Raw genomic sequence first — 72,089 nt, 5'->3', positions numbered from 1 at the left:
TTAATAGTTAAATGAGTTATTTTTTGAAGAAAAAAATTATTTTCTATCACCTATAGTTATGATAACAAAATCTTATTCACCAAAAATGTCGATGGAATAAAATTTATTTTTCTGAATTTTTATTACTCATAATAGAGAATTTTGATTATTTTTTACAATAAAATGAAAAAAAAAAAAAACGTATAATTTATAATCTATGAAATAATGTTTTTCCTTATGAAATGATATTTTCTAAAATATAAATATCAACAAATAGCATTTTATTTCATAAAAATTATAGTTAATTGATAGATTTTTAAAGCAAAAGTACCGATACACCTTAATTAGATTGGATTTTTTTTTACTTTCAAATGGAGTGTTTTTGTTCGACAAATCACAAAATGGTTGGGTTGACCGTTTAACACATGGAGTTGTCAAAGAGAGCAGTGTGATTGTTTATTATTGTTAACCCTCTAGTCCAACCTTGAGTAATTATAGCCTAGTCAAAAATTATTCAAACCAAAAATTAAACATAGGTTTTTCCAAATAATTTATCATTTGGTACCCTGGAGTGATTTTATATATACTTTGCTTTTGATTTATGTTACGAACTTGTTGGTCATTTGTAATTCAAAAGAAATATTGATTTCTCTTCAAACTACATTCTTGATATAAATTGTTTTTCTTAAAAAATATACCAACATAAATTATTTTACATTCAACTCACTTTTAACCGAAATTAAAATACAAGTCGGTCGCTATCTTCTGCCTCAATTCCCCTTGGATCAATCAAACCTACTTACGATTAGCTTGGACCAGAAACATTATAGTGCCTTAACCCAAAGACAAATAGAGCGAAAACAACAATTAATGTCAATAAGACCGCATATATGGACCCGGATCCTCTGCTGCCGCATGACGGTGCTGCACGATCTGCACCATTGATCTAAGTCAAATATAGCAGTCAATAACACAAATTAATTGATGGATGGTTCATATCAAAGAGCAGGGCAAAAGGCATGAGAGAGAGGCGGGAGAGGATCTGCTTCCCACCATATATAGTTGAACTGCGGATGTTCAGTTGAACAAAAAGGATTCTTTAAAAAATAGTATAGCCCACTATTAATGTTAAAGTTCAATGTAAAAAGAATATTATGCATGTTGAGTTAGAAAAAGAATATTATTGTTTGTGATTGCAATAGTAATAAAGAAAAAAAATTGTGATCATGAACTCAAAAATTAAACATAAACAACCATTTTATTGTAGTATATCGTATAAATTAACGGGCTGGGCTGGCCCATAGATTAAGTATGTGTCACGTTTACAGTGAACCCATAAATACTAACTTCACAATATGACATTGAATCATGTCTCGGGACGTAAAAATCTTGCCTCCATCGCTAATCTAAACAAAGGCTAAGTAACATAACTTCGCTCTTGTTTAGGTTGCCTAAAGCTTTTACAACCAACCATATTGTATAGTTGGTTGTATGTCCTTTTCTCTTAATTTAATGTTTAGGTCTATTGTAAATTTGCCATACCGAAGATTCAAGTTGAAAGGTTAGTATTGGTAGTTACTATCACTTAAGTATTTTTCGGTGGTAAGTGAGACTTAAAATAAATTTTGATACATGAGACCTTTTTGTGTATAAAATTTAGGTAATCTTTCCCCTCTCCATCGTCTCTGATTGCCACATTTTTTCATTTGAACAGAAGAACATAAAGATGCTATTCCCCCAATCAATTCCTTTGCTCTTTAGAGAAAAGGTTTGATTCACAAAAAGCAAAATAATGATAGAGTAAGAGAGGGTTCATTAAGGTACGGTTACAATCACTCACCACCTTATGACTAAGTCAAGCTAGGTCCATCAAAGCATAGTACATCAAAGTATCAGAAAAATGAAAATCTGATTTCTTAGCACCCCACTTTATTTCTTATTTTTTTCCCACATATGTCCCAAATCAACATTCAAATAAATCGAAACACAAAAATAAGATAGAAAGAGAGAGAGAGAGAGAGAAAGTGGGTCTTAGTCTTCAAATCATTTCTGGGCCGGCCCATTTCACGGAAAATACTATCCGTGATTCCGCGATCCACTCGTGCGCGTGTTAATCACCCACCGTTGATCTTAATCAAACGGTTAATATTAAAGGGCCATTATCCCCTCCATTTTTTGTTTTAAGGGAAAACGACATGCATTAAACTAGTGGGCTCTTGGATCTAAGGGTGCATGCATTATCATCATCTATCCCTTTCTTCATTCTACCACCACACTTAATCCTTTGTTCTTTGAGGTGACATTTATCTTCCTCTTTTCATCATACCCCACGAGACACCTAATCAAAAATACTATTTTTTTTTTTAGTTTCTTTCAAACAATTATGTGTTACCATTTACAACTCCTAAATTAGATAAATTATTGATTTTTGTTATTTCATATGATTTATTGAGTGTGTAGACGAACATATATTCATTACGAAGAAGTCAAGAAATCAAGAAAATCACCTCAAATTAACATGAAATACAACTTCACTACTTGAATAAAGACAAAATCAAGAAAAAATGAGAAAAATTGTGTTTAAGAGTATTATGCCGCAAATAGACTATAGAGAGACTCGTGAGGATTTGGTGTTTCAACAATAACAAATGCAAATAAGTCAATTTCAGACGATGGTATCCAATTAAGATAGTGTTGTATTAAGAACAATAATTTTTTTCATCGTTGAATCAATAAGTCGTATCATATTTCACTTAATTCAATAGTGAAAGATATTGATCCATTGGTGAAAATAAATGTGTGTATGATACAACATTTACCTGACGTTTGTACCATATAACTAGTCTTACAAAGAAATATCATCAAGTTAAAATTCATTTCAAACGCTTTAACTTTCTTTAGAAAACATTTTCATCTAACTTGCTAAGTGTTTAAGAACAACTCGTGTTGAGTGATCTAAACATATTGAAAAGCAAAACACCTTTAGTTATATCTGGTACCATACCAGATGAAAGCAGTTTTCTTAATTTGCTCAAGGATGTCTTGTTGGTAAGAAGTTGTCAGTATAAGGTAGAGTGACAATTAGAGGATACTCAATAGTGTATATAAATTGTTAAATCATGGTAAAGAGAAAGACTAGACACATTCATCAGGTTGATATGAACTAATACTAATAGAAAGGAAGAGAGAGGATAAGACCATTGTGAGTATGAGAAAGAAAGTTGTACCAAAGTTATCACAAAATGGTTGTACAAATATCATTTCTCTAATAGAAATTAATGCCGTGAAATTATATTTCAACATCCATCTTGCAACAATTTTCTCTTTTATATTCACATTATTTTTTACTCATTTCCTCTTTGTTGAAAGATTGTTTTTTTTTTTTAAATAAAATAAAAGAAATATGCATACATGTTCTAAGTATTCAGGAAGCCACAATACATAAGACACGACACGTTTTATATGGTGGCTTATAACAATAGAAATTAGATTTATCCAAATTTAAATTATCACAAACTTAATAAACCATGTTTTTTTTCAAAGACATCAACAATATAAAAAATACAATATAAATTCTTATATTTTCTTATAACATCAACAATATCATATTATTATAATAGAAAAAATTGTTCAAATGTTTAATTGAAATAATAAAAAAGTCAATCTAAAATTCCATATCTTCTTTATACGGTATAGATATCTTGTATGCACACGTTAAAAATTTAATGTTACTAACAAAGTAAAAAAAAAAAAAGGAATAAGCAATTGCAGCATAAGTAAAAATATATTTAAAAGTTTAAGAGCTTCACTATGCATTGAGTATGTAGTATGAAAGACTAACGAATGCTCTAAGGACATTTATTAAGAAGATCAAAGTCAAAAAAAATTTGTCTTAAAAATTGTATATTCAACCTATTGAAATATTAAAATGCAACTTTTTTAAAATAGAATTTAGCACTTATTTTTACTTTTAAATCTTTAACAAGTGTTCTAATGGCACTTGTTAGCACGACCATATGTACAATAGTTGAAAATATGCTAAATTACATCAGGGATCATTTTTTTGAACAAATACATCAGGGATCATTTAAGTTTAAGGTTTGTAACAGATTAGTTATTTAAGTTATTTTGGTTACACATAAGTCCTTTAAGTGTGAGGTTTGTAACAGATTTGTTTTTAAGTTATTTTGCTCATACATAAGTCATTTAAGATTGTAAATGTTTTCAATTTAGTTCTTCTACCACATCATCGTTTTTGTAGAATTTGGTTAATAAAAAGACTATATTGAAAACGTTTACAAACTTAAAGGACTTATGTGTGACTAAAATAACTAAAATGGTTATTCCGTCACAAACGTCAAACTTAAATGACTCAATCCCCGTGAGCATAGCTCAGTTGACAGGGACATGCATTGTTATATGCAGGGGCTCAGGTTCGAACCCAGGACACCCCACTTATTCCTTTGAAAAAGGTGAATTCTAGCCACTAGGCTACTTGACAAAAAAAAAAAACTTAAATGACTTATGTGTGACCAAATTAATTTAAAAGACCAAATTAATCAAGTTGTTTGGGCTGCGGTGGCAAGAAGCTCATTCCAAGGACGTACCCGAGGAATACCGGGTTCGATTCCTAGGGGAAATAATGCTTGACCAGTGCGCATGTCTCTACACATGAGTCGGATTAGTCGTCCACCTTTGAAGTGTCGAAAACCGGTACAAAAGCAAAAAAAAAAAAAAAAAAAAAGACTAATTGATTGTAAACCTCAGACTTAAAGACTTCGGATATAATTTAACCATGAAAATAAAATCCAACTTCCCTTTAAAAAAATCGAATTTAATTTAATAGTTAAAAAACTTTTTAAGTGTGAAGTCGTGAATACTCATGTTTTTAGCCAATGACGCAAGTCCGTCCAAACTGGCCTATGATCAGAGCCCCTGACCTAACAATGAATTCTTGATTATCATTGAAGATCCGATAATGTGACAGGAAATCTGTACAATAGGTCCAGCTCCACAGTTGCACACTGATATTGAATGAAATTAATGATAGAAAGTCGTTATATGACATTTACTACCAAGTTGAATATTTGTACATTGCTAAATCCTTATTATATCATCAAATGATCAGCCCCAAGTGGATAATCAAAATCATTAAATAATAAATTGTTTAGAAAAATCAAGATTTGGTTTTTGTTTGGAATAATTCTTCTTTCGATTTTAGTTACTTTTCGATCAAATTTGAGACTATTAAGATTCATTCCTCCTAAAAACTAGAGAGTTAACAAAAAATAAAAAAAAATACATTCTCATATACTTTAAAGTCTTTAGTGTATCGAATTTTTAATCAAGTATAAATTTGATCTCTAAAATTTTATGACCATATAAATTCAACCATGGTTATAAATTTATAATCTCTCCGTCTCAAAAGTGACTATTTTATAAAAAAGGTTAAATTACATCATGAGTCCTTTAAATTTAAAGTTTGTAATAGATTGGTCCTTTAAATTATTTTGGTCACGCATAAGTCATTTAAGTTTGAGATTTGTAACTGATTGATCCTCGAAGTTATTTTGGTCACACATAAATCATTTAAATTTATAAATATTTTTATTTTAGTCATTCTATTAACCAAACTTTACAAAAACAATGATGTGGCAGGATGAATAAATAAAAAATGTTTACAAACTTAAAGTACTTATATATGACCAAAATAATTTAAATGATCAACCTATTACAATCATCAAATTTAAAGTACTTGTATGTCATTAATATTAATAGTCCATTCATTTGCATAGATTGCAGAAAAATCAAAGATGCATACTATTAATATTGAATGAAAATTGATGATAGAAAGTCGTTATATGACATTTACTGTCAAGTTGAATACTTGTTGTAGTACATGCTAAATACTTATTACACTCATCAAATGATTGGCTTCGTGTAAATAATAGACACCATCAAATAACAAATTGAATAAAAAAATCCAGATTTAATTTTTGTTTAGAATAATTCTTCGTCCGACTTTATTTATCTTTCGGTTAAACTTTGAACTACTAAAATTTATTTCTCCTAAGAATCAAAGAATTAAAAAAAGAAATAAAAAAATTCTCGTTACACTTTAAAGTCTTTAGTATATCATCAACTATATTTTAATCAAGTATAAATTTGATCTCAAAAATATTATAACAATATTAATTATTATTTTTATCAAAGCAATAAAATATTAAAGACAGGAGAAACCTTAACCAATACATCAGAGTCACACAATGTAAAACGTACCTATGAAAAAAACAATCCGAATTTATCACAAGAAACGAAATGTCCTAAGGAAAGAGGTATCAAAAACAAGCATCGTAAAGAAAAACTAGTCAAATTATGATTATTCTTGGTCAAACAACGGCTAAAAGACTACCCTCTATGAAAATTTGAACAAAAGTATTGGTATTCCCAAATATTATGTTGCAATTGAACCAACTATTTTATATTTGTCAAGGCGCTTTGGTAATACCATTTTGGACACGAGTCCTCATTCCAACTGAATTAAAGTTAGAACACTTTACTTTATTCACCTGCTTCTTCTTCTATCTCTCTGTCTTAGTGTTATCAAATAAATTTGGATAATCTTCCATCTCAAACCTCTTATCCTGGCTGATAGTATCCTCCATCACCTTCTACTTCTTCTACATCATCCCAAAAAATTGAAATACAGATATGTCCACATTATAATCAATCTTTTACTTCAAGATACTTAATAAAAAATTATCTTTTTCTCATAAAGCTATAGGCAGAGCTAATAGCTTGCAGTATCCTCTCAAAAAAGCATCTATCAAAAAATAACTTGAGTGATAATGAAGTTTTATAAAAAGTTGATAACTTTTAGTTCTTGGAAAATATGTCTCTCCTAATGATATGTGTTATGAACACTTTCTTTTTAACCTTCATAAATTTCACCTAATAAAATAGATGTAAAAAAAGTGTTAAAAAGATAGAGTACGTAATATTTCTTATATCTTCCTATTTTATTTATTCTTTTAGGAGTAAAAAGGGAAAAGTTATTATGTATTTATGTAGGTTTAAATGCTCTTTTGGTCCTTTAAGTATTTAGTTGGTATCGCTTTGATATCTTAATTAAAAAAAAAGATTGTTTGAGTACTTTAAGTTTTTTTTTTAGTCTCGTTTTGGTCCTTTATGTTAGGTTTCCGTTAGAGTTTAAAAAAAAAAAAAATTAACTCCTGAACACGTGTCACGTTGTCATTGGTTCTGAGTTTTTTTTTTACAAAAATAATTATTTTTTTAAAAAAAATCTCAAAGTCAATGATAAAATGAAACGTGTCACCTTAAAATATATATATTTAAAAAAAAAATTGTAAAAAAAATATTATTAACGTTTTTTATATATTAATTTTTTTTATAAAAAATTCTCAGAGCCAATGACAAGGTGACACGTGTCCACACTTAACATTTTTTTATTAAACCTAACAGAATGGACCGAAACGAGACTAAAAAAAACTTAATATACTCAAACAATCTTTTTTTTAGTTAAGGGACCAACGCGATACCAATTAAATATTTAAGAGATCAAAATAGCATTTATTATTAATGTTAGATGCACCTTAAACTTTCAGTTTCAGTCGTTAGACAGCAACTAGAATATTAAAATAAAATAAAAATCACAACCCCAAAAAATGAAATATCTAATGATAGAAAGTTTAAAAACATCTCAAATGGCTTTATTTTTGGCTCCACTATGTTGTACGGAAGATTTCAACATGTAAAAAGTACTTCATTTGATTTTATTGGTTTCCCTCTTGTATTTGTGACCATACCCTTACTTCTTAAGGGATAATTTTACTTTTATTGAGAATATTTCTTTTCTTTAATCAATCAAAAAAGAAAAATACCCTCATCTTTATTCATGAACTATCATGTCTAACTTGAAAACAACCAACACATACCACCATTGTCCACATGAATCAATTATTTGGACCTACTTTTGCACTCCTAATATGAATGTATATGATATGACTCATAAATGTGAAATGCTTGACTAAAGCCAAAGAAAAAATAAATAAATAAAATTTGTTATAAACAAATAAAGAAGTGTACTAAAATCCGATGAATGTTGGTAAGGATTCAACTCATATCTCATAAGGATTTAAGTTCAAATTCCATTGTCAATATGAGAATTTCGTTAGTAGATAATATGTAATACTTCCTCCGTCCCAAATTGTATGTTGCTTTAGGAGAAAAAATTTGTCCCAAATTATATGTCGCTTTACAATACCTATGCAATATTAATGTTATTTTTCCAATTATAACCTTAATTATTTATTACTCCCTCTTCTTTCAATTCTTTCATTTATCTTTCTCATATTATTTATTAAGGACAATTTTGTAAAACAACTCATAATATCTATTTTCCACACAATATTAATTGCATTTCTTAATATGTGTGAAATGCCCAAAACGTCATACAATTTGTGACGGAGGGAATATCTCTATTAGGGTTTATTGAATCTGTAAACTTTGTCTAACCTTGATAAACCGTCAATATCCAATTGGCCAAAACTTTTTTTGTAAACAAAAAAAGTTTAGTAAAAAGACAGCATTGGCCCATGCAATTCCCAAACCAGGACTTCACATGATCTAATAGGCCAAGAAATGTGATTGCCTTTAAATAGCAACAATTCACTAAAATATACCAATAGTGAGAACCATACATTTATCATCACTAAAACTAAAGATAGAGAGCACTCTAGAGAAATCATGAAGGGTTATGAACCAAGGTCAAGTTCCTCTTGTGCAGCCTGCAAATTTCTGAAAAGAAGATGCATACCAAATTGTATATTTGCGCCATACTTTCGCTCCGATGAGTGCAAGAAATTCGCGAAAGTTCACAAAGTATTTGGAGCAAGCAATGTGAGCAAGATTCTGATTGAAGTTCCAGAGGAACAAAGGGAAGAAACTGTGAATTCTTTGGCTTATGAAGCTGATGCAAGGCTTAGAGACCCTGTCTATGGATGCATAGGTGCTATAGCACTTTTGCAAAGGAAGATGGTTGAACTTCAACATGATCTTGCCATTGCAAAGGATCGCCTGGCTCGTTGCGCTGCGGCTGCTGCTACTCCTACTTCTTCTTTTTCCAATGATATGATGAATTCAAATGTTAGTTTGCCACCTTTTCCTGAGTTTTTCACTTGCAGTGACTTCAGTGATAATTTAAGTCACAGTTCTTCGTCTCAATCGTTTACTCGAAATGAAACTGTCGATGATTTCGTTCAAATTCCTTATATATTTTAATGCTGTTATCACCCCCTTTCCCTTATTTTGTTGTAATTGTTCTGAATTGTGTGATTAATCAAAAGGAGTGCTTCTGTTGTATATGCTAATAAATAAGAACTACATGAATGATTTGGTTTTCCAATTTATGATTCCTGAGTTATTATAGAAACTGCTAGAAAATATGATTATTTTCTTGGCCTATTTAGTTTCACTTTTGTACCATATATGCAGAGTTTATGTCTCTGCAATTGCAACGCAACCGTGATTGGAATTGCATCAGTCAATTTTGACAGTGATTCTTTGTTATATCAAAGATCGCGACGCAACGCAAATTAAAAAACCTTACATATGTAAATCATGAAATTCTGCTTCTGGACCAGGACCATATTATTAGATAAGCAGTTTATTGATAACATTTTCTGCTTATCATCCTTTAGTTAGTTATAAGCTAGTTTAGTTAGTTTTATTTCTGTTATAGTTTGTTAAGTTTTTTTAAATTTGTTATATAATCTCTCCTTTATAATTCTTTGTAATCTTTTGTTCAATAAATTGATCGATGATATGAATTTATTCATAAAGTTTATTCTTTATTCATCAAGTAATAGTATATTTAGACTAGTCCCTGTCCAAATCGTCCCCAAGCTCAGTTGGTAAGAACAATGTGCATAATATATGCAAGGTTTGAGGTTCGAACCCCGAACACCAATAAAAAAAGTCCCTATCCAAATCAAAATGACCCATAGGTTTCCAATTATTTAGACTAGACCTTATGAATTCAGATGAACCAATTTTGATATAGACAATACACAAGTGCAACCTCAGCATTCATTGGCACTACCTAAGTAATGTGAGACTAGTAGTTTGATAGTAACACTAGAAGTTTGATTCTTTGATCATCTTTGAAGGGTTTCTCTCAATGGAAATGGAAGTGGGTCTAACTGTACTGTTTTATTGAAGAATGCAATACCAATTGTGATTTTCTGAGTCATAAACCCCACCAATTGTACTCTCTTATGGGAATCCAAAGACTAATGTTTAGACCATAAAGGTTTGAATGGTTTTATTTTGCCGTATATAGCACATCAAATCCAACAACAACACATGGTCCAAAATAAAACACCTGCCAAGATACATTAATTATTTCTTACATCCCATGTTGGTGTGTTGCATTCTACCAAACATATGATAACCATTCATAAATTTATCCAACAAAATTTTACTTATGGTTCTTTAGGTTTGACTATTTTTCGGATCGGTCTTGTTAGTTTTTTTCTTCTTCTTTTAATCCTTTATATTACATTTTGTTTGCATCAATATCAATTCAGGAAAGTAAAAAATTTAGGTAAAATTTCTTAGATGATTTTTGTATGGTTCTAACCTAAATTCACCATGATTTTCTCAAATCTTTAATTTTTTTAAAGTTTGTTATATTCAAAAAAGATGTATTTTTAGTTAAGAACCATATGAAAAGCACCTAAAGAATTGTACTTAAATTTTGTCCTTAAATTGACAAATTTAAAAGATTACATTCTATCCTATTTTTTAACGGCAAAATTTATTAATAACCAAGTCTTCGCACAAGACGAACAAAGCCTGACAATATAGAAACATCAAACCAAAGGACATGGTATATAGGCGGATGACCCAAAAGAAAATTCATACACCTCATTCATCATAAACACCGATAAAAACACGACCCAATCGAGGGCTGCCAGAAGCACCAATAAAAGCAAGCCTCCAAAATAAAGGTCAACACCAAAACAAAGCTAAAACCCCACACACCAGCATAAACCAAACTTGAGTCAAAACCCCCAACTCCATGGTGAATGACCATATAGACAAAATTCAATCACCTATTGTCCGTTGCTCACATCAAACCCTCCAAAAAGCAATCAAACCAACCAAAACCCCTAAAAACAACGCCTCTCATTTTCATCACCACAATTGAGCTCAATTAAACACACGAAAAATTACTTATTTCACCACTCATTCAGATTTCACCACTAATCGACCTGGTCTATAGGTGAAGACACTATAACAAGACCTAAAACTTGTGTAAAGAAATTGACTCTCAATCTTAAACCAAAAGCGACCGGCCCACCAAACTCTAGAAAAAAATCACTATGTCACCAAGTCACCTTAACCTACCGAAAAACTTGAAAACTGGACACCGACTTATGATGTTGAAACAAAAGCGATCGGGTCACCAGACTTCAGAAAATAAATCTATAAGACAAGTGGAATGGTAGCGCAAACAAAACCAGCTCGAAAACAACCCAAAATTGAATCACTAAAATGAAGCCACGAGCCAAAACGAAGACAACCTTAAACCGACGCGAGTAAGCAGCGGCTGAGATGAACCCAAATATGAGGTCATCATGAGCAAAAAATAGGAAGAAAAAAACAAAAATCACCCGCAAACTCCTCATCATCAACACCACAACCAAAACTCCGTCATAGTCCATTTGATTGAAAAAAAAAATACTTTAGCCACAAAACAATCGACACCCAACAAAATCATACCACCACCATCAAAATTGTGATAAATATAAATCTCCACCACGCAATTGCATATGAATTTATTAATGTAAATTAAGAGGCTAGTTTGTAAATTAAGAGGCTAGTTAGAATTGAAGTGAAACAACACCACTTGTTGGCCTTGTCCACAACATGAAGACCACTCAAGGTAGCCATGAGGGTTGCTTTCAAATGTCTCATGAGATATATGTACGATTCACCACCACCGGTGCTTACATAATTCCCCCACCACTGCCACCGTGGACCCTTGGCTTCCACCCTCAATTTCATCATTTAGGGTTTTGATCTAACTATCTGCAAAGGGAATCGATCCATATTAGTATTATGATAGAATTGACAAAGTTATTTGATGTAACTTAATGAATGATTTGGAGAAAATTGAAACAATATTCGGGTGTAGTGCAAGGAAAAACAAAAGAGAAGCTAAAAATTAATATGATATAATGCATGTTTGAGGCATCTAGTGAAATAAGTAGTGAATAAAATTGGATGTGTTTAGATGTCTAGGGATGTAATAAATAAGTAATGGTGTTAACATTTTTTGTCTTTTGTATATGAGAAAGTGTTACATACAAAATTTGAATTTTAAGTTTCAAGTTCCATGGAGTAAGTCGAATTTCAAACTTACATTTGTGCCAGTAAATTTGTCAACTTAAAACTTGTTAAGGATCTAATTCAAGTTATAGACTAATCTTTGAATTTATTTGCTGAAGTGATAAATTTTACCATAACAAAAAGGGAGAAGAGAATCTTAATCCTTTTGTTTCTGTTTAAACAGAAAGAGTAGGGAATGTTTGTTTTATGGAAGAGAAATTTATTCTCAAGAATAAATAATATCATGAAAAAGAAGAACGAGAATCTTGCACAATGTTGTTTGTTTTAGAGGAATTCCATTTTAATGCAATAGAAAAACTTTTTTCCCACGTGAAGAGAAAACTCACCGTACCATCAACTTTTTTCTGTTTTCATTTTTTTCCTTGCATGAGTTCTATCATGTTGTATTTATTTTTTAATTTTTTTTTTTGTTTCTTTCTACAATATATGTGTTTGTTTCATGGATGCTAAAGATATTTCCGAGAATTCAAGGATGGACTAATAAATTCATGTGTTTGTTATAAAGGGAATAAAAATTGTTCCCACGAAAAATTGTTACCTAATCCCCTCTAATTGTTACCTAATCCCCTCGAATTTTTGTCTTTTGCACAAAGATTATCATTTGGTTGAAGAAAAAGATGATTTGTCGTCTCAATGCTCACCATAAAACAAACGTTGGACGTTTTTTACGGTTATACACATATAGTGTTCATGCTTTTAAAATATACAAATACTTTTCTAAAGATCGATATTATAATTATAAACATATGTATTCAAACAAAAACATGTATATTTGTGTTTTATATTTAAAAGTAGAGTTGAATATGTCTTTGGTCTTTATAAATATAGTCAATTTTATTTTTAGTCGTCATAAAAAAAAAAAGTAACATATTTTGATGCTATTAAAACATTCAGCATGTTGTTTTATTTCTTGTTAAATTAAAATTTGTTTAATCATGCTTAAAATTTTAAATTTTTTAATGATTTTTCACAAGTCAAAGTTGATGAGAAGCTTTTCTATTTTATTTGTTTGGTTTTGTTTTTTTTCATTGATCTTATTTTGAAGGTAAGTCTTTGGGTATGGCTTTACAGAATTATTATTATATTATTATTATACAAAGAGCTATAGCCACTGATGCTTGGGGGATTGATAGTTCCACGAATAATGTTCAACTAGTTTGGTCATTATGTATTTCTTCTGGTTTGAATAAATTATACTTTACTTTTATTTATTTTGCTGAAAGTCTATCATAATTTACCCAAAGGATTTCAGAAAGAGGGAGGAGTGCACCACAAGAAAATTAGAAAACAAACTTTTGTAAAGGGATTTTAAGAAATAAAACCACATTATCAAAAGGCAAGTTAAAGAGCCTTAAAAATTGCAACTGATAAAAAAAATGACAACAAAAATAATGCAATTTTGAATTAAAAAGTTGGCTTGAATTTTGTTTTTCTCTTCTGAAAGGAAGGGACAAAAACAAAATGATAAATCTGGAATTGAGTATAGGGAGTAGGGTTTGCACATCATCTTCCAATATATATATATATAGAGAGAGAGCAGCATTCCGGACAGAAACCCTAAACGTACTCTTTCTTCCTTACATTTTGAAATCCCTAATTCAGCAGCGACAACATCGACTATATTTTTCAATTCAAAGGTATTATCTCTGCCTGAAATTTGCGATTATTTCTTGAAAGCCGCTTATGATCCTCGTATTTCCGCCATTTATCTTCATATTCACTCATTAGATTGTGGCTGGGCAAAATTTGATGAAATTCGAAGACAAATTTCAAATTTTAAAAAATCAGGTAAGACGGTTGTGGCTTATGTCCCTTCAATTCAACCAAAAGAATATTACCTTTGCCTGCGCATGTGATGAGATTTTTGCACCTCCCAATGGTCATGTTGAATTCTCCATCGACGACCTCAGTTTTGATAGAGGTTATGACAATGGTCTGTATGACAATCCTTATATCAATTTTTATCGCTATGCTGAAGATAGTAGTGAGGCACGAGATAGTAGTGAGGCACACACTGCATTGCTACACAATATCTATTCAAATTGGCTGGATAAAGTCTCTTCTTCTAGAGGGAAGAAAAGAGAAGAAGTTCAAAACTTCATAAATGAAGGTGTTTATCGATTAGATAAACTGAAAGAAGAGGGTTTCATATCAAGCTTAGTGTATGATGATGATGTTATCACTCTCTTGAAGGAGACTTGGGGTGAAATCACTCCCTCCTATGATTTCTTTTAGAAAATACTCTAAAGTCAGAAAATGGACTGTGGGAATATCAGAGGCTAAAGAACAAATAGCCATCATCCGAGCCTCAGGGACTATGGATAGTGACATCGTCACAAGTAATTTCATTGAGAAGATTGGTATGGTCAAAGATTCAAAAAAATTCAAGGCGGTTATTGTCCGGATTGACAGTGTAGGAGGTGATTTTCATGCATCTCAGTCAACGTGGGAGGCAATCAGATCTCTTGCTTCAAAAAAACCCGTCATTGCTTCAATGTCTGATGCGGCAACAAGTGCAGGATACTACATGGCAATGGGAGCAGGAGCTATCGTAGCAGAAAATCTTACTTTAACTGGTTCAATTCGAGGAACGGTTTCTCAAAACTTTAACCTTGACAATGAGTTGCCCTCATTTATCCCATATGATGACGCCAAAGTGCTAGATAATGTGGTTCGTTTGAGGTTAATGACTCTCGGCAAGTTAGACAAGATGAAAAAGGTTGCACATGGGAGGATTTGGACCGGTAAGGACGCAGCATCTCATGGTTTGGTTGATGCTGGAATGCCAGTTATATCTTATGGTTTTGCTGGAATGCCACCTGCAACTCCTACTAACTTTGCAAGGTGGCCTTTCACCAGAATGATCTTCAACTACTTTGTGTTCCGCTTCCACAAACGTTAGCGACAGGAACATAATTATGTTTTACTATCTGTAGCGCCCGATGCAGCGACTGCTTTTATGGGTGTTTTGATTTTCTTTGCTCTGCAAAATGCAGGCCATAATCTCAAATGGCTTATTGCAAGTTTTAAACTAGAAAGTAGATAAGAATTCAAAGGGTAAAAGTTCAGTTTAAGTGCTACTAAATATTGCAGACGTACTTGCAAATAACTTTTATGCTACCAATATCAATAAGTGAACTTCTCTCTTACCTTTAGTTTGGATTGATTAAGATGCACTTGTGTTAACGAATTTTACCTACTACTATTTTATTTTTTTATGATAAAACTTACAAATGGACTGCTACTATTTTGGTTTGGAAATATGAACTTTACTCTTAACCATTCCATTATATTTTACCTATGCTGAAGGTTAAGTATAGATGTTTCAAAATGTCAATCATATACTAAAACGTGACAAAACAAACACAATGTTGACAGAATTTTCAACATAGAGACTTCTTCTGATTAGTGTAGTTTTTTCTTAACAAAATGAGTTAATCGTGTATAATTAAACTGGTATAGGATGCGTTTGTTTTAACTTTAAAAAAATAAATTGTGTTGGAATAACTTCTACTATTTTAAAGTAAATTTCAAAAAAAATCCATTTTTAGAAATATAAGAAAAAAAATCCATTTTTTAAAAATCTACAACAAATGGGCCCATATATTATGATTTTCCTTTTTCTTTTCTATTTTAAAAACATATTAAGTATAAGCGTTAATCATAAGCCGAGTTTCCCATAGGCAAACCCCTTCGAAAATGACTGAAATCTTTGCTATACACATTTGGATGAGATTGATTAAAATTTAATACATGTTTTAATAGGATATCAATGCTTAAACTATAGTATAGCATTGTATCATTCTAAGTAGCAACATTTTTTATCTCAATCTGTTTTCAATAATTCTAAAGAAAATGCTAATGAGTTCTTTGAAGACATTCTTTAATATAGTTTAAAATAATAAAATTTTATAAAAATGTGACTATCAATACACTGGAATTTAAAATTTTTAACTTTTAAAATAAGTTGATTGGAATAACTTCTTTATTATTTAGAATCCTTAAAAAGTTTTTAGGACACTCGTAAGAAAAACTCTAATTCTAAATATCATTACACATTTTTGGAAATTATTACTTCAAAAATACAATTCTAAATATCCAGTTCCGTAACAATGTTCATGTCATGGACCACGACTAGTTATTCCCTAAAATTACTGAGGTGGAGGTTTACTCTGTGGAGTCTTGTGCAATTTGGTCGCATCATACCCGTCATCCTTAGTTTTCTGCACAAGCTTGTTGTAGGATTCATCATCCAAATGGGTTTGCCTGGATAATATCTAGGGACCAAAATAATCCAAGTTATGGTAGGAAGGAATGATAGCTGAAAGAGAGAAGAACACACACATATATAAAATAGAGTGAAGATCAATTGTGGTGTTTGAGGGAAAAAAAAAATTAAAAACTCAATTTAAATCCTTCGGAAAAAAAAATCCGTCGATGTGAAAAAACATCGTAACAACAAAGTCTTTAAGCCAAATGTTCTCACATCTCAAAATTGATGAGGAGCTAAATTGTCGCATTTACTTCTTTTATGAATTAGTAAAAGTTAATTTTATTTTTTGTAAACACTAAATTGGGGTTTCAACTAGGGTGCTTGCATGTACACCTCTTTTGCCACCATCTCCGCCTTGGATTCCGACCATCACCTTCAACCATATAGCACTTTCTCCAACGATCCATCACCACTATGAAGTCCTTTATCCTCTTCGGATAACCTTTGAGTTTGTTGAGAACAATTTTATTCATGAAAATGTTGCGAACTAATTTTCTAACTTTGTAATAATCATAAGAGTCCGTCTTTGTAACCTTCATATTTTTTAGAATAATTTTTACAAATATAAAACATACTTTTCTTAGAAGTGTAACTTCTACCTTGGGATACGAGAATCAACCAACCACGGTTTCAAACTTGTACTTAATCACAATATCAATATGGACCGAGAAGTATTAGAACTCTATATTTTTAACGCTCTAATACTCATTCTCTTATTTCATGAAACTTATGTATGATCCATACTTTAGAAATTATTTCCTATAGAGTGATAAGACTTACATGAGTTTTATCTTATAAAAAAGTTAACGTTAGAGTGAGTGTTAAAAATAGAGAGTTGCTAACGCTCCTCTTATGAACCCGAACCATACCAGATTGAATACATTGATTTAGTTCATGTTGATCCCGATCAGCAAAATAATCAATCCAATGCACTTAGTTTTGGTTATATTTTTGGATTGGTCGCATTATCTTATAAAATTATCGAACATTAAACGTTTCTCACGAGAATTGTTAATTGAAACAATTCATCTTAGTCAAAATCATGTACAATGTATTTTAGTTGGATAAATATTGGTAGACCACCTTTTTTCTATACCACTTGTGTACACCCCTTATGTAGTAGGGATATTTTAGATATTTCACCATTTTCTCTTTCATTGTCCTCTTCTCCTTTCTAATAAACACAACAAATCTCTCTCTCTCCCCACCACAGACTCCTCCACCGTCTGCAACACACAAACACCATCAAGCTGGCAACTTCACGTCACCTCCGCCGTCAGCGCCACCCTCAACAACAATTTATTTTAATAATAAAAAAAAAACGAATTCTATGTGACCCATATTCATAACAAACCCAAGATTTCATCTTATCAGAGCTATTTAGAACCAAATTCTATTTTGAAACTTTTGCAACAACAACAGAGCAGATGAATCTGAGATTAATATCAAGTTTGTGTTGATCTAAAGAGTTGGAATTATTGATAATGATTATGACGCGTTTTTAAAACAGTGAAGGAGATTGGAGAGAATAAGAGATAGGATTGGATTTGAGAGAATTATGGGTTTAATGAATTTTTCTGCATATAAGGATGAATTTTGAATTGTTGAAGATGAAGATTGTTGTTGTTTCTATCATTTTCTGGTTTAAGTGATGGTGAGGAAAAGATGAAGATGAAGATTGTTGTAATTTGGAATTGGTGAGGAAAAGAGGGAGAAGAGATGGTGAAGAAAAGAGACGGAAGAGAGAGAGTGAGAGACAAAAATGCTAGAGTTTTTTTGTGTGTGGGAACCATATCAATAAATGTCACAATTGTATATGGTGGTAGAAGTGTGTATGCCACGTAAGCTTGTATGTGTATCACTGCCCATTTTAGTTAGTAGCTCACTTGTTTCCACGTCGATTGTTCGCATTCACAATTGTGTAGGTTCACATAGTTTTCCAGCATAATAAAAAAACTCTTGGAAATCCTTTACCTAGCTGTGAAGAAACCATAGAATAATTTGATGAAATCAAAACGATACAATAAAAATCAAAATTTACACATTGATCAGAAAATGCTATTCATAAAGACACAATTATTTTTCCAAAAATATTCCAATAGTGCTTAATAGGAACTATTTTTTATCTTGTCAAAAAAGGAACTATTTTTTATTTTGTTTTTGGTTTCTTAAAATAAAAAAGTGCAAGCTAGCAAGCTATAGTAACAGCTCCAACATTACCAAGCCAACCAATTTGGATGGTCACACATTTTTTTCAAAATTAAATTAAGGGTTAGTAGGTCTTTATCCCCTGTAATATAGGTCATTTTCGGTTTTCCTCCATATAAAATTTTTATTTTGATTCACCTCCAGTAAAATATTTTTGTTTTGATTTACTCCCTCAATAGGCCAAACAAAAACGAAAATTTCTTGAATAAAATAAAATTGATTTTTGTTTGGCCTATTAAAAATAAAACAAAAATATTTTACAGGTGATGAATCAAAATAAAAATTTTACAAAGGTGAAAATCAAAAATGACCTATATTATAGAAATAAAGACCTATTAACCCTTAAATTAATATGACTTGTAAAACAATTTAGATGAGTTCCAAGGCGGGGGCATTTTGCTGCACATTACAGTACCTGACAGATCCACGTGCACGCTGATCCACTTACATAATTTTTTTGAAAATAATCCGATTCTTCTAAAAGTAAAATTGTTTTTAAGTTTTTTTTAGAAAAGACTAAACTTCATATTATATATTCCATTCGTGTCAAAATATATTAAAAATAGATCAATATAAATTGATGTAGTTAGAAAAAATTTAAACCAAATATGTTAATTTATGATAGCCAATTTTTACTTACATTTAGAATTGAGGAAGTAATTATTAGAGTTTATTTGACGTGTATAATATTATTACAAATATTAAAGCAGTTAAAAGTAACAACATCTTATTTGTCAAAAAAAAGTAACAACATCTTATTGAAAAATAATAATTAATAATTAAAAAATTACATATTTAATATAAAATACACATTTAATACTTAAGTTCTAATATAAATTTATTATTTTAATTTTTTTTAACATATGTAAATTTATGGATGATAAAAAAATCTTAATTATTATTAGCATTACTGTAATAGTATATTTTTTGTTTCAACTGCTGTACTGCATGCTTTATCTTGGATAAAATAATTTGTGGTTGCTGTATATGTCTTTGCTAAAAGATGTTCCCTGTTGCAACTTCACAGTTCATTTCCCTCTCAATTATTGGATAAATTTCCAATCTTCAATTCATTACAAAACATTTTTAAACATAAGTTTTTCTTGATTACATCACCCTTATATTTTATGATATTTATAACAGTAATTAAATAATTTAATATCTGCAATTGATTTAATAAAATAAGCTTCACTTGAAACAAAATAATTTTATTTATTAAGATGGTTATTTTGAAATATTGTTTTCTCATTTAATCGATAAAAATATAACATAGTTGAAAAAGTTAGACTTCTACAATATGACGAATTAAGGATTAGGTTATTTCATTGGTTAAAAAAAATTAAAAAGTTATGTCATTTTGATCTCACTATTTTATTTTTTTTAAGGAATGTCATTGATCTCACTCTTAAAAAGTTATGTCATTTTGATCTCACTATTTTATTTATGAGTTCACTAGCTAGTCTATTTAAACTTAAATCAACATTACTTATTTAAAGGTGATCAAAGAATATATGTTTTTAAACAGGCTACGAGAATGTATCAGGCTTTCGGAATGTCAAACTATGCCCTAAAAAATATGTCTCTTTTTTATAATTATTCAATAATCTAATATTACTATAATTATTACTATTTTTGATATAATAGTTATTACTATTTTTCATATATTTCTCTCTCTACTGTAATTAACTAATGGTAAAATTTAGGGATGCCAAAAAAATTTGTGCATGCGGGTATACGTGGATAAAATTCGTCATCGACACAAGGTGGATAGCTAAACGGGTACTCGCGAGTATAATAAACGGGTATTTAACTACCGGTTACTTTATGGACACAGACACATATTTGATGATACATGTGTCCGCGTATATCCGTACTCGTTAATAAATTAAGTAAATTACTAAAATATCCATGGGTATATATATAAGAGTTTGGTGTCTCAAAAAAACCTAGTTTTGTTTCTCAAATTCTAATATTGAAGCTTTGGAATGCATATGAAATTTTGGATGTTTATTTGGATTTTAGTCTATAATAGCTTTTATTTGGAAGTTTTTATGCATTTTGGATGTTTATTTGGATTTTGAATGTTTTCATCCTTTTATTTTACTTTGAGAATTCGGGTTGGCCTAGTGGTATTGGTTTTGGACTTAGGAGTGTGCTCCTCCTCATGATTTCAGGTTCGATTCCCTCTTGTGTCAATTTAGGTAGGCTAATTTAGCATCTTCTTAAAAAAAAAATCATACATTATGGTATGATGAATTTGCTTGACTTATGTAAGAATCATGATTTTTGTTTGATTATGGTATGGATTATGAAATTTGAATGAAATATGTTATATGTTTGGATCTTCAAAAGTTGAAGTTTGTGGTAATTAATTAAAAAATTCATGGGCATCCGCAAATTTCCGTGGGTATTTATATATCCGTGGATTATCCGTATAGAGATACCGGCACGGGTATGGGGACGGACACAAGTATCATATTTATACAACGGGGCAGAGACAGATCTCATATTACTCGTACCTATAGATATCCATTGACATCCATAATAAAACTAATAAAACATCATTTAATGTCGCATTGAACTTTGCAAATGACACTTAAATTGAAAAAAAAAAAATCTCCAATAGAAACTGCTAAAAAACAAACGGAGGAAGTATCTTAAAGTATATACATTCATATCGTGTATACACCAAACATTTTACTTTTTTTTTTTTTTATCTAACAACCTAGTGGTTAGAGCTTACACAATTAAATGTGGAGAATTGGTGTGTTCGGAGTTCAAACTTCAGTTTCTACATAAATTATAAATTATGCATTATTCAACCAACTTAACTAAACTCACGGGGACTTTTACATTCTTTTATAATCTACAGGTAAACCACAAGATATATATTTTACTAGTATTTTGTAATACCCATCACTGCAAGTAAACATGGCGGGTTCACCTTTCGACTCTATTTTTTTCTAGGATCCATAATATTTAGACACTTATCAATACTTAATTTTATACTTATGTTTCTAATTTAATCAAATCTATTAGATCGTTAACATATCACATTTATTATATAATTTTTTTTTATCTCTTTCTCTTAAGGTATATATACTTGAGATGTCTATCAAATATTATTCAAATTTCTTTTAGTAGATAACCGTAATCATATTTTTAATCTACTTAAAAAACGAACCAACTTGAATTGTTTTGAGACTTTAAAATGTATTTCTTTCAAGATCTCTCAACTCGATCCAATTCCAATTTTAATGGGTTAGTTTAATTTTTTTTTTCTTTCAAAAACTATTCAAAAAACGTTAAGTGGCACTTGTTGACATCGTAGATTAGTTAGAGTTAAAATATTAAAACTCCCTTCGTTGTCCAGTATAAAAATATGTTTAATTTTGTTAATTAACAATCAAAATTTGTTCAAAAAAACAATAAAATTATCAACCTTCCTTCAAAATCTCCTGATGGATCAATAAATGTTGTCATATCTGTTGTCCTAAATTATAAGTTATTTTGGAAAAAAATGTTCCAAAATATAAGTCATTTCACAATATTAGTGAAGTATTAATTTTATAGTTTCTATTATACCCTTAGCTATTATTACTTTCTCTCCCTCCACTTCTTTAATTTATGTTTCACATATCATTAATAAATGATAATTTTATAAAAGATAATGCTACATGTAATAAAAGCAAATTTCACAAACAATGTATTTTAGGTTACTTAACACCACCCACTACTAAAAAAAACAGTGTTTTCGGACGGGATTTTCGAACGGATACAATTTTGTCTGAATTTTTCGGTCGGATTTGGGACAGTTTTAACGGAGCGGAATTTTCGTCCCAAATCCGTCTCAAAATCGTGTGAAATTTTCGTGACATGTTCAAACAGAGTTTTTTTCCCACAAATTTCCTTAAAAAAATAAATTCGTCCCAAAACTGTGTGAAACATTGAGACGGATTTCGGACGGCCCATACTGATAAATTCTTTTCATATGCAACTATTGTGTTAAAGCTTTCCATCGTGTGTTCTCTCTTCAATCCCTAAGAAATGTATTCCAAATTCGTACCGCTCTCTGTCCCTCCTTTGATAAATCATTTCTCAGTTTCACTCCCACTCTTGTTTTGCTTTCGCATCTTCATCTTCATATTTCCGCTATTCCTCTTCAGACTGGAAGTGATTTTGGCTCTTCCTCTTCAGATTGGGGAAAGCCTCTCTTCAGATTTCAGCTCTTCCAAAGTCAATTTCGGCTCTTTCTTTTCAGATTCTCAGATTTTTCATTCAAGGTATTGTTTTACTTATTAGGGTTAGTGATATGGTGATTTGGGGGAATCTGGATGTATGTTGATTAAATTTAGGTCATTTGTTCATTTATGTTATGGGTTTTTTTATAGCATATTGATCTGATGTTAGTATGATAAATGGGCTGATTTGTGGTGTTTTGGTTTTTCCTTTTTAATTTTGTAATTTTGTTTTGAAATTTGTTATTTGTTGCTAATTATTGATGATTGTTAGATTCATTTGTTGTTGGGTTTTTCCTATGAATACATAGAATGGTATACTGGTTTTTGGTGTTGCTTTTACTAATTATATAAAAAGGTCTTGTTTGAATACGTTTTAACATTATAATGAGCTCGGAATAAGAATAGGGTTTGAATTTCAAATTGCAGGATGTAGTTTGTGACCGTGCTAGTTAATTACATAAAAGAAATATGAGGTTGATCCAAAATTTGAAACAATTGCAGGCTTAGATTTGGTCCATTTGATTTGTCTTATAATTAAGAGTGAGCCAACCGTGTGTCTTTAAACTATGGAGTTAGATGTTATCTACAACTTTCTGGTAGGAAATTGTGTATGCCAAAAACAAAACATTCGATTTCCTCTTTGACAAAACCTCATGTGTTTTTTTATTCTTGTTCGATCATATTATCATGCTTTGTAATCTAATTAGGTATACTGGTTTTTGGTGTTGTAGTTATTAATTTTGATGTGTCATGCCATTCAGAACCTTGTTCGTGGACTGTGTAACACCCTACTTCTATTAAAGAAATTAAACATGCGAATAATACATTTATTCAAGAAATAGAGGCTACGCCACATTCAAAATTCAAAAACCAATAAACATGTATATAAACCTCAACAGTCGCAGCGGAATATAAACCAGAGTAAATCCAAGTATACATGTTATGAATCAATAAATTACATCAACATAGATACATCTCAAAAATCCCAACAAACGGGTAATCTCCAAACATCACAAAATCCAAAGTAAAAGATAATCTAGACCGACACAACAAATCCTAGATCAGAGCCGACTAAACATCTAAACACCGATATCGGAGAAAGCTCTCGATATCCACCAAGCACAAGAACTCACCAAGCAACTAAACCTGCACAACGTCTACCCATCCATACAGATATGCAGGCGGTCCATAACAGATCCACTGGGGGTAAGTATTACATTATCATAATCCAAATAACAGTTAACATGAATATTTCAATATAAACATCATGCACTTGATCAATAATAATTACACATTAATACTTACATCACACCTCGATATCTCACATCAATCTTCATCAATCATATGAACAATTATCAATTTACAATTATTCATTCACAATCACCAATCACATTTATCATGAATAATCATTAATCACATTTCATGAAAAATCACAATTTACATGTATCATGAATAATAATTAATCACATTTCATGAACAATCACCAATTACATGTATCATGAACAATTACCGATCATATACATCATGAACAATCACCAATCATATACATCATGAACAATCACCAATGATAAGCCATGCACAATCATTAAGCATATTTCATGAACAATTATCAATTCACAAATATTCATTCACGATCTCTAATCACATTTCCAAATAAGACTCATGTCATGATATGCACTTATTGACACATAAATGCATGTGGTACCAAATCTCCAAAAGGTCGTCACCTCCGATGGACAAGTCAACATCGCATGTAAGGGGTCACTCCTTACATAATCTCCGAAGTAAAAGAGTCGGACTCTTTTACAACAACTCGACTATGATGCATGGACATGTAACAAGACTCGATAATGCGACAACAATCACAATTTTCTCCACAATATATAGGACAACACCCAATTATATTGTTCATCTCCACATCATTTGCATTATCAAGAAAACATGCCCACACACAATTAAATCATAGTATTCACCATCACACTCCAACATGATTATCAATAATCAACAACATCATTCAGCTTCACCATTCCAAACAATTCTCATATTCCAAGTAAGAGAACATACAACATCTCATGACAATTATCATATCCAACATATAACCATTCATCATACATCAACATGATTATCAATAATCAACAATGTTGTTCCACATCAACTATCACATATAGTTTCACCAATTCAAGCATTATCATATTCCAAGTAATAGGGAAAACAATATCTCATGATAAATATCATATCCAAAATATAATCACTCATTCATACAACTTCACTTAGTCATACAAGAATGGTCAGAATAACTCACAAGACAATTGGCTAAGAAATATTTCCGACAAAATCCAAATCATGTGGCAATGACCAACATTGATAATTTTCAAAGTTAGTCAACTTATTCAAGTATGAAATCCTACAATTCAATCTTAATCAATCACGTAGCCAAGGACTTAAGTCACTTACAAACTATTAGAAATTATTTCAAGGGATAGCTTAAGTTCTTATGAGAAAATCCAAGACAAAGCGACATTTAGCTCAAAATCCGTTTTCACCGATTCGACTCCGCCCAAAATATTTTCGAAACCATCAACACATTCACATTCCCAAATACATAAATGCATACTCAATTATTCACTCTAAGTACTTCATTAAACCCAATATAAGTTTGGAAAAGATCCACGGCTCAAAGAAAAAGTTATGATAAGTTTTCACAAAAATCCACATGACCCATGTGTAGTAATTTAATCATATCTCAAGTTCTAAAAATTATTTGAACGTCAAACCAAAGTCATTAGAAAGCTAACAAAATTATCTACAACTTTCATGTTTACACCAAAGTCAAAATCAAAACAGAAATATGCGAAAACGATGCAAGAGCGTGAAACAGGGGAAGCTGTCACTAGGCTTCTCGCCTCGCGAGTATGGTTACTCGCCATGGCGAGAAATTCCAGTGGCTACTCGCCACCAACTCGCCTCCAGCTAGCCTCGCGAGTGATGACAGTTTGCAGAAAATTCTGTTTTCGTGAAAAATCCATTTTCACCCCAAAATCCCAATTTTTGACCTCCCAATACCCAAATTGATTCCAAAGGTTTATCCAAATGTTTTTAGACATGAAAAGATACTCAAATCCATATACAAACTTGAATCAAACATCATTTTAAACAAATCACCATTTGACCCATTTTCTCAAAACAACAACAACATCTCATTTCTCATCATCAATCCATAATTATGTATACCCAAGTCATAATTCACCCTCAACAACATCAGTTAATAGCAACAACATCAATGGAACATGAATCACATCTCATTTCAACAACAACATATCAAAATTTCATCAATTAAGTATAATCTCATAACTTAACATTTATACATACTTTGAAACATGTAATTTCACTCACAAACATACCATAATCATCAATTCATGCACAAGAAAATAACATCACAGCAAGAGCACGAATTTAGCAACAATTGTTCATCAACCCATTTTCATACAACATGAGAAAATGCAAAAATTGTACATGATTATGATAATAACTAACCCCCTTACCTTAGAAGAAGATTAACCCAAACTCTTGCTTCAATTCAGCTCCTAAGCTTACCCCAATTGATTCCTCAAGCTCTTCTCTCCAAAACCTTTTTTCTTCTCTTCACCTCTTTCTCTCTCTACCTCTCTCTAGAAATATTTTGTGAAATTAATGAATTGATTCTTCTAAGACAACCCTAGTGTTATCTCCACTAATGGGCTTAACTTAGTTTCTAGTGGGCTTAATCCATTTCTATTCAAACCAAAAATATTACTACACTCCAAACGATATTTTAATTAATAACGGTAAAATGTCACTAACGGTAAAATCTCGACTTTCTCTAGTAACTTAATGAAATAACCATTCTCACTAATTACTAAAAGCAATTCCCATTAAAAATTATAATTTTACCCATCCTCACAAAATTATCAAAATACCCTTCTAATACGAAACCCATGAAAATGCACCCAATGATGATTAATCACACATAAACATATAAAACACATAATAAAAATAATTAAAATAAATCTAGCTAAAAATCGGGCTGTTTTTATCAAGTTATTAAGGATAAATTGTCAGATAATAGTTGACTAGGTAAGCACTAATCAAGCATTATATTTTGTCCTGCAATCTTGTCATGGGCAATATTATTTCTCTTTGTGGTCTCTTAAATTAGTCGGATTTGAAGTATCAATTAACATGCTTGTATGCCATAGATTATTATTTTGATAGTTTTGGTAATTTAGAGGGTTGAAGCTAGAAAAGTGGCAGATCCAATTCTCACATTTTATGCATACCATGCATGTCAAACTTAGATGATGTAAGGTGCACAATTTCAAATCAGACTTTGATGTTGTTCTGGTTTTTTGGTTCAGATATCGATCATCAATTTTCTCCTTTGGTATGCTCAATTTCTTCTTGGTTTGTGCCGGTTTATTTTCACTGGTTTAGGAGTTATTTTCATGATTATGAGTCTGATTTTGCAGACATTAATGTTTTTTTTTGTTCAACTGCTGTGATGGTTATGTAACTATTAGTATTGTGTTTGTACATGTCTTTGAGCTTGTTAATTTGGGTCGAGTTTTGTTGTTTAGTAGAGTTTTAATAAATTGAGTGGTTATAGATAAGTCTCATGATAGTTACCATAGTTTTTCTGAGGGTTTATTCCTTTTTGCACCTTCATTTGTTTTTGATAATTTTCTGATCATGTTAATTTTTTATGTAGGAGTACTAAAGATTAAGTCTTGACGTTGTTTTGGTAATTGATGATACAATTGAGCTTGATTCTCTCCTATGGATGCAAGAGGATGATCATCTAATGCTTTGGAATGTTTTATTTTATTTATTATTAAAATTTCTTTAGCTAATATGAATGTTGAGTTTTCTTTTGAAAGGAAATGTTGAGTTATACTAAGTACATTTTGTGATACTCTAATTATATTTTTATTGAAATGAATATTGAGTTGTATTAGTACATTGTGATACTCTTGTTATATTGTGAATTTTTACTAAGTACATTTTATGAGACTGATTATATTTTCACAATGATAATTTTTTTTCTTGAATATTGGTTTTAGGAATATATATTTTTTTTTACATATTTGGTTAATTCCGTCCGAAATTCGTAGGAAGTTTTAACTTAATTCCGTCTGAAATTCGTTGGAAATTTTTACTTAATTCCGTCCGAAATCCGTCTGAAATAATTTTGGGACGGAATTTGGGACGAAATTCTAATTTACGACGCGGCCTTTTCAGATGCCACCTTACCCGTCCGAATTCCGTCCGAAAACACATTTCCGTCCGAATTCCGTGGGAAATGTCCGTAAATTCCGTCCGAAATTGACCTTTTTTTAGTAGTGACCACAATCATGATTTCCTTGAATTACAGAATTAAAATTTAAAATTGTTTTGCCACGTTAACTTATATTTAAGGCTTCATGAAGAGTTTGGAAAAAATTCTTACGTTGCGTATATAACATCACTCTTTTATAAAAGGGTTTTTCTATCATATGCAAATTTGTGTCAAATGTTCAAAACAACTTATAATTTATGGTTGAGGGAGTTAATAAGTGCAAGCGTTATAAATGCACACAACCGAATTGAAGACGATTAACAAAACGTCCATGTAATCGAATGAAGGTCGGACGACTTGAGACCAATCAAATACAAGTTGGGTGAGTATTTCTAATTAGGTCTAGATCTCACAAAGGGTGTTGGACTTAGAATCATTCAAAAACAAGTAGAATTAACAATTCAAACTTAAAGACTTGTGTTTCATATATATATATATATATATATATATAGAGAGAGAGAGAGATTCGAATCAAAAAAATGAGAATGCTGCAAAACATGAAGCACCACGTACAAACATGCACATTACTTGTAAGAAAAGCTTAATTACGAGAAATCGTATTAGATTTTATAGGACATGATCATTGGCCAAGGACACAAGTTTTGTTTATGAATGAATAATTATTGTTCGTGTCATTTTCGACACAAATCAATCAAACTTATTATTTTATCGTAATTTGTCTTTTATCTTTATGCTTTATAATTTATTAATGTTTCATTAGTTTAGTAAATGCCCAAAATTGTAACTAACATTCTTTTGAGTAGCTTAGGAAGTCATAATCGAGGGACATAATAATTTCTTCTTTGACATAACCGTTTTGAAGTAAAAAAAAATAAAAAAAAATCGCATGTTGTAAAGTTAACCTATTAGCTGAATCACCGACCAATTTTAAAGTTCGATAAAAACAATAGAAAATTAAAAATAAAAAGTTACAATGTTGTATTTGATGTTCAAATAAGATAAGTCAATAAATTATAGGTTAGTGTATGATGGAGTATTAGTCTAGCATTCGTGGTAGTATAGTTTTTATAACTGTTTCGGAGCACAACATCACAATCCATCTCTTTCTAGAATACATTTGACTCAGAAACTGCTTCACCTTATACAGAATCCCCGAGTTCCGCAATAACCCAATGCACTCATTGAGCGACGGTCACGAAATCCAACCATTGATCAAGATCATCTTTCGTAACGGTCCATTTTACTCCACAATGGCTCCTTTCAATAGCCGTATAAATATCTCCTTTCATCATCTCATCACAAAGTACATGTTCTTTTCTCCTAAAAATCGCTCTCTATTTACTTTCTTGTTAACTTGAACTCAAAATGCTCACGATCGCTTCATCTAAAAGTCAAATTAAAAAGAACGTTATTCTACTTCGGCCTACTTTGAAGTCTATTAAGATCAATGACTAAAACATGTTCAACCTTAGGTGGTAGCTAGCACTAATGTCATGCATTAATTAGTTACCTAGGAATTAGTTGTAATCGCCTAGGAATTAACTTTATCCCAAATAACACACCATCCTCGAAAGAGAAAACCTGACTATCAAGGTCAAGAAATAAAAAATCAACAAAATTTAAATGATTCCAAATTCCCAAACCAATGTGCACATATCTAATGGTGGTATCTCTATCTCTCTCTCTCTCTTTCTTTATTCACTTACAAAGCAAAACAATCCCTTTCATTCATTACTCTCTCTCATATATAAAAAAATAAACAAAATTGCACAACCGCCCTATTCCACCATTAACATTGAAACCACTTTCATTTCATCACAGAAGAAACAATAACACTGAACGAGGTAACCAAGTAGTCACTCTCCATCTTTTCTTTTTTCATTCATCTCTCACACACTCTTTCCTTTTAAAAATGGATTCACCTCTTCATCATGTTCAAGAAACCAAACCCACCGCCAACACCGTTGTTACTACCACTCCAAGTGAAACATCTAACAACAGCACTGATAACAACAGTAATAACAGCAGCAGCAGTAACACTACCAACAACAATAAAAGTAACCGTAAATGCAAAGGTAAAGGTGGACCTGATAACAACAAATTCAGATACCGTGGTGTAAGACAACGTAGTTGGGGTAAATGGGTTGCTGAAATTCGTGAACCACGTAAACGTACTCGTAAATGGCTTGGTACTTTTTCAACTGCTGAAGATGCTGCTAAAGCTTATGATCGTGCTGCTATTATTCTCTATGGTTCTAGGGCTCAGCTTAATCTTCAACCTTCAGCTTCTTCTTCTTCTTCTCAAAACTCTTCATCTTCTTCTCGTAACTCTTCTTCTTCCAATTCCAATACTACTCTTCGTCCTTTACTTCCTCGTCCTTCTGGTTTCTCAGTTTACAATAATTTTGTCCCATTTGGTGTTTACAATAATTTTCATCATCATCACCAACCAGTTTTCTATAATAACAATAATGGTTTAGTTCATTTTCATCATAACCCTCATCAAGAAATGGTGCAAGTGCAAGTGCAACAGCATCAACAATATCATCATCAACAACTAAATCAAGATTTTGAACATGCAAGTGGTGATTCTGTTAAATCAATTACTTCGTACGGTCAGAATATTCATAGTAGTCATCATCATGATCAAGAACAACATGCACAAAATGTTTTGAATCAACAACATGCACAACATGTTTTGAATCAGCAACAGCAGCAGATGAATATTCAGAATTGTGTGGGGTCATCAAATTTTGGTTCTCAAAATAATAATGATATTGATGGAACAGTGGATCTGGATCCAGTGGGTGATTGTGTTGGTTCTCCAAATTCTATGTGGCCAGCTTTGACAAGTGAGGAAGATTATACAACTAGTTTATGGGATTATAATGATCCATTCTTCTTTGATTTTTGAGAAATTAATTATTTTTAATTATTGCAGTTTTCATAATTTTATTTTAAATATATACTAGGAGTGTATTTTTTTTTTTTTGGGATTGTTTTGATTGGACTATACTCAAGGAAGATGATTTTAATAAATTATAGATTGATGATTGATATTAATATGAATAAAGTGTGTTTATTGATTATATTTATTTGTGGATTTTCATCTGAAGAAAAGAAACCCTAGTGTGATTCTATTGCTTATGGTACTTTCTTTTGCAAGGGATCAATGAGAGGTACAGTAGAGTTTTCCTCTTTGTCTCTTCTGATTTTGTGGTGACTGGTGAGTTATTTAATTTTACTTTATTTTTCTGTTACTCAGAATTGATAATTCAATGCATTGTTAATTGATTAAATCGGTTTCTAGGGTTTTCTGATTTCTTGGAATTTCAACTTTGACTGTTTGGAAATGACAATTGATAGATAGGGAGTCAAATTTGATTTCTTACTCTTCACCAAACCAAAAAGATGAGTAAATTTTTCTGATAAAAAATGGTACAGGATAATGTAACCAAATGTTTTTCTGTCAATTTTGTTCACTTACAGTAAAGAAAATGGCTCCGTTTTCTATTAAAATAGTGAATATTGATAAGTTAATTTATTGCGGATGAATTTATAGTAGATAGTTGATGAATTTTGTAGTAACAAAGAAAATTAGTGGTAGATAATTTCATAAATATGAAATGACATAAAAATAATATATTTATTTAATATTAAAAAAACTCAATTAAGATTAGTTTGATAAAAATAATATATTTATTTAATATTAAAAAAACTCAATTAAGATTAGTTTGATAAAATTAAGATAAATAATGATAAGTTATAATTTATAAAAAAAATGCATCGATACCAAACGGATTTTGTTTAGTCAAATGATGTGGTAAGACATAAACTATAATTTAATGAGTAATGATACATAGACACCTTTTATTTCCATACACCCTTGTACACCCCATGCATTAGGAAGAGAGAAGATGAGAGAAAAGAGAAAGTGTGATTGTGCGGGATCCACGTAACTACGTGTCAGATTTTTGTGTGGGTGTCAAAAGGTGTATTGCCACCTAAGGGTGTCTATGTATCATTACTCAATTTAATAGAGAGAAAAATAAATACATAAACTATAAGCATAAAAGTGGGTTTTGACGGTCTACAAGTCTTAGCTCAACTAATAAAAATATCAAAATTCTTAAGTGGATGACATGATCGAAGTTCGATATTCAAAACATCTACTTATGTGTGAATTTACAATGACTTCATCATTTCATCTATCAATACAAAAAAACAATGCGTCTTCCTTAAAAAAAATAATGGATCTTGACAACCCTATATGTTATCAAATCGAACTCTAATTATAAGATTCTTTTGAAAAAATATTTTGTCCCTTTTTATAAGACTTCTTTGATGTTTTCAAGTACATTAATTATTTCTTTACCAACATACCCTTATTTATTTTGCAGTTTTTTTTCAATCAACAATAAATATTATATTGAAAACATAAATTAACTCTCTCTTAAGGATAAAATTGTAAAAACAATAATAATTATATACAAATTTAATATTACAACCAACTTTTTTAATCTCCGCAATTTTGACAAAAGACTCCTATATTTAGGGACGAAGGTAGTATTGAAGTATAAAAATTTTGACGAGTTCCTTTTAAAAAAATTAGACGAGTTTTTATTTTTTGCACCGGAAAAAAATAGCCAAGTTAGATTAGAATTTTATTTTTTTTTAGGGGTAAGTCAGATTAGATTATGAGGCAAAATTACTCTTAATATATATATATATATATTTTTTTTTTTTTTTTTTTTTTTTTTTGTGAGAGATTCTTTATCCTTTACTAACTTGGTGCTAGAGTCGGAAAGGCTTAACTCAACCTACATCTTTACCTATAAAAAAAAAGCTGTAAAACGAATTTTTATAGATAGAATAAGAGAAATATACAAATAGTATTTGATCCTTCAAACCACAAAAATTCCAAGGGATATTCGATCCAACGAAACACATAAACTAGTCTAAAAGAAAGTAACATTTCCGAGTAACACCTCTCATGTACCCACCTATTTGAAAATATGATACCAAATCAAATTAGAGAAATTGCATTTGCAAAACAGGTGATCCTCATCCTCCAACACCCCCCCGAAACGCCACACACAATCCAAATGTATATGTGACTTTGTAGTTTGTGTGCTAGTTTTTTAGTGGTATTTGTCGTCTGTAAAAGGACATAGGAAAGTATAACTTTCATATTTTCTTACAAGTTGATATTTTATTCTAAAATGTTAGCACCACTAATCTTTTTAAAAAATTTATTACGTTCTTTTAAAAACCCAAAATCAACCACCATGAAAAAGAAGAGGCGAAGCCACGGATGAAAATTACTCTCAAATACTATTGTTCATTAATCTTCTAACGTAATAAACACATTTTTTTTCCTCAATCCACCAATTAATCCCTAAACTGAATCTTGTTTCACAAATTCCATTTAGAAAATCATAATTCAAAAAGAATAAAAAAACCAATTCTTCCTTGAAGAAGAACCTTTTGTTTGTATATACATTTTTGGGTTTTGAGATGATCTATTAATGGGAGTTGAGAATGACCATTTTTTCGATTTCAAAGAGGAATATTTTGTAATGATAAATGTTAGCAGTTAAAATTAAATTAATATTTACTCATTTATTCGAGTTTAAATTCATGACCTCTAAATCATCAACGGTTGATTTAAACAAATTAAGTTACTCAACTCTCAAGGATTTATAATAAATGTTGAAGACAACTATATATTTTATTTTTATTTTTTTCTAATTTGAGACGTTATATATAGAAATTTACACGGAATGAAAGACAATCGGATAAAAAGATGTGTCGTTATGTCTTTTTTTTAAGTATGTGTGTGTGATGAGGAGAAACCATTTGTTGGTTTCAAAGAGGATCCCATTTGTTCGTGTTGAAGAATACTCTCTTTGATCGTCACTATATGAAAAATATATATAAAAAAAAGTTGGTGTATTTAATTTATATGTGATTCTAATACATGACTTTTGTTACCTACTTTTGTTTATAATCAAGGATGCTTATCATTAAGGTTGGAGGGAGTACCAATTTTTGGTTTTGAAGAAGAACCAAATTTGTTGTTAGGTACTTAGATCCCAATTATTTAATATTTTCAAATCTGAATTTATAAGAACACTAGATGGTTGATGAAGATGATAAGAGGGTAATGAATCTAAAAAAAGAAGAAAAAAAATTAACAGTGTCAATATTTTGTAATACAAAGATCAGTTTAATAATTGATAAGAAATTCAGAGCTCGTTTGTTATAGTTGTTTTAAGAAGAAAAAATAATCATTTGTAAGAGTGTTGCATCCGTTTGTTACAACTTTTTTTTAAAAATCAGAATCTAAAAACGGCTTCAAATGATAAACAATTAAGGCCCCGTTTGGATTGCCTTATTTTGAGCTTATGTGGGCTTATCTACTCGCATAAGCCTTTTTAAAGGTGTTTGGGTAAATAAATAAAAATAGCTTATCATAGTTTCATAAGCTGCTTATGCCATATTTTAATAAGCTTAAATTTTCAGCCTACCCTCCGGCTTAACAAGGAGCTTATGAATTTATGTAACCTCATTCGATTCTCTCTGGATCCACTTTTTCAAAACATGTATTTTAATTATAATTTTTTTTAAGGAATATTTTAATTATAATGTTAGTTATCTTTGGCGGTGCATGAGTAACAAAACTGATATATACTTATCTTACTAAAGTAACACATGTAACTAAGATTTTTTTTTTTAAAGGAATATTTTTTTTTTTTTTTGCGTAACAAAATGAAACTGAATAAAAAAAAAGAAACTTAATTTGTCTTTTTTTTGTAACAAATTGTACACTAATATCTATATATATGATAAGTATATTTACACCTCTAATGTTAATTTTGTCTTATATGAATATTGATATTTTTTAAGGACAAATATTGATTATACTATATATATATATATATATATATATTATAATATTGTTTTTTTACGCCTTGATTAATTTCATCAAAAAAATTCTTGATAATTGTGGTTAAATTCTTTGATTTTTTTGTTAAATTAAAAATATTTAAAATTTCGATAATTGCTTATATAATGTCACATCCAAACACTTCAATTTATGAAGTACTTTTTAGTGTACATATCCAAACATAAATAACTTATCAAGTATAAGAGCTTATGATGTAAGCTCTAATGTTATAAGCCCTAATGCTATAAGCATCTATATAAATTGTTATCCAAACGGGGGCCTAAGAGCAGCTTCTCAAAAAATAGATTTTCTTTAGAGAGAGAGAAAATCACTTTTATATAGTTGTATCCAAACAAACTAGATTATTTGTTTTAAATAAAAAACGATTTTTATTACTGTGAACAAACGCAAAATTGGTTCTAATTTTTCATAAAATCTCTAAAATATAGGACTCGTTTGTTACGGATTAAAATAAAAGTGATTTTGACATAAAATAATTTAGAGATTATATTTTAGAGGTTTTGTGAAAAATCAGAATCTATTTTACGTTTGTTTACCGTAACAAAAATCACTTTTTTAAACAAATAATTTAGTTTGTTTTGATACAACTATATAAAAGGGATTTTTTGTTACAAAATAAGTGCCCGTTTGTTAGTTTTTTTAAGAAAAAAAATCATTTTTTTTTAAAAAATAAAAAATAATCACTTTTAAGAGTTTTGCATCCGTTTGTTACAGCTTTTTAAAAAACTCAGAATCTAAAAACAGTTTCAAATGAGAAGCTGTTAAGAGCAACTTATCAAAAAATAGATTTTTTTTTAGAGGAGAGAAAATATGATTTAAAAGATTAAACTAATTTTGTAACAAAAAATATATTTTATATAGTTGTATCCAAACGAACTAGATTTTTTGTTTAAAAAAAGTGATTTTTATTACGGTAAACAAACGCAAAATAGATTTTGATTTTTCATAAAATCTCTAAATTATTTTATGTCAAAATCACTTTTATTTTAATCTGTAACAAACGGACCCTTAATTCAATCTTTTAAATTATATTTTCTCTCTCCTCTAAAAAAAATCTATTTTTTGAGAAACTGTTTTTAGATTTTTTTTAGATTTTGATTTTTTTAAAAATCTATAACAAACGGATGCAAAACTCTTAAAAGTGATTATTTGTTTAAAAAAAATGATTTTTTTCTTAAAAAAAACTATAACAAACGGGCTCATAATATCTAAATTTTTAATGCGTAATAAACGGACTCGCACTCATAATTAGGATATGGGTAATGTCCTGCACCTGGCCATCGAAGAAGACTAACTTGATGATAACTTTGGATTGAGATTGTATGACTTTAGGGAAGGAATATTATGGTGGCTTTAGTGTATTTAAAGTGTTTTATATATAAAAGAGAAAAATAAAAGCGAAATTATGGTTAAGATGAGACGAATTGAAAAAAAATCATCATGACTTTTCCTCTACAAAGTCACTCAATCCTATTCCGATATCATAGTAACTTTAAATACCAAAACACATATTAGCTCAATGTTTAATTGTGAAATATACCATTGACTTATGCAGAAGTAGAGTTATGTGTTCCAATGTGATGACTATCGAATATAAAAAACATTTGTTCACAATTTCAGTCTTCTAAAATGCTTGCCTATCTACTTTCGGATACTAAAATCCAAAAGAATGGGGTCTTGAACGTATTTCATACTTTCGGGAGCAAAAATTTGAAATGTAGTGCGGTGTTTGAGAAGTGTGTAGGACGCAAATAAAAATCACCTAATTAAAACATACTCATCTTTGGGTTACTTTGGTTATCTTTTTAGATTCGGTCTTTCTTCTATTTAAATTCCAACCCCCAAAACCAATTAGTCATTTTAGTTGAGAATTTCTTTTTCCACCCTTCAAGTTTCTCGTGTGCCCTTCAAATTTTCATTTTTATCCCCGTTTAGATTATATGTGCGCAACAATCAAAACCCTCCCCTCATTTCAAAAGTTGTGATTTTTGGCCTAAAAAACTTCCAAATCACCCAAAATCCGAACCATCCCACATTGTGTTTGAAGTTAACTTCCAAATTGCCTAAAAAATATTATAGTCTTAAGAATACTCTTAATTTCGAAGGGAAAAACTTAAGAATACTCTTAATTTCGAAGGGACAAAAAAGAAATGGGAGAATTGGCTCAGAAGTGCATCAAGCATGAAGAGAGGAAGATAAAAAAAAAATCTTGACAACTCAATGGAACTCTTTGGTATGTTTTTTGAACCGAGTGGAGTCCTCTATTATATAGAGATTTTGTAACGAGTTTAGCTAAAATTGCGGCATCGCTTACTCTAGTGGATAAGAAAACTTAACCATTAATAAGTTCAACAAATCTTGTGGATAAGAGCTAAAAGAAACTAACCTTCAGAAATGGAATAAACAAATTATTTGGATATGTGCTATAATAGTAGTTATTCAAAAAGAAACAATCCTTTATATATTTTTTATATAATAGTTATTTGTTATTTTACTCTACTTGGCTTGTTACTAATTATGTGCTATAATTTTTTTCTCTCTTTATCTTCTATGTTTAATTAAAATGAAATTTATTTTCAATTAATTTCTGTAATAATATTTTCATTAAATTTTATTATTCATGTTTATTGTGAATTCGAATAAAAACTCACACCAATGTGTTAATTTATGGAGCAAAATTAGCAGCAACCAAGGTGATCAAACAAGCAAAGACAAAACAACACGATAAAGGAGAATAAAGAAAAATATGACAATATTTTATTTTATTTTTTGAAAAAAAAAATGACAATATTTGTTCACTTAGTTTGCCCAAATTTGATCCACATCGCAAAAGAGGAATCTCTCCAATTCATTGTCAATAAATTTTTACAAAGAGAAACCAAAATGTTACAAGAAATTATCTTCAACAATAACAACTTGTATGTTTACTCTTTGCACCTCTTCTTGTGAAGAAATTCAATGATTTATTCACAAAGTGTTTTCTAACCCTATAATTTTTCCAAGAGCTTTCAACCCTAAAATATCTCTTTTTTGTAACCTTAGAATTCCCAATTTTTCCCACCAAAAACTATGTCGATAACATGAATTTATATATTAAACGCATGTGTGCCCGTTGTGCATGGGTCGATACGCTCCGTGCATAAGGCAACATCCAAGAGTGAAAACCAGCTTTCAAGGCATATTCGACCATGTTCATTTATTTTAGTTAACACAACGTCCAAAAATATATTATTGATTCATTTTTTAAGGGGAGAGAGAGAGAGAGAGAGAGAGAGAGAGAGAGAGAGAGAGAGAGAGAGAGAGAGAGAGAGAGAGAGAGAGAGAGAGAGAGAGAGAGAGAGAGAGAGAGAGAGAGAGAGAGAGAGAGAGAGAGAGAGAGAGAGAGAGAGAGTAAAAATATAATGTGAGTATAAGAGATAAAATTGTCCAAAATTTGTTATAAAATGGTTTATTCATTTCAACTCCATTCAATCGTAAACCTAAAATCCAAATACATGAGAAATTCATAACTAATATTTAAAATATTGGAGAAACTAATTTTATTTGAGTAACTTTTATCGTATTATTTTTAATCATATATCAAAACTATTTTATATAATGTAATTATATATTTATTTTACTGTATTATTATGAGTTCAAAATATATTTTTATGTTAGCCGTTCAAGTGTAACTTTTTTGGCTATGCCTTTGATTTAATCAAAAGATAGCCTAAATTGGGTACCCAATGGTTTGTCCATAAGCTGACAGATTTTTCATATGATATTATCTTGAAATTGGTTCTAAGAATCACTGAAACCTCCCAAAAAATTACTTCTAGTTCTTGTAAGATTGATTATAGGAAAAACATTTATACCACAACGATACTTACCTCTGGTGATATTATTCCATAGTTCATTTGTTTTAGTGCATAATCTCCAATTTTCTTTCATCATAGACAATATTTACCTCTAGGTTTCCTCAAACCAAACCCTCGCATTACTAGAAAAAGTAAAATTTGGGAGGGAAATTAGTGATGGAAAAAATAAAATCTCTCACAAATTCATTGGTCGCAAAATTTAATCACAGAATGAGATAGGGATTTCATGTTTTCCCTCACTAATTTTTGCTTGTCCGTAGTGTCATGCTTGTTTAGGATTTCAAACCTTGTTCCAAGCCACCAAGTGCGATTTTTTGTCGAATCACTATTCCCCAAGATGAAACGTCTACACTTCTTGCCAACTTCTCAACAAATTGTTTTAGGGTGGAATGTTGTGTGATCACATAAGTAGGCAACACTTGAAACTCATACTTGGTTAGAATTATTCTTCCCGCAAAGATAAGCTCTTTGCTTTCTAGTTGCTAAGCCTTTGATTTACCTTGTTTATGAATCTTAGAGAAATAAGATAACACACATAAAATGAATATTTTACACAAAAAACATATCCATATCTTTATAATTATTAATTAAATCATGCATTAAAATATAGGCAATTTCTACGGTACACTCGATAATTTTGAGTGTACTGGTACATCCGTCTATTTAAATGAATACTTTAATGATTTATTTTCTTTAAAAAAAAATATTTTCTATCATTTATAATTATAATAATTATATTTTATTTTTCAAAAGTGTCGGCAAAGCAAAATTTAAATTTTTTTAATTTTTATTACTCATAATAGTGAATATTGATTATTTTTTTCAATAAAATGTTAAAAAATTTAGTATAATTCTTATAAAAAAATGAAATGATGTTTTTTCTTATGGGATAATATTTTCTAAAATATAAAAGTCGATAAAGATCTCTTTATCACATAAAAATTATCGTTAACTTATAGATTTATGAAATAGGTGTACTGGTACACCTTAATTGAAAGGTGTACCGTAGAAACTCCCAAAAATATATTACAAGGAGAATAAATACTTGACATAAATGAAAATTATTTTTTAAATTATTATGGGGGCATTTTGGCAGGTTTAGTAGGAACACTTGGATCGTTACTTTCTCTTGTTTGGTTTGGTTGTGTAGCAGCTAAGGTCTTTTTCTTCAATCTGCTGGTGCATAGTGCAGTGTGTTTTTTTTTCCTTTAACTTGCTAGTGCAGTTAAAGTGTTTTATCCTTGAGAATTGATGTTCCCACGTTACATAAGGTTGTGCCACACGAGTAAATGACGTTTTTGCCTCTGCGGCAGTTAACTACCGAAGTTTGGAACCGGCTGCAGTTAACTGCCGACGAAAAAAGTAAAAAAAAAAACAAAAAAACCTCGGCACTTTATTGCCGAGGAACTCATCAATTTTTTTTATTAGCAAAGTGACACTAAGCCTTCTTGTAGATGCCACTAAGCCTCTGCAACTCAGCATTTTTATTAGCAAAGTGATGGATCTGTCACAATTTTCATACATCAAAATCAAATATAAGTCTATCCCATGCCCATACCAATTAAACAAAATGAAAAAGGAAAAAAAAAAATTGATGAGTTCCTCGGCAGTAAAGTGCCGAGGTTTTTTTTTTTTTTTTTTCGTCGGCAGTTAACTGCCAAAGAAACTTCGATAGTTAACTGCCGCAGGGGCATTTTCGTCTTTTACATATGTTTTTCAGCCCTATCATATGTGTAAACAGCAACATCCTTTGGCTCTGTTGTCGTTACTCCATGTGATTGAATGGAGTTATATTTATAATATGTACCATAGACCATTGATTAAAAATATCTATTTTAAATGATTAAGTAGTAGTACTTCCTCCATTGTTAATTATAAGTAAATGTAATATTTTTTATTCATTTAATTAATTATATATGTTGTTCATATTCAATTAATGATATATGTAGTCTATAATATCAACTACACTCTTAAAATATTGATATGATAGATTCACCGTGCTCCTATATAACTTTAATGCATACTACCATTAAATATGGACAAGTATCCACCAACTCAAGTTTGGTCTAACAAATGAGTTAGTCTCTCTCACAATATATTGAATCAATGTTTAAACCATGATTGAGAAATGCCTCCATTTTTAACCTATGTATGTTTGTTTCCACATCTAAGAGCCACTAGTATGTGTTTGTGTAAAGCTACTTTTAGAAGCTTCTTGATTCCACCACACACACAAAAAATTGACCAAAATGTATGTCTGTAGTGGCAAAACACTTCACAAAATACTCTAGTAGTGTTTGATAGTATCTGAAATAAAATTACCTTACATGGAGAAAATATACAAGAATATAATGCCTCGTTAAATCATCACAATTTTCTACCAATATATATACTACTTTAGATTCTACTACTTTTTGTGTACCTCATCTTGGTCAAACGGTCTTATTTTCCTTAAGAAAATAATAATCTTATTTTCCGGTCGGATAGTATCCACGAAGAGCATGGTTTCAACCATTAATTCTTTGTTTCTTACAAACTTCTTTATTTGGTCAAGCAAATCAAGTGTTGTATTTTGGTGTTCCTATACTTTCTGTTTTGAGCATGTCTCTTTCAATAGCTTTTCGTTATTAGTACGGACTAATGTAACATTAATTAATCTAAGTATCCTATATTTTATTCCTTTTGTCAAGCCCAAAATAGCGTGTGCGACATAAAAGGTGAATGTTGGACGTAACATCAAATCTATTGGTGTGTAACATAAATAAAATCTAGTAGAATGAATTTAAATCTCCGACATTAATATCATAGATAAGCTCATAAAATCTTTATGACCAAGTCTTAATGGACCGAAATCACGTACGGTATGAACAAAAAAAATACTACTAGGATAATCTTAAAAATTTCATATTGCTACGTGTTGCTGTGTGGAGGTAAAAGCGTTCAACTTTAGCTGCTGGTAGTAACTAGTAATTGATAAAATCTTCTACCAATTTACTTTATAATTTGGTGAATATACAAGCAAGTTGGAACGGTAAGAAATTTCATTTTCAAATTTAAACATGTAGCGTGAAGAATGAAGAGGCAGTAAAAATTGAAGATGCTAATCTTATCTAGAAAATGTGAATGTGAACGTAACTTTGGATGAAGTTGAATATTGTGTTTGACCACAAGTAAACTATTTTATTATTTACAGTTAGAGTGTGACTGTTATTCATTGGTTTTGTGTGAATATTATTGTATTAACGTGTTTGAATAATAATAGAATAATATATTATTCTCCAACAATTCAGCCGGCTGCAAATTGAAATGTAACCCTTTTTTTTTAACAATTTACATCAAAGAAGTTTAGTAAAAAAAAAAAAAAAAAATCAAACAACAAGTAATAATTTTACAACGAAATTGCTCTGTCTAGCTGCTTTTTTTTTTATATATTATGTTTATCTTGGAGAAAATTTTATATTCTTAGTTTTTCAAGGAAGAAACTTCATTCTATTTGGTTTTCTTATGCGTTGTCAATGTACGATTTAAAAATATTTCCAATTTTTTTTACTAACAACCATGCCACGTTCTTCATAGAAATCCATTCTTTAAAATTAAAATAACAATTACAAATAAAAACACGTAGTATTAATTGGGATATTTTTTTGGTGTGAATCGGGTATCTTCCGCGTGCAACTGAGGAGATTAATTCATCGAGTATTGTGAGACTCAAATGTGCGGCAAGCTCTCCCTAAGTGTTTTAACATTGTTGCATGTCCAAGGCTAAATTCGAACTCAAGACTTTAGTTAAGCTGAAAGAAACCTATTTATTATCTCATATAAGCGCTCTTGGATATTAATTGGAACATATTTTAGAAATAGTATCATTAAACAAAGAAAAAAAATAGCTATATATATATTTGAAACTACTAATTTTTTTTTCTTTTCATAACAATGTAGATAAAAATAAAGAAAAAAATAAAAGAAATCACGAGGACATTGACGAAACTCAGGAAAAAAATTATATTAAAAAGATGAATCAGCCCAAAATAATTCACTATAATGTAACCAAATTAAAAAAGTTCTCAACATCTTTTTTTTTGGTTACAAGTTCTCAACATCTATATATAAACATATATATATATATATATGCTCATTTTTATCTATTTATTTTAAGGCTTAAATGCTTTTTTGGTCCCTTAACTATTTAATTGGTATCACTTTGGTCTCTTAACTAAAAAAAAGATTGTTTAAGGATTTTAAGTTTTTTTTTAGTCTCGTTTTGGTCCCTTCTGTTAGATTTCCGTTAGTTTTAATAAAAAAACGTTAAGTGTGGACACGTGTCACCTTGTCATTGGCTCTGAGATATATATATATTTTTTTATAATTTTTTTTTAATATGTATATTTTATTTTTTTGTAAAAAATCCCCAGAACCAATGACAAGGTGACACGTGTTAACTCTAGGACACGTGTCACATTGTCATTGGCTTTGGGATTTTTTTTAAAAATATATATATATTTTAAAAAAAAATAATAATTTTTTTTTGTAAAAAAAAAAAAAAACTCAGAGCCAATGACAAGGTGACACGTGTTCAGGAGTTAATTTTTTTTTAAAACCCTAACGGAATTCTAACAAAAGGGACCAAAACGAGACTAAAAAAAAACTTAAAATCCACAAACAATCTTTTTTTAGTTAAGGGATCAAAACGATATCAATTAAATAGTTAAGGGACCAAGCTTACCACTACCATTGCTCCAAAGACTTTTCAAAAGACACATATATCATGAACAATATTTATATTCAACAATTTTTACTAGAGGCGCAGCACTTCTTTCAAGTAAAAAAATAGTAGAATAATTTTATATTAATATAATTTTTTGTTGAATTTAGTTAATTTTTAAATATATTCGAAAATTAATTATTATCCTCAAACTGCCAAGTAAATAAAAGGGGTTATAAAGGAATAAGATAAGATCGGAATTAATTGAATTGACATTTCTTTATAAATAAATTGAATGACATTTATTAAAAACATTTAAATATTAAATTTGTTTGCAAGTTAGGGATGTGCCTTATTTAAAAATAAAAATAAAAAGAATTACGGATGTGTCCAATATGGATCTCTCAAAAATGGTATTTGCTAATTTTAGTAAAAAAAATAATTTATAATAATAAAAAGTATAATATTTTTAAAATTTTCATTAAAAAAATTGTATCGGAATCATATTAGAAGATTATTAAATGAGTTTTTTTTTTGTTTGAGTCTTGCTCGTTTCTTTAGGAGGAATAAACGTTTGTCTTCGTATGCTTAACTCAGTTGATAAGGATAATGCACAATATATGTAAAGTGTGAGGTTCGAACTCCGAACACAACCAAAAATAGAAGGGATAAACGTAAATATCATTAATGTTTTTATTGTAATGGAATTGATCATATTACAAAGAGATTTAACTATTTTTTAATTAAATATTAAAATAATATTATAAAAAATAACATTTTGATTACAATAGTTTAGTTGAATGATATAATTGAAAGAAAATGACTACATCAAACTTATGTATCATCTTCATATATAGGAGGTATAAATCATGTTGGATAATTTTCCTAATAACCAAAAAAAAAAAAGTTACATTGGATTGGATTATAGTTCAACTTATAGAATAACAAAGAAAAATAAAAATTATTCAAAATCTTACCATTATCGAATCCTTAGCAATTCCACCTAATAACCAAAAGCAACTATAAATAATGCTATACATTCACTCTTTCCCACAACACAACTCATCACCCACTCAAAAACAAGACCCCACTCCCCTCACTCACTCACTTCCTTCCCACCTCACCACCTCCGGTCTCCGCCGCAACAACCACCGTATCCTCCATGTCAAACCCTAACATCAAAACATTCGACTGGACCTTCAACCCCGAACCCCAAGACGAACCACTCCAAGTCAAAGGCCACAAACTCCTCTTTTTCATTGCCATCTTCACCATCATCATCCTCTTCACAGCACTCTTCCTCTGCGCCCGCTGGCTCTTCCAAACCCACCACACTCCCCACGCGCCATCTCACACCTCCACATTCTCCTCCTCTCAATCCGAAGGACTCAACGCCGACGCCATCAAGAAGCTTCCTATCATACTACACCAATCCAATACTTCAAACCATGCATTGGAGGAAACGGAATGTTGCATTTGTTTAAGCACTTTTAGAGATGGTGAGAAGGTGAAAGTGTTACCGAGTTGTGATCATTATTTTCATTGTGAATGTGTTGATGCATGGCTTGTGAATCATTCTAGTTGTCCTTTGTGTAGAGCTTCTCTTAAGATTGATTTAGAGTTTCCTAAGATTTTGATTCAAGAACCACCTATTAGATATAATCTTGCTCTTTAATCTTGTTTAGTGTTAGTAATTTACATGATTTGGAGAATAATTTGTTCCGAGCAATGTAAATCTAAGAAGCAATATTAGAGATGTTAATGATAGTGAATTATTTTGGATTGAAATTTGTGAACTTTAGTTTGAACTATCTTTATGTTGGAAATTTTATTTGAAAAAGGAACCATATTGTTGCTTTCATTTTGTTTATGTCAGAAGGGGAATATGTTAAGGCAAAATCATCCCAAACAGATAAAGATAAAAGGAACACAAGAAAGTGAAACCATATATTTATCTATATCTCTCTTGTTTTTTATCTATAATTTACACGCATTTCTTACAAATTTTGAAAGCAAAAATTGGTTTTACAAACACTTCTTTTGATGTAAAAGGTTTCCAATTCAAAGTTTAATCAAAAAAATAAATAAAGTTTAATCAAATATTATTTTATCTAGAATTAAATTTAGATTCTTCTGAATGGTTTAATTTTAATACATTGACACTTAAAAGTTTTATGTTATTAACAAATCACAAATGTTCCTTTAGAAGTGATCATGATTAATAAAGTCATACATGATTGTTAACCTAACGATTATAGTTGACTCACTGTATTACAAAAGAGAAAGAGTATAAAGAACTAAATCTTAATTCATGTATTAAATTTTGATGTAGATATGAATAAATAGTCTATATGTTGAGTTGATTAGGACACTGCAATATATAAAGGTCGAGATTTAAACCTAAAATCTCTTGTTTAGAAAGGTGAAATTTTGACTACTAAAACTACTTAAAAAAATATTAATGAATAAATGATTTGTTCAAGTCCATTCTTTTTAAGTTGCAATTGTGTATGTTCATATTCACCAAATAATATAATTAAGAGCGGTTCCTTCAAAAAAATAATTTAAAGCATTATTGTAAAAAAAAAAAATTAATTCAGAGCATTGTACATAGACAACATGTCAGAAAGAAGGAAAAAAAAAGCATCGATGGAAATAAATAAAAAGAAAATTTTAATTGATAGAATATTAAATTTATGAATCTACCAAAAATAGAATATTAATTATTATTTTTAAGGGGAAAGAGTATTAAATTTATTCTTTTAACAAATATAAATAATTCCCCTAGTAATCTACTAATGTAAATAATTAATATACTTTTTGACAAATAAATAATTAATATGCTTAATGCTTCATAAAGTATGATTCGAACTTAAATGTTTTATTGTTTTTTATTTGAAATGTGCTGTTGCTTATAGTAGTTCCTTTTCTCTAAAGTTTAAATAATTTGATAATTCATTGAATCATGCCAAAGGAAAGGGGTGCCCAAGAAATTCCTTTGCATGTGACAAGCGTCCAAGGTAGTGGACTTTTTCAGTTTTTCTTATGTTTCTTTTCATATTTTTATTCTTTTATTTTTGGGATATACACGTGGGCTTAATCTTTATACCCTTTAGATATTTTATAGAAAAAATTACACTCCTTTTAAAGAAAAAATTACACCCCTTTCATAATTTAATTTCAGATAAAAAATTTCTTCAAAAGTTAAAATTGAATTAAATACCAAAAGCACAAGGTGTCTTTTAGAAAGAAAAGCTAAATCAAAGTGTTACAAAGTTTAGGTGATAAAACAAACAAGCGAAAAATCAAATTACAAACTAAATGATAGCTCTTAAGCATAAAATTGGGTTAAACCATCATGAATGGTAATCAAAAGAGAATGTGGCGTATTCCACTTTTAACCACCATAATGTTTATAGCTTAATTTTGTCAAACAATTGATGCAAACAATACTCCTTAATTTCAGACAACTATTTTATCTTTTTTCATTTTTACATCACTTTTGTCTTTTGATATGTTTTCACATGAATTTTTAAACATCAAATTTAAGATTCATATGATAACACCAGTGTAGAACCATAGATTTGAAACCTAAGAGCGAAAACACGAATATAAAACCGTAGATTTGAACATTAAGAATTATTGTTAAAATAAAATTATAAATTTAAATCTTAAAATTTACATATAAAAGGACGAAGATAACGTAAAAATAAATAAAAATAATTTACAAAATGGTTACGTGAAATTAAGTTAAATAATCACAAACTGCATTACATTGTCAAACATAATCATAAAATCATTAAAAACATAAAAGCGTAGCTAAAAACAGATTCTACATATAATTGAGTTATGGAACCACGTTGCATAATGAAAAAGTATAGGGCGGCTAGGGTTGATAAAGCTAGCTAGGTCTTATAATTCACCATAACACTATATATATATATATATATATATATATATATATATATATGTTTGACATTGTAAGTTTAAATTTAAATACTAATGTTGTTGCTCTTATGAGTCAGCAATGGCTTGCTCTGTTGAGACATGTCTTGTGCATGATGCATAATACTAGATAATGGGAGACTTTTCACTAGTTAGGATAAGAAAACTCAAACTCGACGCAGCTCTCATCTTTCTCATTTTTTAAATCTGTTCATTCTAATGTTGTTGCCATAACTTTTATGTCTGGAAGACTTCTGTTTTAGTCTTTATAATACTCTGTTTAATCACGAGGTACCCATTAGGGATTATACCCATAATCCATCTATAAGTCCGATTAATATATTATTTATTTTGTTAATCTATGTCAAAACTATTCAATTATGAGTCATAACAGCTTTATTTATTTAGTTAGTTAGTTATAGTGGGTTTTCATTTCACATTACTTCTAACATTAATTTTACTTTATATTACTTAGTCCCTCAACATTTTATATTTATTTTAAAACTAAATTCATGCTACAGAGAATGTGTATTTGTTACTAGTTATGACTAGTTCATGAAGAGAGTTCAACATAAAGGGTTGATTGGTTAGGTGAGAGATTATCATGGCTTAAGTACATAGAAGATTTTTATCACTTCGGTGTGAGACTTTCAACATAACGCATCTTTAACATTCTACATCTATACGACTTTCAAAATTATTGCATTTAGATAGTAAATATTTTTGAACTTTTGGCCCTTTCTATATACATTTTATTGACTATTGTGTCTATCCTTTAAATTGGATAAAATTATATTTTTGATATCAGTGGGTATAATCACACAAAATCAAAAATACACTAAACAAAGAGAATTGAGAGGAAAATAATTAATTTACTCTTTCATATTCAACACAAATTAGGGGTGGAGATAGCCTTTTATATGCTTAGAATAATACTTTTGTATTTTAAGAAAAGGCAAAGAAAGTATCACTTGAATAAGTACAAAGGTAAAAGGTATGTCATATGTCTCCAGCAGTATAAGCTATGAGAATTCACCCTTAACAAAACGAGCCAAATGTTGTCAACCGAATTTACTATCCCTACTCTAAGCTAAAACTCCAAACAGAAACACCAAAATAAACCAAAAACAAATTAAAATTTTTGCAACAATAAGTCAATAACACCTTTGACCTTGTCATAACAGTATCAAACACCAATTTGAGCTTCACAATGTAATTGGCATGCCAGAATCAAAATATATACATTATTAAAATTTGTCGTAAGCTTCTTCCTTTGTCTGAACAAAACTGTTGAACCACTATTGGCTTGCAGATATCCTTCATTAGGCAAGATCTCCATATCATTGAGAAAAGCAAAAGAAATTAATAGCATATAAAATCCGATTAGCAAGATTTCTCTGTGGAAATTACCGCCTGCCAAAGCTGCACAAAATAAGGGGGAAACAAGGTGTTCAGACATTAAAGCAAGTCAAGTGACCGGAAGTCCGGAACTCATGAACCGATGCAACAAACAATGCTTTAAAGGTTAAATTAGAAATAATGATACTGGGGCTGGGGCACCTATAATACATAGAAAGACATCAACAAATTAGGTTGAAATTTCCCAAAGAAAAAAGAACATAAATCACATTGTTTCGTCAGCGTATTGTATTCAATTGAAGTTATCAAACCCCGATACCGACACTAACATGTTGATACCAATAATGTAATAAGATGATCAATGTCTAGTGTCCCATACCAACATCATGTGTTGGTTATCTGTGCTCCATAGATTGAGGTAGCATGCATTCATTCATAATAAAACATACCTGGTAGACTTTTCTGTTTTTTGTGTACAACTTGAATATATCTAAGCACAGAGACTCAGAAGTAGAAAGTACTTTCAGCGGAAAATAGTAACACACAAAATGAGTAATATCTGCTCTAATCAATTTGGGTAATCTTAAGCTTTTAAACTGTTGAATGGCAAGAGAGTCCTCCTCATCATAATGCAACTTTATACGGAATAATCCTAGATCCTCGGGAACTGGACATCCAAGTAGAAGCAAGATAAAATCTCGATCTTGAGCGAAGTGAATATCACTCAACCAAAGGGTTTTGAGTGATGGAAATCCAAATCCAATTGAAGAAAAAGAAAAACCTTTGACAGAGAACCAATTGAGGTTGAGACTAACAAGGGTTTTACACGTGAAGATGCCAATGGGCAATTTAGGTAAGCGGTGATCAACATTAACAACAACATTATTATCAACATCATTATTATCAACATCAGCATCATCATTATCATTATAATCATCGTCGTCCTCCTCATCCTCATCCTCATCCTCACCATCATCATCATCATTACCAGGATAAATGGGATCGACAAACTCAACATGGAGACGGAGACACAGATACTTGAGTCTGCATTGAACAACAATGTTGATCCATTATACGACATTGGGAATACTGAGATGATAGTCAAGATGAGGCTTACTATGAGTGTGTTTGGTAAAAAGAAGTTATAAGTTAGCTGATAGCTGAAAAGCTTGCTGGTAGCTGATGGCTGATAGCTCTAAAAAGTTAGCTTATTAAAATAAAAAGTGTTTGGTAAAATTAGTTGTTCAAGTGGCTGATAAATATAAAATGACGTAAAAGGACAATCTTTTTTTATAAATTATATATACAATTTTTATTAATTATTGTATTTCTTTTTAAATGTTTAAATTTATTTCAAAATATTTTCATCTCCCAAATGATAAATGTATTTATGAATTCAAATGACATTTTTTATTTAGCAAAACTTTCTTTTACTGAATTTTACTCAACTAAACTTTCTTCACTCTTTATTGTAAATTTTATATAAAATTATTTATTATTGAATTAAGAGTATGTAAAAAAGAAAGTGAACAAGAAAATTTGAAAAAGATTGTGGGTAATTTTTTTTTAAACGTGGGCAATTGAATAAGAATGTGGGTAGGTTTTTTTAATTAAAATTAAATTAAACTATATTAATAAAAGGTTAAAATTGGAAGAAAATATAAAAAGTTACCAGTTATAAGTTCAAAAGCTACTTGAAATAGTTTTTCAAAAAATGCTATAAGCTCATGAGAAAAGCTTGTTACCAAACACATCACGTTTTCATCCAACAAGCTTATAAGCTAATCCAAGAAGCTATAAGCTAGCTTTTTTGTATTATCAAACACAACCTATATTCAATGTCGAGGCTAAAACGGTTGATGGAATGAGAACCACCGCCGATAGCATCTCGAGAGATCAAAACGGAGTTAATAGAGTTGTTAAATTTGGAATACGATTTAATGCTATCAATTTCAATGTATTTGAAATCGATATTGTCTATAGAGCGCCAAAGATGAGTCCATCTCTTGGACAAAACGCTTGTGGCAACGGCCTCTTGGGTGGAGACAAAAGAGAGAATGTGGCAAAGAACATCGTCTGGTAAACTGCTTATTCTATCCGCTGCTCTCCTCCGTCGCCGTTTTTCATCTTTCTTCTTCATTAGACGATTAGGGTTGTGTATCAACTGTTAGGGTTAGGGTTATGGCTGTTGGCTAGGGTGTGTGTTCATTTGTGGGGAGGTGAACTAAACAGATATTTTGGCTCTCATGTTTTTTATATATCGTTTTAAAAAAATACTTTCATTTTAATTCATTACTCCCTCTATTCTAAAATGAGTGTCGCTTTAGCTAAAAATTCAAAATGAATGTCACTTTCAGTTTTCAATACAATAATAACTTTTTCTTTTCAATTGTACCGTCCAATTAATACTCTACACACTAATTCTAAAGTATTACTTTTAAAACTAACCAATAGTTAATAAGGATAATTTGGTAAAATAACCATTCTCTTTCTTTTAATCATTGCATTTTTTTTAATATGTGTGTAAACACCTAAAACGACACCCATTTTGAAACGGATGGAGTAATAAATTTATATTTTTTTTATGTACGCTTTCTCTTTTCAATAAATTAAATTTGATCTTGTCGTAAAACCATTTATACAAAATCGAATTTAGTTTCACGGAAGTTTAAATTTGCATATAGCAAAAAATAATTTTTATTTTATAAAAAAACTATTTTAAAAACAGAAAACCAACTATTTTTAGTTTTATTGAAAATGACTAATTAAAAAATTATATTATTGATAAATTGTACTCTTAAAACACCAAAACGACATTAGAATAAAAAAATGAATACTTAAACAACATTTAAAAAGAAATAAATGGAGTATTCGGGTTTGGCACCGCATCAAACTCGAACGTACCTTTTTTATTATGAGAAAATTTGAACAGACCAAAGCCGTGATATTTGAAATAAACAATTTAGTATATAATTTGTAATTTCTAATAAGGATTTTGATAAAAACTAAATAAAGTATTTATATGGGGAGGAAAGGTACGGTGCAAAAATCTTTGTGACATTACTGATGGTGTGCAGGGTGGTGAGTCGAACTGGTTTAAGGAAGGGGTGATGCGTGTGGTTGGAGATCGTGAAAGTACTTATTTTTAGACTGATCTTTGGCTGGATAGAGAGCATGCGGTCCAAATTTTGCCACCTTTTTTAATTAAATGTTGATTGTAGCATCGCTATTGTGGAGTTGAGGAAAGGGTGGGGTATTTATGGACAAGGATGGCAGTGGAGAAGACAACTGTTTGCATCGGAGGAGGAACAATTGACCCATAGTGTTTCTTTGCTAGCTAGCATAACGTTCTACATCTACACGGCTTTCATTCTATTGGCACTGAATTGATAGCTGTTATTTTCACTCGTGGTTTCACTCACCTATATATAGGTATTCGGTGGAGTACATTAATTCAATCTATAAGTAGTCATTTTTGTGGCCCCTTTCTTAATGAAACCATAATCGTAAAGAGTTAAATTCACGAGGAGAGTCCAATCGAAAAACTAGTTTATTAGATGAAAAAACTTCATAACTTAATTAAGTACTATATTCAACACTTTTATCGACTCAATGTAAGAATCGTAATATTGCCACCACTTAAGTTCTTACTTTAAAGGAACCCTTCACCATTTAGAAAAGCATGCATTTGGAGACTAACATTTGATCCTCCTTGATCAAGGAATCATATCATAGTTCTCCTAACGGGAGATCACTCTCGCATTAAGTCAGGGCCGTATAGAGGGCTAGGCAATGAAAGCCATATGTCTCCAGCATTATAAGTTATGAGAATTCACCCTTAATCAAAATTAATCAACACAATGAGCCAAATGTTGTCAACCGAATTACCATCCCTACTCTAAAACTCCAAACATAAACACCAAAATAAACCAAGAACAATTAAAACTTCGGCACAATAACACCTTGCATAATTGGCTTGCAGATGCCTAAGAATATAGTTGGAACAAAATTTTTTGAACCAATTTTGTGCTTAAATTTCTTGAAGCATCATAGACATAATTGTTTTAAGACAGTTCACATTGTACAAGTTTTGTTTAGAAAAACAATACCTGTGAACTGTCTTAAAAACTTGGTATCTCCATTACGGCAAGGATTAGCACTAGCAGCAACAAAAAAATAGAACAAATACTTCAAAGGGATGCTTAAAAACTGTGTTGTCAGCGTCAAACAAATAATACATATATAGAGTGTCCTATGGCTGTTGGCTAGGGTGTGTTCGTATGCGGCTTAGGGTGAACTAAACGGAAATTTGGCACTCAACTATTTGGAGTTACACTTCTATATATTAATGGGTCCCATAGGACATATATAGTGTCTTTTAAAAAAAAAAATACATATAGAGTAGAATGGAATCTTCACTAATCTTGCATACAGGCTACGTAACAAGTAATTAACGACCTTTTTTTTAGGGATAGCTTCTTAAAATCCAATAATAAAAAAATTTAAAGAACAATGCATATGCAAGGATTCGAATTTAGGATATCTCACTTATTTACTTTGAAAAAAGGTGAATTTATAGGCATTAGGCTACTCGATCAAAAAAAAAAGTTGAAGAAAATACCGGTAGGTTTTGATTTTTAGTGTAAGTGGTTAGACTCTGACAAACGGATCTAGAAATCTGTTAGTAAAGGGGGCTGTAACAATCCGAACGGATTAGAGTTTACTTTTTCAATTACACTTTCATTTTAATTTACTAATGAACTTATATTTTTTTCATATACTTTTTCTTTTCAATAAATTTGATATTGTCGTGGAACCATTTATACTATTGCGGAGCTGAGTAGGCAAGGGTGGAGTGTTTATGGGCAAGGGTGGCAGTGGAGAAGATGACTATTTGCATGGGAGAAGGAACAATGGCTCATTGTATTTCTTTGCTAGCGAACAGTTTTTTGCAGAACAATGTTGTGGGTAAATGAATTTGGTTTCATAATTCTGATGATGGTTATACCGTTATAGGTGCTTAGCAACTCACATCCAAGTTGAGCATCACAATGTTGATATTTTCTCAAACTTAATTTGGAACAAAGTTGTCCCTCTATAAGTATCTTTGCTTGCATGGAGAATTTTCAAGAAAATTATTCCAACAAAAGATAATTTAATTTGGCATGGAGTGGTACTTTCAAGTTCGTCATTAGATTTTTTTTTTATTCCGACCCCATATGTAAAAAAAAAATTTAAATCTGACCCCTGTCAGATTTATTTTCCAAAATGACCCACTTTTTATTTTTGTTCGTTTTCCTCATTCCCGCCATTTGAAACGGCGGGAATGAGCCCCCTCTCTGACACATGTCTGCGCGTGATAGGTTCTGAAGGTTTGACTTACTTTATTGTTTAAATTTTTTTCATTCCCGCCGTTTGAAATGGCGGGATTGGATATTTGAATTTTTTTTTGTTTTTTGTTTATTTTTGACAACATATGTATATTAAAAACACAAATAATAATAAATAAAAACATATATATGATAATGATGATAAATATTAATTTATTTGAACACATAATACATAACGTTATTAACTATCTGTTATTTATACTCGGACAATTTCTCCTACTATGACCGGTATGCTGATGTGTAAAATCCGCAAATGCACAGTTTTATCGAAGTAATAAAATCATCGTTCCACATGGAGTTGTTGTAATTATGATTCTCGTTTTAATTTAGAGTTAGCTGAAAGAATTAAAGTTTGGATTTTTGCAAATTGATCGATGTAAAAGTAATAATAAAAAGCACATCGGGATTATTGGTTCATCATAATGACAAATCTTTCACAATCCAAACCTATATCGAAATAAATTAATATTTATCATCATTATCATTAATATGTTTTTATTTATTATTATTTGTGTATTTGTGTTTTTAATATACATATGTTGCCCAAAAAGACAAAAAATGAAGAAAAAAAATCAAATATCCAATCCCGCCATTTCAAATGGCGGGAATGAAAAAATAATTAAATAAAAAAGCAAGTCAAACCTGCAGAACCTGTCACGCGCAGGCATGTGCAGAGAGGAGGCTCATTCCCGCCGTTTCAAATGGCGGGAATGAAGAAAACGACAAAAAAAAAAAAAAAAAAAAACAACGAACAAAAACAGAAAGTGGGTCATTTTGGGAAATAAATCTGGTAGGGATCAGATTTGAAATTTTTTTGACATACAAGGTCGGAATAAAAAAAAAATCGATTATGCTCATGCAATTGCGGATATGAGGAAACAATCAATTATCTCATACTTGACTGTGATTTCTTTGACACTATTTGATAGCTTGTTTACCGGTTGTTAGGAATTTTGTATTGTTAATCCATCTGACATTGGTGAGCATGCTCACCAATTTAGTGGTGAACATGTATTCAAGAAGGAAGTTCTCTTTTATATTCAGGTCTTCTAGTTGGCATGCATTTGAATTATTTGAAAGGAATATGATGCTTGAATTTTCATTCTTGATGATAATTGGAGTCACATAGTACTATTTCTTCTAGCAAATCACATCCATGGTGGTCTAGCCCTCCGACTTGCATTGGTTATATTATAATGTAATTTAGCTTTTTGCATTTTTTCCATTTATCTTGGTTCATTTGTATTGTGTCCTTTTGATCACCTTTAGGTACACCTTGTACTTTTAGAGAAGGTCTCTTTAATCACATCGCTCTTGGTCTTCAAAAAAATTGTCAAGAAAAATAATAAAAAAAATTTGGCACATGATAAATAGTCATCTTTGGTTTTTTCAACGTGTGAGGAGTTATCAATATAGTTTATAAATCTATCAAACATTTTAATGCATCTTTGGTCTCTTTTTTTAATAATTGAATAGTGCTAACAACACTCTCTTTTTTATACCCGCTTCAACACTCACTCTCTTATTGACCTAAATCGTATGGGTCTCATATATTGGGAACGGGTCCAATTAGTGTCGATGAGTGTTAAAGAGAGTATCCATAACATTCTTCTTAATAATTCTATAAAAAAAATAAAAATAAAAAAATCAATGAGAAACACATACAAAGACATATAGTTTTATATATTTTGGAGAATAATTTGTTCCGAGCAATGTAAATCTAAGAAGCAATATTTGAGATGTTAGTGATAGTGAATTATTTTGGATTGAAATTTGTGAACCTATTAAGTTTGAAGTTTGTGGACCATATTGCTGCTTTCATTTTATTTTGGTGAACGAATAACACTCTAACTAATTAAGAACACTAAAAGATCAGAAGGGGACTATGTTAATGGAAAATTAGCCCAAACAGATAAAGATAAAAGGAACACAATAATATGAAACCATGTATTTATCTTCATGTGACAAACCAGTGTAAAGAAAATTTGTGTAACAAATAATATAAAGAGTACATTGATTGAAACTTCATGTTCCAATTAGTCTGAGTTTGAAAAGGGGGAATCTTACGGTCGTTGTCTTTTGCATTTTTAACTCGAGTGTTACATGCATGTCACTGTGACACTAGAGTGCGTTTAATATATTTAAAATGAAGGAAAGTACATGACAACTCTAGTTGCACTGTGTTTGATTTGTAAAACTATTTCTAGGATAAGACAAATTGAAAATAAGAGACAGGACAAAAACATAAATTTTTGTCCCTCGCTGAATCACAACACAGTTTTTCTGTTACAGGTACAAATCATCTAAAATACGCAAAATAGTTTTTTATCCACTAAAAATCGTATAAGACCAAAAATTATTTGACATCGTAAAAGTTTGTCAACTACTGTTTTGCCATGTATTGTGTTGATTTGTCTTCTATTTTATGTCCAATACATAATGTTTAAAAAATTAAACACACCCTTTAATTAGTTCTTAACTTATTTGAATGAAAGTTTTGATCCCTTAAGCAAAATTATTGTAGAGTACCTATTTCGGATTTATTTAAATAGAATAACTTTTAAATAAATAGATAACCGCACATTAACATGGTGCAACATTAACATTATCTGGGTTTGAATTTAAACTTGAATATGTCACCTTATTCAGTGTGTGTTTGGTATAGCGGTGGGGAGAATTGATTTTGATAGAATTGAGTTTGAGAGAATTGATTTTGCTAAAAAGTGAGTTGAATGTGAATTGATTTATGTTTGGATACACTCAATTAAAACTGATTTTTATTAGTTGATATTGTTTGGATAGTTTGAATCAAAATTGATTTTAAATGTAAAATGACCAAAAACCCCAAACATAAAGTTTCTTTATCATTTTTGCAAAGGCTAAATTTGAATGTGTGATAAAAAATCACCAGCGCAACCCAACTTTCAACAAAAAAAAAAGTGTGATTATTTTTTTTCAACAAAAAACATATTAACCAAGAAATAAAGAAAAAACTACAATTCAACAACGGATTTCTACACTCTTGTGCCTGTATCTTTCTTTTCTCGACAGTCTTCCTTTATCTCTCAATAACTTCTTTTTTTCCTCCATCTCGAAACTAAAATCCCTTCTTTAATGGTTTCATGATTTTATTTGTTTATGAGTTGCAGAGGAAAATTCAGATCTGGGTACTTGTGAGTTTCAAAGATAAAATGCTACAAGCAGGTGGTTGGAGTGCAAGATCTGGGTGAGATGGAGAAGAAAGTAATGGGTAATTTAGTAAAGTGTATCAATCACCAAAAATGAAAATCCAAACTTGCTTTTGCTTTACCGTAGAAGCTAGGAATTTCAGCTTCATCTCTACCGGCGTTTTGCACCAAAACTGCGTTTTAGAGAAGCACTTTTCCTGTACCCAAACAAAACAAAAAAGCTGGAAACCGAGTTTGGTAAAGAAAAACCACGTTTTGAAGAGAAAAACGTGTTGCCAAACAGGCACTAAAACTTCTAGAGAGAATTTGACTTTCGTAAAAATCTTAAATTTCGTACACAGATGATACTCAATTTTCTGTAACAAAAACAATTTTTCATTTTTTAAACGATGATGTAAGTATTGTGCTTATAGTAGTGTTATTTTTTAAGCACGTAGTAAAAGTGTTATGCTAACATTTTTCATAATGTGAAAAATCATGCCCAGACTTTTTTAATGTGTGAAAAATCTGCATCTGCATTCTGAACTATTAAAAAAATGAAACATTTGAAACACAATCATGCTCTAAAAAATCCTCCAAGTTTTTTAATAAAATTGCAGAAGGACTATTTTGTAATGCAAGGCTATGTTTTATTAGCCTATGAGGTCCAACGAGGAGGGAACTAGGTAATATTTTAAGAGCAACACATTCTGCGATTTCAAGTTAACATCATAAAACCAACTCGAATCAGTTGTTTTAACTAGTTTCTTAATTGTTAAACATGTGTTATTTATGATTTTGAATTTGCTCCATTTATCAAACTTATTTACCATTATGAGAAATATAATAAATGGGTGAGACCTAATTTAGTAAATTGTTACGAAAATTAGGGTTTAACTCATTCTTACAAAATCGATTTGGAAGATGGAAAATGTCTCTCCTCTTTATAAACTCTTCTCAAGAATATTTATTTATCTTATGTGAGAGTAAATCTACCCACTGAGTGTTGGCTGCTAACACACCCCTCACGCTTCAACCCGACCCAATGGGTCCAAAGCGTGGATGATGCGGAAAGCTCAACGATAGACCCGATAGGATCTGATACCATGTCAAGAATTATGAGACCCAATATTTTATTTTATTTGTATCTATCTTTTGATAAATGGAATAAATGTGTACTCGTTTTTTATATCCAAATTCAAATGCGCAGGGTGTTGAACCCGCGTCTCTTAGATTGCAATGCAATCCCTTTACCCACTCCGCTGTGTAGATCTTTTATTTCTATCTTGCTTCTTATCAATTATATATAATAACTGAACAATTTTTTTTAAAGGGAACCAATCACTCTTTTTTATTTTAAGGAACCAACCACACTCTTATCATTTAAATATTATTGTCCGACATCTCAAATATTTTAATAAACATTTTTTTTTTACAATATTTTTTTTGAAAGAATTTTTTTATTTTACTATATTTATTTGAATTTGAATATGTATTACTCTCTTCGTCCATATATTTAAACACCTATTTGATTTTATTTTTGTCCTTAAATGTAAACATTTTTTAAATTACAACACTCATTAATTATTTTAGTTTCTAAAGTGACCGTGTCACTGATTCAATCCGAGTTAATCCGGTTAAATAACTATATAAATTTAATCTAAGGACCGAGTTATCTAACCGAGGGTTCCGATTCAGTCATGCGGTTCGACCAATGACTCAGTGGTTCGACCATTGACCCACTGACCCAGTACCTCCGCCGAGTCGATGACCGAGCCGAGTTTTAAAACTATGCTTCTAGTTATAAGTCATGTGTTTCTAGGAAACAATGGATGTGAGAAAAGCAATTTTCAAACCTAAAAGCCCACGAAAAAGAGAAAATAGGCCCAATTGATTAAAGCCCATTTACGTGCTTATTATCTGGTAGGGTTTCTTATCTTCGCTATAAATCGTTGCAACCTTGTCTTTTTCATCTTTCAGCGGCCATCAACTAGGTTTACGACAAAGCAAAACACCGTTCAAGATGAGAGCCAAGGTAAACTATTTCACCACTTTACTCATCTTACACATGAATTACAATCACTTATTCTGATTTTATCTTAATTTCTGTATCTGATTTGAACTGTATTTGTTTGTTTTTGCAGTGGAAGAAGAAGCGTATGAGGAGATTGAAGAGGAAGCGCCGAAAGATGAGACAGAGATCTAAGTAGTGAGCTTGGATAATCGATCGTAGTTTGTTTCTTGTTGTTCTTTCGTATGTTTTTGTTGTCAAATGAATCCTATTAATAATTTTGTTGGATATTTTTCATGTTTTGATACATTATGGGTTTTACATCTTAATCTTATTAGTTTTGGTTTGAGCAATTATTTACTTCTGTGTTTGCCTCAAAGTCATCTCGCAATATTCGGTTCTATTATGGACTAGTAACTACCTTGATAATTCACATTTCATTTCATTTCCTTATGTTTTCATATCAGGGAAATTTATTGGCTTATGTTTGGTTTCACTTTAAAGGGACCAAGATTCATCCTAGCAAAATATGTAGAATTGATTACTACATGTTTGGTTGCTTTTTAGTAAGATTGATTTGAATCCAGAATTGATATTATATTGGAAATTGTAACTTTTTGAGCTTTTAGAATGATTTTAAACACAAATTTGTTACTCTCTTTGTAAATGCATCTAAACATAACTCGCTTTATCTTTGACTCTTTTATACATAATCAATTCACTCAATCAATTTTTGTCAATATAGAACCAAACATACACTTGTTATTGCAATTGCCGTTTTCAATGTGTTGTTTTTTGAACTTTTGCTTTTTCTTTTCTACCACTGTTTGGATTTTGAGCTGAACTGTCTGCGTTTATTACTTACCGGGCTGTTTAGTTGGTTTGTGTACAACCTTATGTGCCAAAGGTGATTGCTACAAATCATTTTGAAGTGCACAATATTAGCATTTTAATTACCACTTCACTTGGTTTGAATAAAATATGCATAGATTAAATTTATGTCAGTGTCGTAGACAAGAAATTGTTTATTATATAATCTACAGCTTAATTTGCAATATTTTCAAAAGATTATACATCTTTGTCCGTTTTAAAAATAATCGACTTTGTTTTTGCTTGGTGTGTATGTTGGTTATCTGTTGGACTTGTATAGTTGATATTTTGAAATTGAAACTATTAACAAGTAAACTTTGGTTTACCTGACTACCAGTTTATTGAGGTGGCATTTAGGGTTTAACAAACTTGTGCACGCACAAGTTTTTTCTTGCACATTATTACAATAGTCACTCAACACTTCATCAAATCACTCATGACTCTCTCTATATCTTTGCTTTTGTATTTCATGACTGGCTTTCATATACGAAAAAGCAAACTTAGATGCTAATAATTTATGATGATGGTGATGCTCCATTGTGATGTTGTTCAAGTTTTATGATCAATTTATAGTTAGTAGTAGAATTTTATTCTCAATTAAGCAAGCAAACTTATGTATTTAGTTCGATATGGTTGTTAATTTGTTATTATTTATTCAAATTTCTGTACTTAATTGCTGCAATGTTATGTTATGTTTTGTTCTGTATTGTATGTCCCCGGCCATGCGAACTACATTCCTTCTCTTCATTCATACTGCTCTCCTAAAAGCATAGCATGGTGGCAAATATTAATAATGCTATTGATTATTCTGCATTTAAGCTTCAAACAGATGCAGACTCTTCCATAAAATATCTAATTATTTATTTTAAAAACTTTTAGATTAAAATAATACAAATATGTGTTTAAAATTTTATTGGACCAAAGTTCATACAACATTAGGAATCGCCGGGTGGTAAAACCTCCCCTGCTTGCAACGAGGTTTCCAAATAATACCATACGTATAAATATAATGTAATAAACACACATACAAATTCGTGTCCCACTACATATACAGGAATTGCAATACAGAATAACACAATAATAAAAACACAAGTGAGATATACAAGACTTGTCCATTATCCAGGTGAACACCGTTATTTTCTTACCACAGTAGTAATGGTTTAGGAAAGTAACTTCTGTTTAATTTCAAGCAACTTAATTATAACATCTTTTGTGAGCATTCTCTGAGTAGGAAATTCTTCAGAACATGCAACTCCTATTTTAGCAAACATCACTAGACACTCCTTTATGTTGTTTTCCACAACTCGTGTCTGATCTTCAACCAATGGAATAAGGCAACGGGAATCTACAACCTCAAGAATTTCTTCAGGAATTCTCATCTTACAGAATTTGTGTAGAGTTAGATTCTCATAAAACATGTTATCTGTTGGTCTCTTTCCGGTAAGCATTTCCAACAGCAGAATCCCATAGCTGTAAATATCTCCCTCCGGTGATACCGGACCACCTGCTCCATACTCTTTTCAAACAACAACAATTCTTTAAGAAAAAAATTAAGGAAGCATATATCAACGGCGATGCATGATCATTTATAAGCAAATAATATTTTGATATAATGAAAAGGTTAATAAAATTGTGTTAAAGATAAAGAGAGCAATTACTTTGAATTAGTCTAGCTAAAACATTTTCAATGATAGTAACAAATAAGTGATGAAAAGAACTTTACCAGGAGGAACATATCCTATAGTTCCCTTAATTGTAGAGGAATTAACTTGATCTTTACTTGAATGTTCTGTAGCTCCATGAATGAGCCTAGCTAGGCCAAAGTCTCCCAAGTGGGCTACAATTTCATCATCAAGAAGAACATTGCTTGGCTTAATATCACAGTGAACTACGACTTGTTCTGTATCATTGTGAAGATAATCCAATGCATGAGCTACATCAAGAGCAATGTCTAACCTTTGTGTGAGGTTGAGATTAAAATTTCCTGACCCTTCATTATCGTGCAACAACTTTTCAAGACTCCCATTTGACATGAACTCAAAAACAATAGCTTTGAAATCTTCACCATTATAATCAACACTTGAACAACAAGTTAAAATCTTGACAAGATTCCGGTGCTTCATCTTTCCCAATGCATTGCATTCCGCTATGAAACTTTTTGTTGCTCCACGTGTTTCAAGATTCAACACCTTTACAACAATAGGTCTTTCAAAGTTGAGAAGAGATCCTTTATAAACAGATCCAAAGCTTCCTGTTCCAACCAAATTGGCTGAAGAAAATCCATCAGTTGCTTCATATAGCTCTCCATAAGTAACCCTCAACTTCTCATTTCGCAAAGATGGTGAAGAAGGCAACTTTTTGGACTTTCTCATGAGAAAATGAACAGTTATAGAAGCTATGAAAGAGATCAAAACCCCACCAAGTACAATGATGAGGACAAGTTTCTTTTTTAGAGATCTTTTGTGTTTTTTGGTGGGTACCTTAAAACATGGAGGAAGCTTCAATTGAGGTATTCCCCCACATAAGTTCTTATTTCCAATTAGTGAAATTGCTGTAACATTGCTGAATACACCTTCTTTGGGAACCTCGCCGTAGAGATCGTTAAAAGACAGGTTCAAAGTATTCAACAGTTTCAGGTTTTCTAGCTCATGAGGGATTGTCCCAGATAAGTTGTTGTTAGAAAGGTCTAAGAGATTCAGGTTTCTTAAAGAGCCCAAGAACGAAGGTATATCTCCATGGAAAAAGTTTTCCTCCAACAAAAGCTCTGTTAAGGTCAAGCAAGAAACAAGCTCCTTTGGAATTTCACCAGAAAACCTGTTTGAGTATAGATTCAATATGGAAAGATGCTTCATGTTGCCAAACTCCGAAGGAAGGAAACCAGTCAAGAAGTTGTTGGACAAGTCAAGATTTATTAAGCCTTCTAGATAGCCAAATGTTTGATTTGGAACATCACCACTCAATTTGTTATCAGAAATAGTTAATATTTGCAACTGCCTGCAATATTTGATGGTAACCGGAATGCTTCCTTCCAAATTATTTTCTACTAGATATAGTTCAGACAAGATAGTAAGATTTCCAATACTAGTAGGTATATAACTGGAAAATTTGTTATTTTGCAATACCAATCTTACTAGATTTTTAAGCTTTCCAATTGAATTTGGAATTGGTCCCTCAAGGAAATTGTACCCAATATCTAAGAAAGATAAACCAGTTAGTTGTCCAATTGTTCCAGGTATCTCCCCATATATTTGATTATATATCATACTAAGCAATGTGAGATTGGTGGAAAAATTTCCTATAAAATTTGGAAGCAAACCCCCAAATCTGTTGAAATCCATAATTAGCTTTTGTAATTGAGTACAATTTGTTAACGACGACATGAAATACAAATCATTAGTTTTCCCACTCCCAAAATTATTATCACCAATGTGAAATCTTTGAAGTTTATTTAATCGACCTAAAGTAAGAGGTATGTTCCCATTAAAATTATTATATGATATATCAAACGCATCCAATTCAGTGAGGTTTGATATTGAAGACGGAAAAGTTCCGCTTAAATTGTTCCCTCCTACCAAGAATTCTTTAAGACTGGGAAAAACAAGATTCATATTTGATGGAAGACGACCAAACAATTGGTTTCCTGCGAGAACAAGATATTGAATATTGGATAGATTGTAAAGAGAATGAGGAATTTCACCTGACAAATGATTTGAACTCAGAGTCAAATCTATCAAATTTTGCAACCTACCCAAAGTATAAGGTATGGTTCCTTCCAATTGATTCCTTCCAAGTATTAATCGTTGGAGTGATGAAATATTTCCCAAAGAAGAAGGAACAGTACCAACTAAATTATTGATTCCAAGAAGTAACTCGGTAAGATGCATCATTGATTCCAACCATGTGGGAACATTTCCATTGAGTTGATTGTGCAACAAGTTAATACTTTGGAGTTTTGTGCAGTTTTTGAGCTCGGTAGGAACTTCTCCTTTAAGATTGTTGTTGCTTAAGTCAACAACTTGCAACCGCTTCAAACAACCAACTTGTTTTGGAACTTCACCATGCAAGTTAACATTTCTAAGTCGGAGTAATCTGAGAAATGTTAAATTACCCAAAGATGGTCCAAGAGTGCCACCCAATGTTTGATTTTCCAAATGCAAGGAAGAGACTCTCATGTGACGACGACCACATGTAATCCCTTGCCACACACAGAAATGTAGAGACTCATTCCATGATGGCAAAGAATCTGGTACACCATTTGTAAGCTTTTCCTTTAAAGCAAGCAAAGCAAGCTTATCAGTCTGCGAACTCAAAGAAAGAGAAGCAGTTGTTGAAGGTATGAAATAATACACCAACATTTGGCTAGCAGCAAAGTAGAAAAGAAACATCATACAATTCCTCATTTTGCTATTTGAAAAATGTATTACGTTCTAATGCATATGCAACTTTTCAATATATGGGATAGATAAGTGCCCATGTGCAATATATAGTGCTTTTGTGGTCGTAAATTAGTCCGATCGACAAGTTGGGGATATTAATTGCAAGCTAGCTACACAGGACAGTTGAAACAGGAGGAATTTAATTTTGGATGTATAAAGAGAAGAACCCATCCGCTACGACTTGACTTTTTTTTTTTTAAGGTGGATTGACTTGGAACCCCTTCCCATAAATACACACAATCATTAAACCATGTAATTGACCTCAAGTGGTTAATTAACTCCTCTATGGACGAATTGTTTAAGAGAATCAGAGTTCGATTATTGATGGGAAGGATTCATAGTCAAATTTAACTTACCTCACAAATCAAACTCCATATTACTATGATCACCATTAATAATTAAATATGGACTACACTTTAATCTATTTTAATATAAATAAATATTTTTATAATATATATTAATTATTTTGAATCACCATTTAAAAATAGAAATTCGTTTCTTTATAATCTAAATGTCAATGACAATTAAATTTAAATATTTTGTTATTAATTTTATAATTTAGAGTATAAAATTCACTTTTAAATAACCATACTTAATCGACTTATTAATTTTTCACATATTTTAAATTTATTTTCGGTTGTTTCATATTTTATAATAGAGTTTAAAACTATATGTTAATGAAATTGTGAATAAAAAATAGAGAAATATATGTATTCAAAATTTGATTATATTAAAATGAACCCACAATGCTATTTGTCTTTGAAGTGTGTTAGATTATTTTTTTTGCTAGATTATTAGAAATAAAAAAAAATTGAGGGACTAAAGCGTAGATTTTAACTTAAGAGGGGAGGGAAATGTAATTCAAGCTTCTCTCAAAGGAGGGGAGTGAAATATTTTCTAATATGTTTTGATTAAGAGGGGAGGGGAGTGTATATTTTAACATAAGAGGGGAAGGGAGTGTAATTCAAGCATCTTTGAGGGGAGGGGAGTGTAATTTACTCAAAAAATAATAATCTAACACACATCGAAATTAATAATAATGCGGATCTATTTTAATATCATCAAAATTTGAATACATATTTTTCGTTATTTTTTATTCACAATTTCATTAACATATAGTTTTAAACCCTATTATAAAATATGAAACAACCAAAGATAAAATTAAAATATGTAAAAAATTACTAAAGACAATAAAGTATGGTTATTTAAAATTTAATTTTATACTATAAATTATAAAATTAATAGCAAAATATTTAAATTTAATTATCATTTATTTTTCTTAAATGATGGTTCAAAAATAGTATATATCATAAAAATATTTATTTATGTTAAAATAGATTAAAGTGTAGCTCATATTTAATTCAAGCATCTTTGAATATATTTATGTTAAAATAGATTAAGGGAGAGAGTTGTAATTCAAGCATCTTATAGGGGAGAGGAGTGTAGATTTTACTTTTCAAAAAAGGGGAGTATATTTTAACATAAGAGGAGGGGGAAAAAGTGTAATTCAAACATTTTTTAAAAGAGGAAGTGTAATTTACTCTATTTTTAATTTTTAGAGTAAAATATGCTTGAATTTCATAAATACGCAAGAGCCATATAATAGTGGTTATGGAACCAAATTTGTTTATAGAGATCCAATGACAAACTTGTTTGAAAGACCCTTCCAAATAAATGCTCCATCCATCATTTCATAATGATTGCGTCATTCCACCATTTCTTGCAAATTTTGAAAAATATATAATGTCTTTTTTAGAAGGAAAAAATATTACTTTTCATAATCATGAATTCAAAGTAAATAAAAAAGAATCTATATGAGTACATATAATATTAATTAGATGGTATTATCAAAAGAAACCAATTAAAAAAATACATTGAAAATTAAAAGATATACTAGTTTGGAACTTGTTTTGTCCTATATGTCTTTTTTTTTTAAGCAATCTTATATGTCTTTTATAAATAATATTACTGGAAATCCCGCCCCAAACTTGAGGGGGGTGTTGGTAATTCTACCTTAATTGCGATCTGTCCCTAGTTGTCCTGTGTTGATTTGCCTTTGAGGGGGTGGATTTAGTGTCACGTCGGTTAGATAGGGCACTTGATAAGAGTTTTACACATCGTTTTTATTTTTTTGGTTAAGTGGTCTAGTGGCTAGAATTCACCTTTAAAGCGAATAAGTGCGGTTTTCGAAGATTGAACATCGACTCTGCAAATTACAATGCATTGTCCTTACCAACTGAGTTATGCTCACGGGGACTGCACAAGGTTTCCTTAGTAATAATTCAAGTGAATATCCAAATAGATGATAGTGAGGATAATCATGTGATTAGCCAACTATTAGCCTGTGTTTGTAATGTTGTTTGTTTGACAGGTAAGCTTTTTAGTACGAAATTAGAGTTTGACTCTTAGCATCAATTTAGGAGTGGATTGCTTTCGACAGGATGTGATAAGTCTTGACAGATTCAGTTATTCATATTCGACAAGAAGAATTCAAAATCTCTGCGAAGAGGCAAGTTTAAAGGTCGAAAACACATTGAAACACGTCAAATTTGTCGAAGTCTTATAGTTTAGAACCGTTATTTTCAGTTATTTCTATTCATGTATATATAGAAGTTTTTCATAGGAAATTTACATAGGAAATAGGGGTCACAAATCATAATCATAATTTTTGCGCTCGAACTATACAAACACACGGAGAGAAAAGAGTATCAAGAATGTATGTAATTGATTTGATGAACCATTTACTCAATCCAATGCAAATTTATCTCTTTTAAACTTTCTTGCTTTTTATTTAAAGTTTAAATTTTCTTTTCAAGTTCTAAAAACGTGTTTGATCCTGTCGAATTGAAAATTAATTTTCATCTTCTTTGTGTTTCATCTTAAAAACATGAAAAACATTCAAACATTTTATAAAAAAACATTCCACAACATGTTGTAGTTTAATCCTACAAGCAACATTTTAAAACCATCTTTTTGGTTACCAAAATTAACGGTAAACACCAACACAAGAAATTTTGAATTCAATTAGACCAAGAAATATTTGTTTTCTGTTTCTTTTGTTTTTTATCCTTCATCCCCTTCCCCAAAATTATCAACATGAGACAATCAAATTACAAAGACAAACGTGAATAATCTTTAATTTAAATAAATGATATACACTGCCCTAGGAAAAAAATGATGGCAAAGGCAAATCTAAGTACTTCGCACGCAACTACATAGACTTATATCTTAAAATACTATGATTCGTTTAAGAGGTTGACATCTCCTAAAATATATTTTTCCATACAACCTCATAACATTAAGCTCCGTTACCGTCTAAGCTTTAATTTCTATACATTGACAATATATAGAAATTAAATCCTTTGTTATTTTATTTCTAAATATATCCGTGCAAATATGTACGTGATAAGAAATTATTTAAACTGTTTTCTATTAACAGTAGAGGACTAGAGGCTAGGCTATAAACATAGCATCAAGATACAAATTGGAAATGAAGGATTCATATTTCACATTTTTCATATTTGACTTATCATTATTCAGTTTCACATTGCACTAACTAATCATTTATCAACTTCATTTATAGCATTTGGGGCTTCACATGGAATCGTTTTTGTGCTATATAATCAACTTTTGAACAAAATCCAAACAAGCATGAAAATTTACAAGACAATATTAATAAGAAATCATAAAGAAGATCAAATTAAATGTCATAGAACTCCAAAAATATATAAAACTAAAAACTTGTCATGTTAAAACAAAATAAGAAGGATGAAAAAGAAGAATTAAAAAATATATATATTGAAATTTTTTCACTTTCGAAGTGTTGAATCAGGAGCTAACCCACCACCAAGGCGCATCTTATCAACATAATTCCTAACTTCCTCTGCTATCATGCGCTGAAGCATCGACCTCAATTTCTCATTTTTCAGTAACTTCAAATCATCATTGCTATCTTCAAAATCTTCAATTTCTTTTTGTTTTTCTTTTCTCTCTTCTTCTTCTTTCAGAAAACCAGGTGGAAACAAACTTAACGACGTCCTAACCACGTTAACACCTTTATTCCCTGCGTCATCATCTTCCGTTACCGTTTCTTCACCCTCACGTGAGCCACGTGACCCGCTATTATTCTCGACCAAAACACAAGGACGTTTATAACGGGTACCGAGACTCAACAAATCCTTATAATAATCACCGTCGTAACTTTCATTTACACGTTTTCCGATCATCACACCGGTGGGAATCACCGTCACCGGCACCGCCGTTGGAACCCTTTGAACAATCGTTGTAACCGGTGGAACCGCTGCAGGAGCCGCCGTGCGACGACGACGGAGAGTTGAATTCCAGTGATTTTTTATCGCGTTATCGGTTCTACCTGGAAGAAGACGAGAAATCGTCGCCCATTTGTTTCCATGAACTGCATGTGCTTCAATGATGATGCTATCCTCCGCCGGTGTAAAAGGAAGGTGTTGAACGGTTGGACTCAGCTGATTACACCACCGTAGACGGCATGATTTTCCTGAACGACCGGGGATTTCGTTGCTTATCACCGACCAGTTTCTTGCACCGTTTTCCTTTACCAGTTTCACCAACGTTTCATCTTCAGTTTTACTCCATGAACCCTTCACTTTATCACCGTTTTCGTCACCACCATTTGAATTGGAATTTTCACTGATCATCTTTTCTTCTACCTGTTTGTGAAAATACCGAATAGAAAGAAAGAAAATATTTAAGTTTATGAAATGATAATGATGATGATTATGGTTTAATAATAAAAAGAAAATAACGAATAAAGAAACAGAAAAACTGTAATTGAAAGATATGAATTGGAATTAAGTAATTATAAACCTTAAAAGTAAAAACTGTTTTTGTTGTGTGTGTATGTAACTACTTCCAACGTGTTTGTTTCTGTTCTTCAACTTCTTCTTCTACACATTTTTTTTCTGAATCTTGAATCTTCGGTTACTAATTTTTGTTTTTTCTGTTTATAACTATGGGAAAAAAATGATAGAAGTTGGGTGTTTTTTCGTTTGGAGTAGTTAGGTAGAAGGTTATGGGTGGGTTATAGTTATATATATTGTTTAATATTAGGGTTTATGAAATTGGATTTGGAAGAAGTGGGTGATTAATAATAGTGGAAGTTGTAACTTCCACACACCTTTATCTAACTGACTCAAATAACGTTTTTTCCTATAAACTCTTAACTAAGATGGATAATTTTTGACTAGTTCGGTTTATTCAATTTAATTATCATCTTAATTAATAATTATCATGATTTGAAAGTTTGTAGGTGGCAGTTAGGATGGACTGATCATTTTTTCTAGATGGGTATGAAATATGAATATAATTTTGACTTTTATAATTTAATTAATTTTTGAAAATGAAAATTATGAAATATTTATGATTTATAACCCCTCAAAAAAAATATATGATTTTTGATGGAGCCAGAGAGGCTAACTAACTGATGAGAAGTCAAAATGAAGAGGAAGTTGTAACTGATGTCGGTTACTAAAGTGTGTTGAAATATAGTTAGAAAGTGTTGGATGAGTGAGGAAAGAAAGGAGTTTTGTAACTGTAAGTTGTTATTGCGGTTAGACATGCATAACATATGGTACTTATTCCTTAATTAAGGAGTTTTAGTTTTAATTAACTAGATTTATTCACAAGCAATGCCAGTATTAATCCAACTAATTTTTTTTGTTTTTTGCCGATTAAAAATGTTAGATGAAGGAAGCTTTTCACGTGATAAACTCAAAATAAGTCACAAATCTTATACCAAGAGCTTACGATAAATGTACGATATCGATATACGTATGAAGTTGATAGAAATCTTGTCAAAAGAAATGAATTAGATAGAAATTAACCTCCCTCAATTTCGCTAACATTTTAATTGATCATCATAGAAGTATACAATGTGTTTCTTTGTATTGTTATTTAGGCTAAAAAAAGGAATGAAAGATGAGACAGACTTAGAAAAGTCATGTGTTAGGCAAGACACATGTGTAAAACTCTGTTACATATATAAATTATAGTCTTTAAAAGAAGAATATTAAAAATTAGACTTTTTTTTTTTTGAGGGATTTAAAAATTAGACTTGTTAAGTATTTGTTTTTTAAACTGTATTCTATTGGCTTACTATAACATGTGAAGCTCCGATACTTCAAAATAGATGACGTATTGTATCTCCTACGTATCATGCATCGATACCTGCCTAATACTTTCCGATACGTATCAGGAGAGTATCTGATAATTATCCTGCACTGATACATGTCCAATACTTCCCAATTAATGTTAAGTAAAATAACTTAACTCTTGAGTATAGTGTTTCTTTTTTAGATCGATATAGTATAACACTAATCATCACTCTCTTAATTGTCAATATTATTTATATTTATGTTGATGTGCTACGAGCCTATGACTGGTTTCTTTTGTTTGTTAATATATTTGCATATTAAAAAAATGGTTATAATTATATTGTACATTTTATTATATAATTTTTTTATTAACGTATCTCAGCCGTATCGTATCTTGATTTTTGAAATTTTCTCGTATCGACGTATCGGTGCAGTACCGTATCTTGTATCCGAGCTTCACAGATTATAACCATCAAAGTGGGTCTGGTTAGCTTCATTAGACAAATAAAACATTAGACGAGGTTGGATTGTCCTACCGTCATTTCAAAAAACTGTGTTTGTCTCGTTATAAATGTCCTACCTGTTAATGTGTGAGTTTAACTCAGTGAGTAAGGACAATATATAATAAATTATAAATGTCTTATCTGTAAATTGTAATATGTATTTTTTTTTAAATTATTTGTCGCATTAGAATATCAATAAAACATTAATTATTTTTTCTTATTTATTATATTTCATTGTTAAACGACAAATAAAACATGTGACTTTATTTAGGACAATTAT

General features: G+C 30.6%; 6 protein-coding genes and 1 long non-coding RNA gene across 8 annotated transcripts; 4 read left to right on the top strand and 3 right to left on the bottom strand.

Annotated features, from left to right (window-relative positions):
• The first annotated feature begins 8,664 nt into the window (after positions 1 to 8,664).
• Positions 8,665 to 9,410, top strand: LOC11431147 (LOB domain-containing protein 21). Its single transcript, XM_003616624.3, has one exon. It carries the CDS (start codon positions 8,746 to 8,748, stop codon positions 9,277 to 9,279), a length of 534 nt encoding a protein of 177 aa, XP_003616672.1. The 5' UTR covers positions 8,665 to 8,745; the 3' UTR covers positions 9,280 to 9,410.
• A 20,746-nt stretch (positions 9,411 to 30,156) lies between these two features.
• Positions 30,157 to 31,392, top strand: LOC11419935 (ethylene-responsive transcription factor ABI4). Its single transcript, XM_003616618.3, has one exon. The coding sequence runs from the start codon at positions 30,381 to 30,383 to the stop codon at positions 31,380 to 31,382; it is 1,002 nt and encodes a 333-aa protein (XP_003616666.1). The 5' UTR covers positions 30,157 to 30,380; the 3' UTR covers positions 31,383 to 31,392.
• Positions 31,393 to 45,032: 13,640 nt separating this feature from the next.
• LOC120580589 (RING-H2 finger protein ATL66) lies at positions 45,033 to 45,808 on the top strand. The gene has a single exon (XM_039834561.1). The coding sequence runs from the start codon at positions 45,160 to 45,162 to the stop codon at positions 45,670 to 45,672; it is 513 nt and encodes a 170-aa protein (XP_039690495.1). The 5' UTR covers positions 45,033 to 45,159; the 3' UTR covers positions 45,673 to 45,808.
• A 3,517-nt stretch (positions 45,809 to 49,325) lies between these two features.
• Positions 49,326 to 51,441, bottom strand: LOC120580690 (F-box/FBD/LRR-repeat protein At1g16930). Its single transcript, XM_039834752.1, has 3 exons — positions 51,131 to 51,441; positions 49,751 to 50,345; positions 49,326 to 49,364 (listed from the first exon to the last, which is right to left on the bottom strand). The coding sequence occupies exons 1-3, from the start codon at positions 51,439 to 51,441 to the stop codon at positions 49,326 to 49,328; spliced, it is 945 nt and encodes a 314-aa protein (XP_039690686.1).
• An 8,296-nt stretch (positions 51,442 to 59,737) lies between these two features.
• LOC112421790 (uncharacterized) lies at positions 59,738 to 60,229 on the top strand. Its single transcript, XR_003012039.2, has 2 exons — positions 59,738 to 59,893; positions 60,003 to 60,229. It is a non-coding gene; the product is annotated as an uncharacterized lncRNA (long non-coding RNA).
• Positions 60,230 to 61,734: 1,505 nt separating this feature from the next.
• Positions 61,735 to 65,192, bottom strand: LOC11423999 (probable LRR receptor-like serine/threonine-protein kinase At3g47570). Of its 2 annotated transcripts, none has more exons than XM_003616615.4 (2): positions 62,463 to 65,192; positions 61,735 to 62,255 (listed from the first exon to the last, which is right to left on the bottom strand). In XM_003616615.4, the coding sequence occupies exons 1-2, from the start codon at positions 65,137 to 65,139 to the stop codon at positions 61,900 to 61,902; spliced, it is 3,033 nt and encodes a 1,010-aa protein (XP_003616663.1). In that variant the 5' UTR covers positions 65,140 to 65,192; the 3' UTR covers positions 61,735 to 61,899. The 2 variants fall into 2 exon arrangements, with proteins under 2 accessions (XP_003616663.1, XP_039689970.1); XM_039834036.1 differs by having other exon boundaries at positions 61,998 to 62,275.
• Positions 65,193 to 68,847: 3,655 nt separating this feature from the next.
• LOC11423998 (transcriptional activator Myb) lies at positions 68,848 to 70,348 on the bottom strand. Its single transcript, XM_003616614.4, has 2 exons — positions 70,021 to 70,348; positions 68,848 to 69,863 (listed from the first exon to the last, which is right to left on the bottom strand). Exon 2 carries the CDS (start codon positions 69,849 to 69,851, stop codon positions 68,985 to 68,987), a length of 867 nt encoding a protein of 288 aa, XP_003616662.1. The 5' UTR covers positions 69,852 to 69,863; positions 70,021 to 70,348; the 3' UTR covers positions 68,848 to 68,984.
• Between the last annotated feature and the right edge of the window lie 1,741 nt (positions 70,349 to 72,089).

This window comes from Medicago truncatula, chromosome 5 (genome assembly GCF_003473485.1).
Source record: "Medicago truncatula cultivar Jemalong A17 chromosome 5, MtrunA17r5.0-ANR, whole genome shotgun sequence".
In the NCBI taxonomy this organism is placed as follows: Eukaryota; Viridiplantae; Streptophyta; class Magnoliopsida; order Fabales; family Fabaceae; genus Medicago; species Medicago truncatula.
The sequence above is the reverse complement of the archived record's forward strand: the minus strand, read 5'-3'. Positions and strand labels throughout refer to the sequence as shown.

Excerpts from the sequence above, each read along its gene's own strand:
- LOC11431147 (XM_003616624.3), top strand. The coding sequence starts at position 8,746 with ATGAAGGGTTATGAACCAAGGTCAAGTTCCTCTTGTGCAGCCTGCAAA.
- LOC11419935 (XM_003616618.3), top strand. The coding sequence starts at position 30,381 with ATGGATTCACCTCTTCATCATGTTCAAGAAACCAAACCCACCGCCAAC.
- LOC120580589 (XM_039834561.1), top strand. The coding sequence starts at position 45,160 with ATGTCAAACCCTAACATCAAAACATTCGACTGGACCTTCAACCCCGAA.
- LOC120580690 (XM_039834752.1), bottom strand. The coding sequence starts at position 51,441 with ATGAAGAAGAAAGATGAAAAACGGCGACGGAGGAGAGCAGCGGATAGA. Across the intron at positions 50,346-51,130 it reads AGCCTCGACATTGAATATAG|ACTCAAGTATCTGTGTCTCC; the intron begins GTTGTGTTTGAT and ends TGTTCAATGCAG. Across the intron at positions 49,365-49,750 it reads AAAACAGAAAAGTCTACCAG|CTTTGGCAGGCGGTAATTTC; the intron begins GTATGTTTTATT and ends TATTTTGTGCAG.
- LOC11423999 (XM_003616615.4), bottom strand. The coding sequence starts at position 65,139 with ATGAGGAATTGTATGATGTTTCTTTTCTACTTTGCTGCTAGCCAAATG. Across the intron at positions 62,256-62,462 it reads TATAGGATATGTTCCTCCTG|AGTATGGAGCAGGTGGTCCG; the intron begins GTAAAGTTCTTT and ends TTGTTTGAAAAG.
- LOC11423998 (XM_003616614.4), bottom strand. The coding sequence starts at position 69,851 with ATGATCAGTGAAAATTCCAATTCAAATGGTGGTGACGAAAACGGTGAT.